Source organism: Zea mays, chromosome 1, assembly GCF_902167145.1.
Source record: "Zea mays cultivar B73 chromosome 1, Zm-B73-REFERENCE-NAM-5.0, whole genome shotgun sequence".
Classification (NCBI taxonomy): Eukaryota; Viridiplantae; Streptophyta; class Magnoliopsida; order Poales; family Poaceae; genus Zea; species Zea mays.
Window position 1 is genome coordinate 158,863,571 of NC_050096.1, and position 71,826 is coordinate 158,935,396.

At 52.4% G+C, this 71,826-nt stretch overlaps 1 protein-coding gene across 2 annotated transcripts; it reads right to left on the reverse strand.

Moving 5' to 3' along the window:
- Positions 1-34,462: 34,462 nt before the first annotated feature.
- Positions 34,463-41,015, reverse strand: LOC100283836 (uncharacterized). 2 transcript variants are annotated; one of them, XM_035967587.1, is made up of 8 exons: positions 40,792-41,015; positions 39,742-39,898; positions 39,507-39,584; positions 37,424-37,588; positions 37,298-37,338; positions 35,932-35,980; positions 35,668-35,841; positions 34,463-34,899 (listed from the first exon to the last, which is right to left on the reverse strand). In XM_035967587.1, exons 2-8 carry the CDS (start codon positions 39,888-39,890, stop codon positions 34,776-34,778), a joined length of 780 nt encoding a protein of 259 aa, XP_035823480.1. In that variant the 5' UTR covers positions 39,891-39,898; positions 40,792-41,015; the 3' UTR covers positions 34,463-34,775.
- Positions 41,016-71,826: the final 30,811 nt, after the last annotated feature.

Here is a 71,826-nt window from a genome sequence, read left to right on the forward strand (position 1 = left end):
CCCGCATTGAATGCGCATGCGATATGGTCGGTTGGTAGGGCGATCCGGCCGAGGTCGCTGCACGACAAAGTCTACCCGAGCTGGGCTTCGGGTGAGCCGAGGGTGCGTCTGCTGATCGAGGGGACCCTCGGGCGAGGCGTGAATCCGTCCGGGACTACTGTTCCCACCCGAGGCTGGGCTCGGATGAGGTTGCGTCCCTTGGTAGACGTGGCCCTGACTTGAACCGTGCTTTATCAGCCGTGTATGGTTTGTTCCGAAGATGTTTTTCGGCCGTGTTTAGGAGCATTGGGGGTACCCCTAATTACGGTACCCGACAGTAGCCCCCGAGCCTCAAAGGGAGTGCGGGCACTCGTTTGGAGGTTCTGCCGGATTTTTACAAGGGGACCGGCCCTTCTCGGTTATATTTTGTTCCGGTGGATGCACGCGAGCGCACCCGCCGGGTGTAGCCCCCGAGGCCTCGGAGGAGTGGTTTTGACTCCTTTGAGGTCTTAATTCTTTTCGTGATGCCTCAGTCGGCCTTGTTGTTCCCTCATGCGGCCTAGCCGTGGCCCGGGTGCACGGTTAGGCTCCGAGTTTTCACGCTGGTTTGTTGACATGGTCAACGGTTTGGCCGTAGCCTGGTGCGAGAGCAGCCCCCGAGCCTCTGCACGGAGCTAGAGGACGATCAAGGACCGTCTCGACTTTTATTGTACGCACCTTCGTCGCCTTTCCGCAAGGAGGAAGGGGGGGGAAGCGCCATGTTACCCTCGGAGGGCACCGAACATGGTGTTTCCAGTGAGTTGCTAGCGGGTGATCCGAGTGGACGCCCGAGCCCCGTTCGATAAGGGTCGGCTAGTGGCCCAGAGGCGCGCTCCAAAAGTACCTGCAGGTGATTTGCCGGACCCGGACCCATTCGATAGGGTCCGAGGGCTCGATGCCTCCCTCCGGTGGGATTCCGTTACAAAATCGTTCCCGCTGGTCTCGGAAATGTCCTAGGGTACCTCGGGAGCGTAGCTCGAGCCTCGGCCATATAACGGACGTACCCAGGGTCATCCCTGACTCTGCGTGCTCTAGGGCGGCTGTCGAACCCTTCCAAGGGGCCAGCCTTCGAACCCCTGATCAATAAAGGGCACGGAGCCCGAGTGCTCTGGGGCGGTTGCCGAACCCCGGAGGGCGCAACCTTCGAACCCCTGATCAGTAGGAGGGCTCGGGGCCCGTTTCCTTCGCTGGGAAGGATCCTTTTTCGAAATACCCCCTTTCCCGGTCCCTGTGGCAAGAGAGAGAGAGAGAGGGAAAGAAAAAGGACATGAATTTAAATAAGGCGGTGCACCTTTTTTGATGCGGTCATCATGATGGAGGCGAAACGGCGCCCGCTTCTCCTGCCGGAGGTGTCGCTTGCCCTGCCAAGGAGTTAAAGTGACGGGACGGGCGATTCGTGGGGTTTCTGTTGCGCGTGCGCGAGCCATTCAAGGAACGGAACACGGGCGCGTCGTCTTTACTCCGTGGGAGGGGGCTCCCCTGCCGTTTCAGGAGAGGATGCGAGCCTGTAGGTGATTGGACTGCTGCTTCCACACGTCTGTTGCTGCAATTACTGTCGGTCCGCTTTTGGCCATATCGACCGTCGCGCCTCTCCCCGCGGCTGACTGACCCGTGATCGTTGCACTCAATTGGCACTGTTGGGTCACGCGCAGGGCTGCCTCGAGTCGTGGTACTAGTTCCGTAGTCGAGAAGACGCGGCATTGGCGCGAATGGCAGTGCGGTTTCCTTGCACGCAGTAACCGTTGCGCCAGTTACATGACATGTGGGCCCGGGCCGCCATGCTGGTCCGCCGGATGCGACGGGGCCGAAAGGGTGCACAATCGCGGTGCGGTTGCATGCTCCCCGCGTGGCGGTCCGCCCTTTCGACCGCTGGTTTCGGTGAGGATGAGGGAATGCTTATAACCGCAGGGCGGTTTCATGCTTCGTGTGCGGCGATTTGGCTTCTTCCGTTTCGGGTCAGCTCGCATGACGTGTGGGACCCAGCCCCCGCGTCGGAGGGTGAGAACCCTGGAACACGTCGGTGGAGACTTTGCCCGTGACGCTTGGGGGTGCGAGTGAGGAGGTTTGCCTTTAAAAAGGGGTCGATCCCCCGGGCAGTAGCCATGCCTTCACACTCCTTGCATTCATCTCGCCCTTCCACCTTCCGAGCCCCCAGATGGGGTGCACCTGTGTTGCCTTCTTTTTGTTGTTGTTTGAGGAGTGCGACCCCGTAAGGATTGGCGCTCTTTAGTCAACGCTCGGCTTCAAGGATTTTCATCACGCATCCCGGTTGCAGTCCCTCACCAATGGTCATCCGTAGGGATGATCACCAGCCTTATGGTGGGGAGAAGCAAGTCGGGCTGCGGCCTCTGCCCCGCCCTCAGCTTCAAGGATGTTCATCATCCGGGCTGGGGAGGAGGGCGCACTAAGTTGGGGCCTGCCTCCGCGTGGGCCGGTGACCCGCTTCTTCCTCCAGCATTCGGGGGAGAAGGGCATCCTCCAGCTCTGTGGAGGAGGCGTCCTCCAGCCATGCGGGGGAGGGCGAACTGCTGCTGCCTGGTCAGGGTGCAGCTGTCCGTCCTCCATCCGGGCGACGGTCGTGCCGTGCGCAGGTGGCTGCTGTCGCCGGTGCTGAAGTGGTGGCCGCCGCTGGTGAGGCTTCCCACCGCAGCGGTGGTTGCTTCCTCCGACGAGACCGTCAGTGCCACCTGCGCTCCGGGCCTCCGGCTCTTTGGCTTTAATGGCTGGTTCTTGTCCCCTGTGAGGGGACGTGAATGAGGGCTATTTGGCAGTAGCGTTTGCCCTAAGGCCATCACTGCTGCTGTCTAGCCGCCAGAGACGGAGGTCATTGTCGCGCTGCCGGTGTAGCGGTCGCCGGCGAGCCACCCAGAGTTTGTTATCCCGCAGGCCTTCTGGTGTGGAGGTTGTTCATTCCTGTAGGAATGGACTCGGAGTCCCGTTTGTAATGGTACCCTCTCGAGAGCAAGATGTAATAGCTTTAAGTACTAAGACATCTGCCGTAGGTCGGGACAACCACCGAGGGCACTGCCGACGTCTGAGTCTAGGTACCATTGTTACCCCAAGTACGTGTGTTTGTTCTTTGTGGCTGTTGAGGCCTGAACATTTGGGTATAAAATTGTGTTTCTTTCCTCTTGTTTCGAGCATTAGGACTGGTTCGTCGGTAGCAGAATCACTTATCCGAGCGTGAGCTACCTTTCGCGGAAGGTGACGAGTGAGGTATCCGTATCCCGGAGGCGTAGGAGTCCCTCGGCTCGGTCGGCCTTGCCGCTCAAGGTCTCTCTCGCTCGTCATTCTGATTCCGTTATCGACGCAGTCGAAAGGCACGAAAGTCGTTTTGGCGAAAAACGTTTCCGAGGAAAGTTTTGGCGCAGAGGGGGCTTCCCTCTTCTTGACCCGAGGCGACCGCTTGGGCCGGGACCCTTGCGGAGGGTCTGGCCGTGGTCGTCGGATCTGCCCGGTCTGCCCGAGCCATGGCCTCACAGCAGCGTGCCCGGGCCGAGGGTATGTTTTGCCCGCTCTGTGACTTTGTTTTTGTCTCCATTCTTCACCTTTCGTTTGAAGAATGTTGTCTTGCTGTCTGCAGGGTTCGAGACGGCTCTTGATGAGGCCGTCAAGAACTGCAAGGCGCTTGCCGAGGCGGCTGAGCAGAAGGAGGCCAAGCGTGTGGCCATGTCTGAGGCCATCTCGGCTTTCTGCCAGGCCTTTGGCCTCGACGGCGTCCCCTCAGGTAGCTCCCCCAGAGTCATCTGCGGGCCTTGGGCGGCCATGTGCGCAACAGACTCCGTGGGGCGCTGCACCATGGCGTCAGGTGGGCCTTCTTCGTGCTCGCTTCCCACTACGATGTGGATCTAGAGCGGGTTAGCGAGGGGTACTGCTTACCCGACGATGAGGAGGGTGCCTTAGCCGAGGTCTAGAGGCTTGACACGGCCGTCGAGGGCCCAAGTGTGGCGCTGGCTTCCTCCTTTGAGGTGGAGGTCCTTCCGCCCGTGTCGCCGTCCAAGGCCGTGCCAGATCCTGCCGAGGGTGGGAATGACGCCGAGCGTGCTGCTCCTCCCCCTGCCGATGTCTGAGCCTGCAAGAACAGTTTGCTTGAAGTATGCGTATGTTTTTCAGGTCGCCGAGGCCTAAACATTTTAATGTTGGATTATAAAGCTGCGTTTTGTTTCCTCTCGTTTCGAGCGTTAAGACTTGTTCGGTAGCAGAATCCCTTGTCCGAGTGTGAGTCACTTTTCGCGGAAGGTGATGAGTGAGGTATCCATATCCCGGAGGCGTAGGAGTCCCTCGGCTCGGTCGGCCTTGCCGCTTACATGGTCCCTCGTCGTTTTTAGGATTCCGTGAAAAAGCACAAAGGTCGTTCTGGCAGAAAAGTTTTCGAGCGTTAGGACTTGTTCGGTAGCAGAATCGCTTATCCGAGCGTGAGTTACTTTTCGTGGAAGGTGATGAGTGAGGTATCCATATCCCAGAGGCGTAGGAGTCCCTCGGCTCGGTTGGCCTTGCCGTTCAAGGTCTCTCTCGCTCGTCTTTAGGATTCTGCTATCGACGCAGTCAAAAAGCACGAAAGACGTTCTGGCAAAAGACTTTTCTGAGGAAAAATTTGACGCAGAGGGGGTTCCCCCCTTCTAGCCCCCGAGGGAGGGTCGGGCTTTGCCGAGGCAAGGCTGATCCTTCCTTGATGGTTAGACTTTATTTATGCATGTAAAGAAAGCGAGGTACATAAACGACTTGAAACATTTTAAGGGAAAAAGTGACGTAGCTGTTGGATGTTCTGAGCGTTGTTGTAGACCTCGCCTTGATCGTTGGCCAGCTTGTATGTCCCGGGCTTCAAAATCTTGGCGATGATGAAGGGCCCTTCCCAGGGAGGAGTAAGCTTGTGGCGCCCTCGGGCGTCTTGTCACAGCCGAAGTACCAAGTCTCCCACTTGGAAGCCTCGGGGCCGAACCCTTCGGGCGTGGTAGCATCGTAGGGACTGCGGATACCGCGCCGAGTGTAGTAAGGCCACGTCCCGAGCCTCTTCCAGCTGGTCCAACGAATCTTCTCGGTTGGTCTGGTTGCTTTGGTCATCGTAAGCCTTTGTCCTCGGGGAACCATATTCTAAGTCTGTGGGTAGGATGGCCTCGGCCCCATAGACTAGAAAGAACGGCGAGAAACCCGTGGCTCGGCTCGGCGTCGTCCTCAGACTCCAAACTACCGAGGGTAGTTCCTTTATCCACCGCTTGCCAAATTTGTTGAGGTCGTTGTAGATCCTCGGCTTCAGTCCCTGCAAAATCATACCGTTGGCGCGCTCCACCTGCCCATTTGTCATTGGGTGGGCTACGGCGGCCCAGTCCACACAAATGTGGTGGTCTTCGCAGAAGTCCAAGAACTTCTTCCCAGTAAACTGTGTGCCATTATTGGTGATGATGGAGTTCAGGACCCCAAAGCGATGGATAATATTTGTGAAGAACGTCACCGCCTGCTCGGACCCGATGCTGGTTAGGAGTCGAACCTCGATCCACTTGGAGAATTTGTAGATGGCGACCAGCAGGTGCTTGTAGCCCCCGGGTGCCTTCTGCAAGGGACCGACGAGGTCCAGACCCCATACGGCAAACGACCAAGTGATGGGTATTGTTTGCAGGGTCTCAGCGGGCAGGTGCGTCTGTCTCGCGTAGAATTGACACCCTCTGCAGGAGCGTACAATTCTAGTGGCGTCGGCCACTGCGGTCGGCCAGTAGAAACCTTGTCGGAAAGCGTTTCCGACGAGTGTCCGAGGTGCTGCATGGTGACCGCAAGCCCCCGAGTGTATTTCTTGTAGCAGCTCTTGTCCTTGGGCGACAGATATGCACCGTTGGAGAATGCCTGAGGGGCTGCGGTGGTACAACTCTTTTTCATCACCCAGTAAAACAAACGACTTGGCGCACCGAGCCAGTCACCGAGCTTCGGCCTTGTCGAGGGGCAGCTCTCCTCGGAGGAGATATTGCAGGTACGGGGTCTGCCAGTTTTGGTTTGGCGCAACCCCATTACGCTGTCCCTCGATGCGCAAGGCCTCACCCTCGGCGGCCGAGGGTACCTCGGGCTGGGCCGAGGTCTCGTCGGGTTCGGGCGTGTCGTCGAGTTTCACGGATGGTTGATATATGTCCCTGGAGAAGACGTCCGGGGGAACCGTCGTTCGCCCTGAGGCTATTTTAGCCAGCTCATCCGCAGTCTCGTTGTACCACCGAGCAACATGGTTGAGTTCCAGCCCGTGGAACTTATCCTTCAAGCGCCGAACTTCGTCGGAATAGGCCTCCATTTTTTTATCGCGGCAGTGGGAGTTCTTCATGACTTGGTCAATGACAAGCTGCGAGTCGCCCCGAGCGTCGAGGCGCCGAACCCCTAGCTCGACGGCGATGCGCAACCCGTTAACCAAAGCCTCATACTCGGCCACGTTGTTTGACGCCGGAAAATGGAGGCGCAGCACGTAGCGCACATGTTTCCCGAGGGGTGAGATGAAGAGCAGGCCAGCACCTGCTCTTGTTTTCATCAGCGACCCATTGAAGTACATAGTTAGGGATGGCAATTCTGCCCGCGGGCATGGATATCCGTGGGTTTCGTACCCGATGGGCATGGATACGGGTAAGAAATCTCACCCACGGGTAAGGATACGGGCAACACTTCACACCCGCGGGTAATTAACGGATATAAAATTTCGCCCGCGGGTATTACCCATTACCCGCTTAATTTACTAGCCCATCAAAATATCGCCCATGTGTTCATTTTATCCTAAAACATTGTGTTGTAATAATTAATTATCTTAAGAGTTTGAGAGTTATGTTTGTGGATGATCGATCATGTTTGTGGACTTTGAAGTATGAACTATGTTTCTTGCCATTATATTATGTCTGTCAAGTTATGTTCTTGGTGAAATGAACATGACCACATACTCGTATGGTATTTTCTGGCGGGTAACGGGTTGCCCGATATCCGCGGATATCCTGCGGGTACGGGCACGGATCAAAAATTTTACCCGCAAGCTCTCGCGGGCATGGGTAAGCACTCGAGGCGCGGATATGTTGGCGGGCGGGTAAATGGCTTACCCGCACTTTACCCGACTCGCTGCCATCCCTATACATAGTCCAAAGTTCGGGCTGGATTGGAGCTGTCGGCAATTGGGTGTCAACCCATTCAGCCAGGAAGTCCGCCAAGACTTGGGATTTTATGGCCTTCCGAGGGGCAAATGAAATTGTTTCGCCCATGAGTTCCACCGCCCATTTTGCTATCCTACCCGAGGCCTCTCGGCACTGGATGATCTCTCCCAGGGGGAAGGATGACACCACAGTCACCGGATGAGACTCGAAGTAGTGTCGCAACTTTTGTCGCGTCAGAATTACTGCGTACAGTAGCTTCTGGATTTGCGGGTAGCGGATCTTGGTCTCGGATAGCACCTCACTGATGAAGTAGACCGGCCTCTGGACGAGCAGTGCATGCCCCTCTTCTCGTCTCTCAACTACGATCGTGGTGCTGACCACCTAAGTGGTTGCGGCTACGTAGATTAAGAGGGCTTCTCCCGCAGCGGGGGGCACCAAGATGGGCGCGTTAGTAAAGAGTGCCTTTAAGTTCCCGAGGGCTTCCTCGGCCTCGGGGGTCCAAGTGAAGCGCTCGGCCTTCCTTAAGAGGCGGTACAAGGGCAATCCTCTCTCGCCGATGCGCGAGATGAAGCGGCTCAGAGCCGCAAGGCATCCCATGACCCTTTGTACTCCTTTTAGATCCTTGATGGGTCCCATGTTGGTGATGGCTGTGATTTTCTCCGGGTTGGCCTCGATGCCTCTTTCGGAGACGATGAACCCCAGGAGCATGCCTCGTGGGACTCCGAAGACACACTTCTCGGGATTGAGTTTTACGCCCTTCGTGCACAGGCACCCGAAAGTTACTTCGAGGTCGGAGAGGAGGTCGGAGGCTTTTCTTGTCTTGACAATGATGCCATCGACGTAAGCCTCGACCGTTCTGCCGATGTGTTCTCCAAACACATGGTTCATGCACCTTTGGTAGGTTACACCTGCATTCCTCAAGCCAAATGGCATAGTAGTATAACAATACATGCCAAAAGGTGTGATGAAAGAAGTCACGAGCTGGTCGGATTCTTTCATCTTGATTTGGTGATAACCTGAATAGGCGTCGAGGAATGACAGGGTTTCGCACCCAGCAGTGGAGTCCACAATTTGATCAATGCGAGGCAGAGGGTAGGGAACCTTTGGGCATGCTTTGTTTAGACCAGTGTAGTCTACGCACATCCTCCATTTCCCACCTTTTTTCTTCACAAGCACAGGGTTAGCTAACCATTCGGGATGGAATACCTCTTTGATGAACACTGCAGCCATCAGCTTGTGGACCTCCTCGCCTATGGCCCTGCGCTTTTCTTCATCAAAACGGCGCAAGTGCTGCTTCACGGGTCGGGCACCAGCTCGGATATCCAGCGAGTGCTCGGCGACATCCCTCGGTATGCGTGGCATGTCCGAGGGACTCCACGCAAAAATTTCGGCATTTGCGCGGAGAAAGTCGACGAGCACTGCTTCCTATTTGGGGTCGAGCTCGGAGCCGATCCTGACTTGCTTGCAGGCATCGTTGCTGGGGTCGAGAGAGACGGATTTAACCGCCTCGACCGGTTCGAAGTTGCCGGCGTGGCGCTTCACGTCAAGCGCCTCTTTGGAGAGGCAATCCAGGTCGGCGATGAGGGCCTCAGATTCGGCGATGGCCTCAGCATACTCCATGCATTCCAAATCGCACTCATAAACGTGGCGGTACGTGGATCCGACGGTGATGATTCCCTTGGGCCCGACATCTTGAGCTTGAGGTACGTGTAGTTGGGGACGACCATGAACTTGGCGTAGCACGGTTTCCCTAGCACCGCATGATAGGTTCCTCGGAACCCGACCACCTCGAACATGAAGGTTTCCCTGCGGAAGTTGGAGGGAGTTCCGAAGCAGACAGGCAAATCAAGTTGCCCAAGGGGCAGGACGCGCTTACCGGGGACGATCCCGTGAAAGGGTGCTGCACTGGCCCAGATCATGGACAGATCTATCCCCAAGAGCCCTAGGGTCTCGGCGTAGATGATATTGAGGCTGCTGCCTCTGTCCATGAGGACCTTGGTGAGCCTAACGTTGCCGATGACGGGGTCGATGACGAGCGGGTACCTTCCTGGGCTCGGCACATAGTCGGGGTGGTCGCCTTGGTCGAAGGTGATGGGCTTGTCGGACCAGTCTAGGTAGATCGGCGCCGCTACCTTCACTGAGCAGACCTCCCGACGCTCCTGCTTGCGGTGCCGAGCCGAGGCGTTCGCCACCTGTCCGTCGTAGATCATGAAGCAGTCGTGGACCCCGAGAACTCCTCATCCTTGTCGCCCCCTTCTTGTTGTTGCCTTGGTTCTTGCCACCTTCTGCCGAGGGTCCCGCCTTGATGAAGTAGCGCCGGAGCATGTCGCACTCCTCAAGGGTGTGCTTGACGGGACCCCTGTGATAGGGGCACGACTCCTTGAGCATCTTGTCAAACGTGTTGACTCCTCCGGGAGGCTTCCGAGGGTTCCTGTGCTCGGCAGCAGCGACGAGATCCGCGTCAACGGCGTCGCGCTTTGCTTGCGCCTTCTTCTTGGCCTTCTTTTTCGAGCCACGCTGGACGGACGCCTCGGGGGCGTCTTCCTTCTGTCTTCCTTGAGGCTGCTTGTCCTTCTAGAAGATGGCTTCGACCGCCTCCTGACCAGAGGCAAACTTGGTGGCGATGTCCATCAATTCGCTCGCCTTGGTGGGAGTCTTGCGCCCTAGTTTGCTCACCAGGTCCCGACACGTGGTGCCGGCGAGGAATGCCCCGATGACGTCCGAGTCGGTGATGTTGGGCAGCTCGGTGCGCTACTTCGAAAACCGCCGGATGTACTCTCGCAGGGATTCCCCTGGCTGCTGGCGGCAGCTTCGGAGGTCCCATGAGTTCCCAGGGCGCACGTACGTACCTTGGAAGTTTCCCGCGAAGGCCTTGACTAGGTCATCCCAGTCGGAGATCTACGCAGGAGGTAGATGCTCCAGCCATGCCCGGCCAGCGTCGGAGAGGAAAAGGGGAAGGTTGCGGATGATGAGGTTGTCGTCATTCGTCCCTCCCAGCTGGCATGCCAGTCGGTAATCCGCAAGCCACAACTTCGGCCTTGTCTCCCCTGAGTACTTGGTGATGGTAGTCGGGGCTCGGAACCGGGTCGGGAACGGTGCCCGTCGTATGGTCCGGCTGAAGACCCTCGGTCCTGGCAGTTCGGGCGAGGGGTTCCGGTCCTCCTCACTGTCGTAGCGTCCTCCGTGCCTGGGGTGGTAGCCTTGGTGCACCTTCTCCTCGAGGCGGGCTCGACGGTCGCGGCGGTGGTGCTCATCACCGAGGCGATCCGGGGCTGCAGGCGTCCCATCCCGCGTGCGTCTGGTGCAGACCGAGGTCTCCCGCATGCATCGGGAGGACGTTGCGCGATGCTCCGAGGGGCACCCCTTCCTTCGGGAGGCAGAGCTCTTGGCTCGTCGGACCGCTGCGTCTTCCAGGAGACCCTTGAGTTCGCCCTGGATACGCCGCCCCTCGGTGGTGGATGGCTCTGGCATTGTTCGGAGTAGCATCACCGCTGCAGCTAGATTCTGGCCAACCCCGCTGAAGGCTGGGGGCAGCTCTGCTCTGGCATCGTCAACGATACGGCGCTGGACGTCTTGGGCCCGATGACGCGCTCCTCCGGCAAGTGCTCGGCCTGCCCACTCCTGCTCGATGTTTTGTCGGAGCTGCACAAGCTGCCCTGCTTCTTCGTCGAGCCTGGCCTGCATCTCGTGGAATTGCTCGAGCTGTGTGTCCTGACCCCCCGTAGGGACTGGGACCACAACTAGCTCCCGCGGGATGTCAACGCGAGACGCGGGCATAGGGGCGTTGTCATCTTGCGACATGCCGAGATGGTTGTCCTCGCCGTGATCCCCCTGATTGATGTGGAAACACTCGCGGCTTGGGTCGCAACCCTCGTCGCCGAGGTTATGGCCATCGTTAGAGCAGCTGGAGAGGCAGTAGTCACATGCGGACATGAAGTCTCACATGGCACTAGGATCACTGAGTCCGAAGAAATCCCAACCGAAGTCGGAGTCGTCGTCTTCCTCGGAACCCGCGAGTCTGGAGGTTGAGACAGTCGTCAGTCGGTCCCAAGATGACTACATATGGTACCCTGGAAGGTCAGGGTATGCCCTGGCGAAAGCGCTCACCGAAGCAGAGTCGCTTGGTGGATCGAAGCTGAATCTAAAAGGGATAGGGTGGAAAACGGACGGTACCTCTTGGTCGATGGACGGTGGTGAAGTTACGTCGGGGACAGACTGCACCGTTATCTCAGGTACGAGGCTAACGCCCAGCAAGTCCTTTGCGAGGGTGCTGGCGTCATCAGTCCGCTCGGGGTTGGCACGTAGCGGGGAAGCGACACCCATCGTTGTCTCAGGTGCGAGGACAACACCCGACATGGCCCTCGCAGGGGTGCCGGCGTCGTCGACTCGCTCTGGCTTGACAGCCGACGAGGTGCTACCTCCTGCATGGCCATGGTTGCCCCGTCTCCTCCTCCTCCTCCGAAGAGGATGGTGGCGGGGCAAACCCGGGTGTTCCTCTTCTGCCACGGGGGGAAGTCGTCGTCGAGTTCGCCGCTGCCGGGCGAGCTGACGACCGTTGTTGCTGTCGCGCTGCGAGGGGAGGAGTACCATGTCGTAGCTGCCGTCAAGGGACATGAACTCGAGACCCCCGAAGCGGAGCACCGTCCTCGGCTGAAGAGGCTGCTGGAGGCTACCCATCTGGAACTCAACGAGAAAGTGTTCGTTAACACGCAGCGAGCCCCTACCTGGCGCGCCAACTGTCGGCGTTTTGGACCCGCGAGGACCGTCAACCGACCAGTAAATTTGTTGCTGCGTGCCCCTGCCCAGATGGGTTGATGCAAGATGGACACAAGAGGGAAATGTGGCTTATGTTATCTCGCACCAGGGTGCTCGTAGTAGGGGTTACAAGCGTCGCGCGAGGGAGCGAGGGCGAGAGCGAGAGAGAGAGAGAGAGTACTTGCGTGTCTCTGTCGCAACGTCAGCGTATTGTGTCAACGTGTCTCCCCGTCTGTCCTCGACGTCCCCCCCCTCGTGTCCCCTCTCTAGGAAGGCCCTGGACATCCCCTTTTATAGATACAAGGAGATGCCCAGCTGTACAATGGGGTGTAGCTGTGTGCTAACGTGGCTGGCGGGGAAGCGCCTTGAGCCCTGCACACGAGCTAACGTGGCCGTCGGAGAAGTGCCTTGAGCCCTATAGTAGCACAGCTGTCGGTGTGGCATGGATCCTGCTGACGTTGTCTTGCTTCCGTAGGAGGTTGAGAGCAATCCGACGTCATGGGCGCACGCGGGGAACCATCATTACCTGTTACCGGAGTAACCTTAGATGGGACACCAGTCTTGTTCCTTCATAGCCTGAGGCAGCTAGCTAGGAGTCGGGTAATGATGTATCCCCTGTAGCGTAGTCGGTCCGAGGCCCAGGTCGGGCGAGGCTGAGACTTCTCCTGAGGCCGAGGCTGGGCTCGGACGAGGTTGTGACTCCTCCCGAGGCCGAGGCTGAGGCCGAGGCCTGGGGTCGGGCGAGGCGGAGATCTTCTTCCGAGGCCGAGGCTGAGGCCGAGGCCTGAGGTCGGGCGAGGTGGAGCTCCCCGTTGCGCCCGAGGCCGAACTCGTGGGAGATCGTGACTCAGTTTTATCCTGGTGGTTGGCATGATAGCCGGAGCAGGGCGAACAGCGCTGTTTTCCTGTCAGATCGGTCAGTAAAGGGGCGAAGTGACTGCGGTCACTTCGACCTTGCCGACTGAGGCACGCATGTCAGGATAAGGTGTCAAGCGATCCCCGCATTGAATGCGCATGCGATACGGTCGGTTGGTAGGGCGATCCGGTCGAGGTCGCTTCACGATAAAGTCTGCCCGAGCTGGGCTTCGGGTGAGCCGAGTGTGTGTCTGCTGACCGAGGGGACCCTCGGGTGAGGCGTGAATCCGTCCAGGACTACTGTTCCCACCCGAGGCTGGGCTCGGATGAGGTTGCGTCCCTTGGTAGACGTGGCCCTGACTTGAACCGTGCTTTATCAGCCGTGTATGGTTTGTTCCGAAGATGTTTTTTCGGCCGTGTTTAGGAGCATTGGGGTACCTCTAATTATGGTACCCGACAATTAGTAAAATATCTATTTATGCCAAAATAGCCATGATTATGTTACTAAAATCCAAAATTCTATGTTATTTTTATAGAGAATGATATGACAATGTGGCCTAAAAAAATTTTATAGTGATGATCTGTGTGTTTTTTTGTATGTCCTGCATATCGTAAAATATTTTCAACTAGGTTGTTGTTGTTCGTTCGTTTATTGTTTCAGTTAGCACGGTGTTCTGTGGAGTGTCCATATAATATATTTTATCTTACTTTACTATTAGGGCTGATTTGATAGAAAGGGATCATGACTGAATCTATAGGAGAATTTTGAATAGCAAGGATAGCAAGAGGATTCCTCCTCCATGGATCCTCTCGTGATCCTTGTCCACTAAATCACGTAAGCACCCATATAAGGATATCGCTCCTTATTGATTCACGTAAGGACCAAATGATCTCTATAAACTGTCTCTTCGCCGCTTTGGTACGGTGAACTGCTCACAACTATATACAAAATCTTGAGTCGGATCACCCACAAGTGAACATTACACTCCCGATCACCACTTTGTCATAGAGTGCGTCGAGTCAAGACTCAAGATGCATGGAATCTGCCCCTCTTGCTTTAGGGAGAGACTCCTCCCTTCTCGATGTGTTCGAACCAGTGTATGGCTACGCAGAGTGGGATATGGTTAGGTTGATGTGGGTAGCATTTCACTCGCCTTGCACTTGGTACAGAGACTTTTTAGAGTTTACTAGAGAAATTAACTGGATCTGATCCATTATTACTAGAATCTGATGACATATGGTCGTATACGAGACTTTTTAGAGGCCTTGTTTGGCACAGCTGCTGCTTGTTGAAAAAGCAGCTTATCTGATAAGCTGGTAAAAAACAGCTTCTGCTTGTTAGATGTTTTTAGTTCATTTTGAGAAGCAGCTGAACTGATAAGCTGCTGCAGAAGCTGTCTGTTTAGCAGAACTTCGGCTTAAATTTGTGAAGATGTTGAAAATAAGCTGTTGTGCCAAACAGGACCAAGGTCCAGAGTCCTAACTAGTCACAAGTATCAACAACACATTAGCAAAGTATATAAAGGGAGAGGGAGCGTTTATTGTTGACAAAGAAATAGTTCAGCTGCTACATGAGCAATAGTAATTTACACACAGTATTGTCGGCGACCATAATTAGGGGTACCCTCAAGGCTCCTAAATCTCAGCTGGTAACCCCCATCAGCACAAAGCTGCTAAGGCCTGATGGGTGCGACTAAGTCAAAGATCAGTCCATTCGAGGGACGCGATCACGCCTCGCCCGAGCCCAGCCTCAGGCAAGGGCAGCCGACCCCGGAGGATCTACGTCTCGCCCGAGGCCCCCCTCCAGCAACGGACACACCTTCGGCTCGCCCAAGGCCCAGTCTTCACCAAGAAGCAACCTTGGCCAAATCGCCACGCCAACCAACCAAATCGCAGGGGCATTTAATGCAAAGGTGGCCTGACACCTTTATCCCGACGCGTGTCCTCTAGTCGACAGAGCCGAAGTGACTGCAGTCACTTCGCCGCTCCACTGATCGCTCTGACAAGAGGACAGTGCCGCCTGCGCCGCTCCGACTGTTGTGCCACTCGACATAGTGAGGCTGACAAGCAGCCAGGCCCGGCCTCAGGCGCCATACGGAACTCCGCTTCGCCCGACCCCAGGGCTCGGACTCGGGCTCAGCCCCGGAAGACGACGAACTCCGCTTCGCCCGACCCCAGGGCTCGGGCTCAGCCCCGGAAGACAACGAACTCCGCTTCGCCTGACCCCAGGGCTCGGACTCGGGCTCAGCCCCGGAAGACGACGAACTCTGCTCTGCCCGACCCCAGGGCTCGGACTCGGGCTCAGCCCCGGAAGACGACGAACTCCGCTCCGCCCGACCCCAGGGCTCGGACTCGGGCTCAGCCCCGGAAGACGACGAACTCCGCTTCGCCCGACCCCAGGGCTCAGACTCAACCCTGGCCTCAGCCGACAGTCTCCGCCTCGCCCGACCCAGGGGCTCGGACTCGACCTCGGCCTTGGAAGACAGACTCGACCTCGACCTCGGAGGATCCTCCACATCGCCCAACCCAGGGCACGGACCGACCACGTCGACAGGAGGCACCATCATTACCCTACCCCAAGCTGACTTAGGCTACGGGGAACAAGACCGGTGTCCCATCTGGCTTGCTCCGCCAGACAAGTAATGATGGCGCACCGCACGCTCTATGACGACGGCGGCTCCCAGCCCCCTTACGGAAGCAAGAGGACGTCAGCAAGGACTCGACAGCCCCGACAGCTGTCCTTCCGCCAGGCTCCAGCGCTCCTCCGACGGCCACGACACCACACGAATCGGGTGCCAAAACCTCTCCGGCTGCCACGATGGCATGTACTTAGGGCGCTAGCTCTCCTCCACTAGACACGTTAGCACACTGCTACACCCCCCATTGTACACCTGGATCCTCTCCTTGCGCCTATAAAAGGAAGGACCAGGGCCCTCTTACAGAGGGTTGGCCGCGCGGGGAAGGACGGGACAGGCGCTCGCGTGAGGCCGCTCGCTCCCTCCCGCGTGGACGCTTGTAACCCCCTACTGCAAGCGCACCCGACCCGGGCGCGGGACAAACACGAAGGCCGCGGGATTTCCACCTCTCACGCCCGTCTCCCTCCGGCTGCCTTTCCCCCCTTCGCGCTCCTTCTCGCGCTGACCCATCTGGGCTGGGGCACGCGGCGACAATTCACTCGTCGGTCCAGGGACCCCCCGGTCTCGAAACGCCGACAGTTGGCGCGCCAGGTAGGGGCCTGCTGCGTGTTGACGAACAGCTTCCCGTCAAGCTCCAGATGGGCAGTCTCCAGCAACCTTTCCAGCCGGGGACGGTGCTCCGTTTCGGGAGTCTTGAGTTCATGTCCCTCGACGGCAGCTACGACATGATACTCCTTCCCCCGCCGTGCGACAGCGACAATGGCGGCCGACAGCCCACCCACCGGCGGCGGAATCGACGACGTCTTCCCCGCGTGGTGAAAGAACAACATTCGAGCTCACCCCGTCCCCTCCCCCGCCGACGGAGGAGGAGGCAGGGCAACTAAGGCCAAGCAGGAGGCGGCACCTCGTCGGCTATCTAGCGAGTCGACGGCGCCGGCGCCCCAACGGGGGGCACGTCGGACATCAACCTCGCGTCTGAGACGAAGACGAGCGCCGTCTCCCCGCAACGCGCCAATCCCAAGCAAACGGACGACGCCAGCACGCTCGCGAAGGACTTGCTGGGCGTCACCCTGGTACCTGAGACGACGGTGCAGTCAGTCCCTGACGTGACTTCGTCACCGCCCGTCGACCAAGAGGTACCAACCGATTCCCATCTCACGCCTTTTGGATTCAGCCTCGACCCGCCAAGCGACTTCGCTTTAGCGGACGCTCTCGTAGAGGCGAGTCCAAACCCTCTGGGGTATCGTATGCAGTCACCCTGGGACCGGCTGACGGACGTCTCGACCTACGGGCCCTCGGGGTCCGGGAAGATGACGAGCCCGACTTCTGTTAGGATTTCTCTGGACTTGGTAACCCCAGTGCCATGCGGAACTTCATGACCGCATGCGACTACTGCCTTTCCGACTGTTCTGACGGTAGCCGCAGCCTCGGCGACGAGGACTGCGGCCCAAGTCGTGAATGTTTCCACGTCGATCTAGGGGGTCCTTCCGAAGGCAACCATCTTGGTATGCCGGAGAACGGTGATCTCCCTAGGCCTGTGCCTCGCGTTGACATCCTACGGGAGCTAGCTGTGATCCCCGTTCCGGCGGGGGTCATGACCCACAGCTCGAGCAAATCCGCGGGGTGCAGGCCAGGCTCGACGAGGGAGCAGGAACACTTGAGCAGATCCGCCAGGACGTCGGGCAGGAATGGGCGGGCCAACCTCCGGCCGGAGAAGTGCGTCATCTACCCCAGGGTATCCAGCACCGCATCGCCGACGATGTCACGGTAAGGCCGCCACCCACTTCCAGTGGAGTCGGCCAGAACCTGGCTGCAGCGGCAATGCTTCTCCGCGCGATGTCGGAGCCATCAACCACCGAGGGGCGGCGAATCCAGGGAGAGCTCAAGAATCTCCTAGAGGACGCCGTGGTCCGACGGGCCGAAAGCTCCGCCTCCCAAAGGCAGGGGTACCCCTCGGAACATCGCGCCGCGACTTCCCGATTCATGCGGGAAGCCTCGGTCCACACCGGGCGCACGCGCAACACAGCGCCTGCGGCCCCGGGTCGCCTCAGCAACGAGCACCATCACCGCAACCGTCGGGCCCACCTCGACGAGAGGGTGCGCCGAGGCTACCACCCCAGGCGTGGGGGACGCTACGACAGCGGGGAGGATCGGAGTCCCTCGCCCGAACCACCCGGTCCACAGGCTTTCAGCCGCGCCATACGACGGGCGCCGTTCCCGACCCGGTTCCGAACCCCGACTACTATCACAAAGTACTCGGGGGAGACGAGACCGGAATTGTGGCTCGCGGACTACCGGCTGGCCTGCCAACTGGGTGGAACGGACGATGACAACCTCATCATCCGCAACCTCCCCCTGTTCCTCTCCGACACCGCTCGCGCCTGGTTGGAGCACCTGCCTCCGGGGCAGATCTCCAAATGGGACGACCTGGTCCAAGCCTTCGCCGGCAATTTCCAGGGCACGTACGTGTGCCCTGGAAACTTTTGGGACCTCCGAAGCTGCCGACAGCAGCCGGGAGAGTCTCTCTGGGACTACATCCGGCGATTCTCGAAGCAGCGCACCGAGCTGCCCAACATCACCGATTCAGATGTCATCGGCGTGTTCCTCTCCGGCACCACCTGCCGCGACCTGGTGAGCAAGCTGGGTCGCAAGACCCCCACCAGGGCGAGCGAGCTGATGGACATCGCCACCAAGTTTGCCTCTGGCCAGGAGGCGGTTGAGGCTATCTTCCGAAAGGACAAGCAGCCCCAGGGCCGCCCACCGGAGGATGCCCCCGAGACATCAACTCAGCGCGGCGCCAAGAAGAAAGGCAAGAAGAAGTCGCAAGCGAACCGTGACGCCGCCGACGCGGACCTTGTCGCCGCCGCCGAGTACAAGAACCCTCGAAAACCCCCCGGAGGTGCCAACCTTTTCGACAAGATGCTCAAGGAGCCGTGCCCCTATCATCAAGGGCCCGTCAAGCACACCCTTGAGGAGTGCGCCATGCTTCGGCGCCACTTCCACAAGGTCGGGCCACCCGCGGAGGGTGGCAGGGCTCGCGACGACGACAAGAAGGAAGATCACCAGGCAGGAGAGTTCCCCGAGGTCTGTGGCTGCTTCATGATCTACGGTGGGCAAGCGGCGAACGCGTCGGCTCGGCACTGCAAGCAAGAGCGTCGGGAGGTCTATTCGGTAAAGGTGGCGGCGCCAGTCTACCTAGACTGGTCCGACAAGCCCATCACCTTCGACCAAGCCGACCACCCCGACCGCGTGCCGAGGCCGGGGAAATACCCGCTCGTTGTCGACCCCGTCATCGGCGACGTCAGGCTCACCAAGGTCCTCATGGACGGAGGCAGCAGCCTCAACATCATCTACGCCGAGACCCTCGGGCTCCTGCGTGTTGATCTGTCCTCAGTCCGGGCAGGCGCTGCGCCTTTCCACGGGATCATCCCCGGGAAGCGCGTTCAGCCCCTCGGACAACTCGATCTTCCCGTCTGCTTTGGGACACCCTCCAACTTCCGAAGGGAGACCCTCACATTCGAGGTGGTCGGGTTCCGAGGAACCTACCACGCAGTACTGGGGAGGCCATGCTACGCGAAGTTCATGGCCGTCCCCAACTACACCTACCTCAAGCTCAAGATGTCGGGCCCCAACGGGGTCATCACCGTCGGCCCCATGTACCGACACGCGTTCGAATGCGACGTGGAGTGCGTGGAGTACGCCGAGGCCCTCGCCGAATCCGAGGCCCTCATCGCCGACCTGGAGAGCCTCTCTAAGGAGGTGCCAGACGTGAACCGCCACGCCGGCAACTTCGAGCCAGCGGAGACGGTTAAGTCTGTCCCCCTCGACCCCAGCAGCGACGCCTCCAAGCAGATCCGGATCGGCTCCGAGCTCGATCCCAAATAGGAAGCAGTGCTCATCGACTTTCTCCGCGCGAACGCCGACGTTTTCGCGTGGAGTCCCTCGGACATGCCCGGCATACCGAGGGATGTCGCCGAGCACTCGCTGGATATCCGAGCTGGAGCCCGACCCGTGAAGCAGCCTCTGCGCCGATTCGACGAAGAAAAGCGCAGAGCCATAGGCGAGGAGATCCACAAGCTAATGGCGGCAGGGTTCATCAAAGAGGTATTCCATCCCGAATGGCTTGCCAACCCTGTGCTTGTGAGAAAGAAAGGAGGGAAATGGCGGATGTGTGTAGACTACACTGGCCTAAACAAAGCATGTCCGAAGGTTCCCTACCCTCTGCCTCGCATCGACCAAATTGTGGACTCCACTGCTGGGTGCAAAACCCTGTCTTTCCTCGATGCCTACTCACGGTATCACCAAATCAGGATGAAAGAGTCCGACCAGCTCGCGACTTCTTTCATCATGCCCTTCGGCATATACTGCTATGTCACCATGTGGTTCGGCTTGAGGAATGCGGGTGCGACGTACCAACGGTGCATGAACCATGTGTTCGGCGAACACATTGGCCGGACGGTCGAGGCCTACGTCGATGACATCGTAGTCAAGACGAGGAAAGCCTCCGACCTCCTTTCCGACCTTGAAGTAACATTCCGATGTCTCAAGGCGAAAGGCGTGAAGCTTAATCCCGAGAAGTGTGTCTTCGGGGTTCCCCGAGGCATGCTCTTGGGGTTCATCGTCTCCGAGCGGGGCATCGAGGCCAACCCGGAGAAGATCGCGGCCATCACCAGCATGGGGCCCATCAAGGACTTGAAAGGCGTACAGAGAGTCACGGGATGCCTTGCGGCTCTAAGCCGCTTCATCTCGCGCCTCGGCGAAAGAGGCCTGCCTCTGTACCGCCTCATAAGGAAGACCAAGTGCTTCACTTGGACCCCTGAGGCCGAGGAAGCCCTCGGGAACCTGAAGGCGCTCCTTACGAACGCACCCATCTTGGTGTCCCCCGCTGCCGGAGAAGCCCTCTTTATCTACGTCGCCGCGACCACTCAGGTGGTTAGCGCCGCGATTGTGGTTGAGAGACGAGAAGAGGGGAATGCATTGCCTGTCTAGAGGCCAGTCTACTTCATCAGCGAGGTACTGTCCGAGACCAAGACCCGCTACCCACAAATTCAGAAGCTGCTATACGCGGTGATCCTGACGCGGCGGAAGTTGCGACACTACTTCGAGTCTCATCCGGTAACGGTGGTGTCATCCTTCCCCCTGGGGGAGATCATCCAGTGCCGAGAGGCCTCGGGTAGAATTGCAAAGTGGGCGGTAGAAATTATGGGCGAAACGATCTCGTTCGCCCCTCGGAAGGCCATCAAGTCCTAGGTCTTGGCGGACTTCGTGGCTGAATGGGTCGACACCCAGCTCCCAACAGTTCTGATCCAACCAAAACTCTGGACCATGTTCTTCGACGGGTCGCAGATGAAGACAGGAGCAGGCGTAGGCCTGCTCTTCATCTCGCCCCTCGGAAAGCACCTGCGCTACGTGATACGCCTCCATTTCCCGGCGTCCAACAATGTGGCTGAGTACGAGGCTCTGGTCAAAGGGTTGCGCATCGCCATCGAGCTAGGGGTCCGACGCCTCGACGCTCGCGGTGACTCGCAACTCGTCATCGACCAAGTCATGAAGAACTCCCACTGCCGCGACCCGAAGATGGAAGCCTACTGCGATGAGGTTCGGCGCCTGGAAGACAAGTTCTACGGGCTCGAGCTTAACCACATCGCCCGACGCTACAACGAGACTGCGGATGAGCTGGCTAAAATAGCCTCGGGGCGAACAACGGTTCCCCCGGACGTCTTCTCCCGAGACCTGCATCAACCCTCCGTCAAGACCGACGACACGCCCGAGTCCGAGGTACCCTCGGCTCGGCCCGAGGCACCCTCGGCTCAACCCGAGGCACCCTCAGCTCAGCCCGAGGTACCCTCGGCCCCCGAGGGTGAGGCACTGCGCATCGAGGAGGAGCGAAGCGGGGTCACGCCTAATCGAAACTGGCAGACCCCGTACCTGCAATATCTCCACCGAGGAGAGCTACCCCTCGACCGAGCCGAAGCTCGGCGGTTGGCGCGGTGCGCCAAGTCGTTTGTCTTGCTGGGGGACGGGAAGGAACTCTACCACCGCAGCCCCTCAGGCATCCTCCAGCGATGCATTTCCATCGCCGAAGGCCAGGAGCTCCTACAAGAGATACACCCGGGGGCTTGCAGCCATCACGCAGCACCTCGAGCCCTTGTTGGAAACGCCTTCCGACAAGGTTTCTACTGGCCGACGGCGGTGGCCGACGCCACTAGAATTGTCCGCACCTGCGAAGGGTGTCAGTTCTACGCAAGGCAGACCCACCTGCCCGCTCAGGCCCTGCAGACGATACCCATCACCTGGCCTCTTGCTGTGTGGGGTCTGGACCTCGTTGGCCCTTTGCAGAAGGCACTCGGGGGCTACACGCACCTGTTGGTCGCCATCGACAAATTCTCCAAGTGGATCGAGGTCCGACTCCTAAACAGCATCAGGTCCGAACAGGCGGTGGCATTCTTCACCAACATCATCCATCGCTTTGGGGTCCTGAACTCCATCATCACCGACAACGGCACCCAGTTCACCGGCAGAAAGTTCCTAGACTTCTGCGAGGATCACCACATCCGGGTGGACTGGGCCGTCGTGGCTCATCCCATGACGAATGGGCAAGTAGAGCGTGCCAACGGCATGATTCTACAAGGACTCAAGCCTCGGATCTACAACGACCTCAACAAGTTCGGCAAGCGATGGATGAAGGAACTCCCCTCGGTGGTCTGGAGTCTGAGGACAACGCCGAGCCGAGCCACGGGCTTCACGCCGTTCTTTCTAGTCTATGGGGCTGAGGCCATCTTGCCCACAGACTTAGAATACGGTTCCCCGAGGATGAGGGCCTACGCCGACCAAAGCAACCAAGCTAATCGAGAAGACTCGCCGGACCAGCTGGAAGAGGCTCGGGACATGGCCTTACTACACTCGGCGCGGTACCAGCAGTCCCTGCGACGCTACCACGCCCGAGGGGTCCGGTCCCGAGACCTCTAGGTGGGCGACCTGGTGCTTCGGCTATGACAAGACGCCCGAGGGCGGCACAAGCTCACGCCTCCCTAGGAAGGGCCGTTCGTCATCGCCAAAGTTCTGAAGCCCGGGACGTACAAGCTGGCCAACAGTCAAGGCGAGGTCTACAGCAATGCTTGGAACATCCAATAGCTACGTCGCTTCTACCCTTAAGATGCTTTCAAGTTGTTCGTATACCTCGTTCCCACGCAAAGTTTAGTCATCAAGGAAGGGTCAGCCTTGCCTCGGCAAAGCCCGACCCTCCCTCGGGGGCTAAAAGGGGGGAACCCCCTCTGCGTCGAAATTTTCCTCGAAAAAAAGATCCTTTCTGCCAGAATGTCTTTCGTGCTTTTCGACTACTTCGAAAGTGGATCCTGAAAACGACGGAGTACACGTAAGCAGCCAAGGCTGACCGAGCCGAGGGACTCCTACGCCTCCGGGATACGGATACCTCACTCATCACCTTCTGCGATAAGTAACTCGCGTTCGGATAAGTGATTCCACGGACCGAACAAGTCTTCACGCTCGAAAGCTCCTCTACCGAAGCGATTCTTCGGGCTTTCTCGACTGCGTCAGTGACAGAACCCTATGGACGGGCAAGAGTGCGCGTAAGCGGCAAGGCCGACCGAGCCGAGGGATTCCTACGCCTCCGGGATACGGATACCTCACTCATCACCTTCCGTGAAAAGCAACTCTCGCTCGCGCAGACAATTCTGTTACCGACGAAAAAGTCCAGATACTCGAAACAAGACGAAAAGAAGCGCAGCTTTACAACACGACGATGGTGTGTTTGGGCCTCGGCGGCCGCAGAAAACACACGCTACAAGATAATCCGATCCTGCAGGCTCGGATCTTGACAATTGAAGGGAGCAGCAGCACCCTCGGCGTCAGCTACACCTTCGGCGAGGTCCGACCTAGCCTCGGACGGCGACGCGGTCCGAGGATCTCCACTCTGAAGGACGACATCATCACCACGCCCAGGCCATCGCCGCCAGGGTCTTCTCCAGGAATCCGGCTCGAGCAGACGGCTCGGCCGGTCACCCCGAGGCCTCGGCCAGCTGTCCCCCGAAGACATCAGCCCGGCCCGAGGCCTCGACAACTCAATTCCAGCGTCGATCCCGCCAGTGGACGACCCGGCCAGGCTCCGGCTGACCAAGTCTTCTTTTCGAGCCAACTCTGCCTTTGTTCGAGCTGACACCGCTACCCCCGGCTTCGGCTCATCGAAGAGCGGCCGAGGGGTTCCTTTAACTAAGCAAGAGAAGCCTCAGACAGCAAGGCCGACCGAGCCGAGGGACTCCTACGCCTCCGGGATACGGATACCTCACTCGTCACCTTTGCACGAGGCGACTCACGCTTGGTGAAGCGGTTCAGATAACCAACAGGCAAGTCTTAGTGCTCGAAAATGAGGAAAAAACACGGTTCCGCGCCAAAAATACATACATGTTCAGGCTCGACAGCCACAATGAACAAAGGACCGGCATTCAAGGTGCCATTACAAACGGAACTCCGGTTCCGTCCCCACGGGTATGAACAACCTCCACACCGGGGAGCCTGCAGGGTGACAAATCTCGGGCGACTCGCCAGCGACCTCTACAGCAGCAGCTATGGTCCCAGGACGGGCGCGGCCACCGGAAGGCTCTCGTTCGCGTCCCCGCTCAAGGGACGCGAACCAGACATCAAAGCCAAAGAGCCGGAGGCCGGCCCGTAGGCGGCACTGACGGCCTCGACGGTGGGGAAGCTTTCCCCGGCTGCCACCACGTCAGCACCGACAACGGCGTCCGCCTCTCCACCAACGCCGCACCGGCGAACGCGGGCCGCTCCAAAGCGCACCGGCAGGTCCTCGCTGTCGTCCTCGCCACGAAAACGAGGAAGAGGGCGGAATGTTGCATCCTAGCTGGGCAGCAACAGTTCGCCTTCCCCGGCATGGCTGGAGGACGCCTCCTCCGCAGAGCTGGGGGATGGTTCCCACCACCAGAAGCTGGAAGAGGAGGTGGCCAGCCGACCCGTGCGAGAGGTAGAGCCCCGGCTCGCCTCGCTCTCCGCCCCAGCAAGGATGGTAAGCATCCTTGAAGCTGAGGGAGGGGTGGGGGCCGCAGCCCGGCTTGCTTCTCCCCATCCAGGGGCTGGTGGTCACCGTCTTAGGTGACCATTGGCGAGGGGGTGCGGCCGGGCCGCGTGATGAAAATCCTTGAAGCCGAACGATGGCTGAAAGGTACCAACTTCCACGAAGTTGCGTTCCTCCAGCGACAAGGCAGAAGGATTGCGGGTGTTCCCCATCCGGGGGCTCGGAAGGTGGAAAGACACGACACATGAGGGAGCGCGAAGGCATGGTCGCTTTCCAAGGGGGTCACCCTCCTTTTAAAGGCGATTCTCCCTACTTGCGTCCCCAGCCGTCGTGGGCTGAGTCTTCTCCAACACGCTCCAAGTTCCTCCCCCTATGGCGCGGGGGCTGGGTCCCACGCGTCATGCAAGCTGGCCCAGGGCAGAAGAAGCCAAACCGCCGCGCGCGGTGCATACAACCGCCCAGCGGTTACAAGCATTCCTCCACTTTCGCCCAGACCAGCGGGTGAAAGGGCGGGCAGCCATGCAGGCGGCATGCAACCGCGCCAAGTGGGCGCACCCCTCCGACTTCCAACGCACCCAACATGGAGGCCCAGGCCCACGCGTCATGCAACCGGCGCCGGTTGCTACGTGTGAGCAACTGCACCGCCACTCGCACCACTACCACGCCTCCTCGACTGCGGAACCAGTACCGCGACTCGAGGCAACCCTGCGTATGACCCAGCAGTGCCAGCCAGTCGCGACGGTCAATACGGCCAAAAATGGGTCGGCGGTAATGGCGGTGGCAGGCGGGCAGGAGCAGCGGTCATGTCGTCAGCCAAGCTCACGTCCCATCCAAGGACAGCGAGGGAAACCTCTCTCACGACGTGAAGAAGGCGCGCCCGTGTTCCGTTCCTCGAACGGCTCGCGCATGCGCAACGGCCGCCTCGCGAACCACTCGCCCCGTCGCATTAACTCCGCGGCGGGACAGGCGGCGCCTCAGGCAGGAGAAGCGAGCGACGCTTCGCCTTTGCCATAATGACCGCGTCAAAAAAGGTACGCCACGTCATTTGATTTCGTATCCTTTTCCTTTTCCTCTTTCTCTCTCTTACAACAGGGACCGGGAAAGGGGGATACCCCGAAAAGGATCCTTCTTCGTGAAGGAAACAGGCCCCGAGCCTCCCTAATGATCAGAGGTTCAAAGGCTGGCCCCTCGGAGGGGTTTAACAGCCGCCTCAGAGCGCGTGGGCTCCACACCCACTACTGGTCAGAGGTTCGAAGGCCGGCCCCTCGGAAGGGTTCAATGGCCGCCTCAGGCCACTCGGGCTCCGCGCCCACTACTGATCAGGGGTTCATAGGCTGGCCCTTGAAGGGTTCACAGCCGCCTCAGACATAGAGCGACGGATGACCCTGGGTACGTTCGATACATAACCAAGGCCCGGGCTACGCTCTCGAGGTACCCTAGGACATTTCCGAGACCAGCGGGAACGATCTTGTAACGGAATCCCATCAGAGGGAGGCATCGAGCCCTCGAACCCCGTCGACAGGGGACCGGGTCCGGCAGATCACCCGCAGGTACTTTTGAGCGCGCCCCCGGGCCTCTAGCCGACCCCTAACAAATGGGGCACGGGCGTCCACTCGGATTACCCGCCAGCAGCTCACCGGAGACACCATGTTTGGCACCCTCCGAGGGCAACATGGCGCTTCCCCCCCTCCTCCTTGCGGAAAGGCGACGCAGGGGCGTATGTAAAAAAGTTGAGTCTGTCCTTGACTGTCCTCTCGCCCTGTGCAGAGGCTCGAGGGCTGCTCTCGCAAACCCGGCTCCGACCAAACCGTTGACGGCGTCAACATACCAGCCTGAGAACTTGGGACCCGACCGTGCACCCGGGCTACGGCCAGCTCGCATGAGGGAATAACCAGACCAGCCGAAGCATTGCGCGAGGCATTAAGAACTCGGAGGAGTCAAACCACTCCTCCGAGGCCTCGGGGGCTACACCCGGCGGGTGCGCTCGCGCGTACCCGCCGGAACAAAACGCAACCGAGAAAGGCTGGTCCCCTTGCAAAAAAGTGCGACAAAAGCCTCCAAGCGAATATTAACACTCCCTTCGAGGCTCGGGGGCTACTGTCGGGGACCATAATTAGGGGTACCCTCAAGGCTCCTAAATCTCAACTGGTAACCCCATCAGCACAAAGCTGCTAAGGCCTGATGGGTGCGACTAAGTCAAGGATCGGTCCATTCGAGGGACGCGATCACGCCTCGCCCGAGCCCAGCCTCAGGCAAGGGCAGCCGAACCCGGAGGATCTACGTCTCGCCCGAGGCCCCCCTCCAGCAACGGACACACCTTCGGCTCGCCCAAGGCCCAGTCTTCACCAAGAAGCAACCTTGGCCAAATCGCCACGCCAATCGACCAAATCGCAGGGGCATTTAATGCAAAGGTGGCCTGACACCTTTATCCTGACGCGCGTCCTCCAGTCGACAGAGCCGAAGTGACCGCAGTCACTTCGCCGCTCCACTGATCGCTCTGACAAGAGGACAGCGCCGCCTGCGCCGCTCCGACTGCTGTGCCACTCGACAGAGTGAGGCTGACAAGCAGCCAGGCCCGGCCTCAGGCGCCATAGGGAACTCCGCTTCGCCCGACCCTAGGGCTCGGACTCGGGCTCAGCCCCGGAAGACGACGAACTCCACTTCGCCTGACCCCAGGGCTCGGACTCGGGCTCAGCCCCGGAAGACGACGAACTCCGCTTCGCCCGACCCCAGGGCTCGGACTCGGGCTCAGCCCCGGAAGACGACGAACTCCGCTCCGCCCGACCCCAGGGCTCGGACTCAGGCTCAGCCCCGGAAGACGACGAACTCCGTTCCGCCCAACCCCAGGGCTCGGACTCGGGCTCAGCCCCGGAAGACGACGAACTCCGCTTTGCCCGACCCTAGGGCTCGGACTCAGCCCTGGCCTCAGCCGACGGTCTCCGCCTCGCCTGACCCAGGGGCTCGGACTCGACCTCGGCCTCGAAAGACAGACTCGTCCTCGACCTCGGAGGAGCCTCCACATCGCCCAACCCAGGGCACGGACCGACCACGTCGACAGGAGGCGCCATCATTACTCTACCCCAAGCTGACTCAGGCTACGGGGAACAAGACCGACGTCCCATCTGGCTCGCTCTGCCAGACAAGTAATGATGGCGCCCCACACGCTCTATGACGACGGCGGCTCCCAGCCCCCTTACGGAAGCAAGAGGACGTCAGCAAGGACTCGACAGCCCCGACAGCTGTCCTTCCGCCAGGCTCCAGCGCTCCTCCGACGGCCACGACACCACACGAACCGGGTGCCAAAACCTCTCCGGCTGCCACGATGGCATGTACTTAGGGCGCTAGCTCTCCTCCGCTAGACACGTTAGCACACTGCTACACCCCCATTGTACACCTGGATCCTCTCCTTGCGCCTATAAAAGGAAGGACCAGGGCCCTCTTACAGAGGGTTGGCCGCGCGGGGAAGGACGGGACAGGCGCTCGCGTGAGGCCGCTCGCTCCCTCCCGCGTGGACGCTTTTAACCCCCTACTGCTAGCGCACCCGACTCGGGCGCGGGACAAACACGAAGGCCGCGGGATTTCCACCTCTCACGCTCGTCTCCCTCCGGCTGCCTTTCCCCCCTTCGCGCTCCGTCTCGCGCCGACCCATCTGGGCTGGGGCACGCGGCGACAATTCACTCGTCGGTCCAGGGACCCCCGGTCTCGAAACGCCGACAAGTATGTCACGTCGTACGTCTACTTTGCGCTACCGACTACATCCAGTACGTGTGGTTCACCAAGTCTTCCGTTGGGGGCCGGGGTGTGCGACAAATGGTGTAATCTTATGATCATCTACTTTCCAAGCGATCATGTTTTACCCGATTAATTTTATTCGATGCTAGCATGCATGTAGCACACCGCATTCTCTAAACAATAATATCGGAGTGCTATTTTTATCTTGATAAAAAATAGTATGGTTAGCATATTCATATATTATTGGAGAGACTATAGTCCTTGCGCTGCCTGTTCTCAGCCTGTTCTTATCTCATGCCATCATGCAGTTTTCAGCTTCTCTATGCTGGCTGCTGTACGGGAAGAAGCAGCATACAACATTAATAATTTGGTCGCACTCTCGTCACACTTCACAAAGACTAAAACTAAGCTCGGTTACGGGTGGAACAATGAATGCATCATAACCCGCATATTTTTTATAGAGAATATGCACCACCAGACAGTAAACAATGCACGATTTCCTTCCTTTTCTAGTGGAGTCGACCGCTGCAGCCATCGGCCCCTGTGGCGTACCGGACAGTCCGGTGGCACACCAGACAGTCTAGTGCGACCTTCTGACCGTTGCGACCTTCTGGCCGTCACTGAGTTTTTCTGACGATTTCTGACCTTCTGACCATTTCTGACCTCTGTGGCGAAGTCGACCGTTGGAGCCACGGCGCTCGTGGCACACCGGACAGTCTGGTGTAACCTTCCGACCGTTGGTGAAGTCCACGTGTTGCCCGCTGATCACGCAGCCGTCCGTTGGCTTGGGCGCGGCTGACTCACTGGACAGTCTGGTGTATACCAGACAGTCCCGTGAATTATAGATGCGGTGCGCTGAGTTTTTCCCAAGAGCGGCCTGTTCGCCGGGGCGCCAGCCTGGGCACCGGACACTGTCCGATGCACACCGGACAGTCCGGTGCACCACAGGCTGGTGCAAGTCTGACTTGCTTGAGCCAAACTTCTACAATCCAAATTCTCTTGATTTGACAAGGTTTCTAGCACCTAGTAGAATAATGTCAGTACAAAAAACAATTTACTAAGGCTAAAGTCATACCTTGCTTTTTCATTTGCATCTCTTTGACACTTTACACAAAACAATATGTGTTGAGCATATAATCACCAAAACATTTATAGAAATGGCCGAAAGGTACATTCCCTTTCAACGATGGCATAAGAGACCTACAAGAACATGACGATGGCAAATTTTCGAGCGCAACATGAGTCCTCCATGGCGATACCTGGAGGAGTTGGGAAAGCTAAGGGGTCCCTAACGACGTCTCCAAGGAGGTTAGCGGCTTCGAAGGCGTCACTGTCGCTGCACATACTACATATGGCATGGCTTTCGCATGGTTACCCCAAACCCCGGTCTCCTGGCAACGAGGAAGGAGGCCCAGACCATACTCCTCTCAGGCGACCAGAGACGACGATGACGGTCGACGGTAGAAGTGCAACCATGAAGGCGAGGAGACGATGAGGGCCCAAGGGAGCAGAATCTGCTAAAGCCGACGCCCACTATAGTGGCAGGGGCTGAGCTGCCAATGGAGCTGGCCACGTGTGTTGCGCGCGAGCCGCGGTGCCACGAGTGCGCCGACATGCGGCAAGCTGTTGATGTGGTGGTGCCATGAGCGTCACCACGCGCTGTGCAAACCGTCGATGCCACGCTAAGAGTGCCACTACACATAGATCCTGTCGGAACAGACCCAGCACCAGGAGGATGGATCCGGCACTAGGGTGGTGGGATCTGGCGATCACGGCCAGGGTCCCACGGTAGCGATGAGGCTGGTGGCCGGATCTAGCAGCACGGTGCCACGATGCGCGACGATGAGGAAACCCAGACAGAGGAGCAGAAGCGACCAGAGGCCGGCGTCAGGTGGATCTAGCTAGAGGGAGGCGGTTAGCCCGACGCGCGCCAGGACTGGTCGGCGAGAGGCGTGGCGGTCGGGACAGGCAGGGCTAGAGCTAAGATTTCGGTGGCTCGGGGCGAACATAAAAATTAGGCCTCATATATAGGTTAATATTTTTTAGTGTACATATATATAATGTTATATTATATTGATAACAATTAATGTGATATAAAAATATTATATCAAATAAATTTTACAATACCTCAAAAGTTTCTTCTAACATTTCTTGAGACAAAATCATCAATGATTGTGTTAATATTAATCTTATCTAATATTTTTTCTCAATATGCAAGATGGCCAAATGATTCAATCGTTCTTGAGAGATTTTATAGACCTCATACAATTCTTCAATTATTTGAATATAAAAAAACTCATTTTTATTCGATGCCACCATGACAGGTATAGTAAATAATATTTTATAAGCTAGAGAAACATTATGATAGTAATCCATCTTATTGACATACTTAAATATCTTCGTAGAAGACATAGGTGGTTCTAGCAAACTTAACTTCAAAACTCTCAACTTAGAGATTAGATTATTTAACTCAACATTAAGTATCTTGTTAGCTATATAATTAATTGTAAGCTATGGGGCCTATAGGATTTGGGGGCTTGGCCCTAGGGGCAGCGGTGACTAGATAGAGACACGACCGGCGTCCGAAGGATCCAACCGGCGGGAGGCAAAGAAGATGGCAGCACCGGCGTCGAGGAAGAGGGGGGCGAGGGGACAGAGAGGGGTGGGCCGCCGCTGGCGGTGGTGTCTGACAACCCTAGGGTTTGGGGGGTGCTGGCGCAAACTCAGGAAGAATACTGACAAGGTGAGTGTCTAAAAAATTTATAGTGTAAAATTTAGAGACTATTACCATCCCTAATTATGAGTGATTTTAGTGAGATTATATCTCCTTTTTTTCTCTCTCGCTCCGTCCTGTCAATATGCTACGTAGTACCTTGAGCAGCGCAGAGATTTATAGATTCTATCTATATACATACATTAGGCAGTAGCACAGACTCCTTTGCCACGTCAGCGCGTCGCGCTGGCTATGCCCCTGCTACTGCTAGCCTGCCACTCGGTCCGGCGGCCCGGCCCACACGCGCGCGAGCGGCTCTTCGGCACGGCACGAGTGGACGCATGGATGATAGCGACGGATCCAGCAGCAGCACGAGCCGACGAGGCGACGACGACGACGACCCTGCCTGCGGCTGCCACAGGCACAGCTGCACGGCGCGGTGGCTACGACGATCCATGCATGGCATGAGGGACCAGCAGCATGGTGGTGTGTCCAGGCCTCCGGGGAGAGCACAGTCCGTGTTTCTGGCCACGACGTGCATGCATGGGCCAGAGGCCCAGAGATCTCTGCTCGGCCACCCGGCTGCTCTGCTGCAGGCCCTGCTCTGATAGTCTGATGGGAATCATGGGATACGCGACGCCACGGGGAGCCGAGCTGGAGAGAAGGGTACATACCCATCCCGACCGAAATAACTGACCGTACGTCCTACATTTTCTAAAAGCTCCTTATTCGGCTTTACTTTAATCCATATTGATTTCTACTGCTTCTATAGTTTAAATTACAGTTGCATTAGTCTAAACTGCTAGCATCGGCACACATGAGGACGGACACGGACCTGATCGACAGGCCGCTGCTGCGCGAGCTAGCAGGAGTATCTTGCCGCCTGCTCAACAGCAACAGAAGCCTTGGCGCGCCGTTGCTGTCCGTCAGTACTCAGCATTGTTGACAGCAGGAAGGAAGGGGCGGACGGACGGACGGGTAACGTCGCTGTCCGTCAGTCCTCACTCACTAGTCCAGTCCTGCAGTGCGACCCGCCCGGGACAGCGAGTGGGGCCCCGCCTCCCCGCGCGCGCCGGGCGGGGGCGGCGGGCCCGGCACCGGCACCGGCACTGGCACTGGCAGGGGGGCACCGCCGGCGTGCGTAGCGGGGCGGTTGTCTCTTCTGCTTCTGGCCTCACCACCACCACACCGTCCAGTCCAGTACTGCTAGCACCAGCTGGGGAAGAACAACTGAAACAAACAACTGTGTCACGTACGTACGAACGTACGTCGGGACGATTAGGACTAATACCGGCTGCCATCATGGCAGCCTGGCACACTACACACACAGGCATCGACGTCGTACCCACGCCATCATTCGTGTCCGTATTGCAGGAGGCCCGGGGCCTACACCGGATTTTTTTTTAAAAAAAATTATAGTATATTCGTTTCTAGTGATCTATTGAAAAAAAAATAGTCACTACATGGCACAAGAAGTTTTCTTATGACGTATAACCAAGCTCATCACAATCAACCATATGATCGCTCTAATGACCTATTATAAGATTCGAATGAACTAGGTTGTAGTGAGCTTCAACGCCACAATCACACAGCCATAGGATCGGCCCCTTTTGCCTTGGCTAAGCTCTGCCCAACGATACTTAGATCCGTAGACCCGCTCGGTGAAACAAAACTTCTAATATATGTGCTATAAACGATGATAGATTGTTAACTCTAGGAAGATAAATATAGGTTTAGGAGAAACAAAGGTACACTTACTAAGCATGTGCCTATAAGCGTAATTAATCTACCTAAACAAATCTGCTTGTACATCAAAACAAAAACTGATTCAACCCATATAACCAGGGTTACAGAATACACTTAACATAGACCAAAATAACGTTTATAAATTGAGTAGAAGGGAGGTATACCTCGCTATCAAAGGTCTATTGATCAAATACAAGCATCCAAGGTTGAATTAACTGATTGGAGAAGATTAAAAGAATTAGGCAGTGAAGGAGAGAGATGAGAAACATGCGAGGTCCGCCTGTGCCAGACAGTTGGCTAAATTCATCTAAATTGGAGTTCAGCACTATAGACTACTCCCTCCGTTTTATTTTAGTTGACGTTGGATAGTGCAAAATTGAACTATCCAGCGACAACTAAAAAGAAACAGAGGGAGTATATATTATTGTCGTCGAGGTCGAAATCAAGATCTATAGCGTTAATATCACAGCATAACCCCAGAACTACGGTCACGTCCGCGCCTATTTGTACCGACGTACCGTAATAACTCACCTTATGACATGTAGTGTTGATTTGCATAACCTCAAACCGTATGATTTAAACACGATAATAGCCCTAATACGAATATGAACATGGGTTTTTGAGAGGGTGGGGGGAGCTAAACACACACACACACACACAAATATCGGTGGACCTACCGGACGGACGGACGGTGTCGGCGTCGGCGTACATGGCGCGCATCATGCGATGCATGGGTCCAGTCGCCCAGCAGCGGTCGTCGCGTCCCGACCGCTCGCTCTCGGAACAACACGTCGTGCGAGGGGAGAAATTAATAAACCGGGCGGGGCGAGAGGCCGGGATGGATGAGCGAGCCACATGCATGGTCCCCGATGGGGTCTGTCCACCCCACCGCTCGCTCGTCGTCTTTCCTGTCCTCTCGGCCATACCAGGTAGGCAGGTACGTGCGTGAATGAAACGAATGATGAGCATTGAGTATGTAGACTCGGTCACTTGTGCACGTACGTACGCGTACGAGTAGTGTGCATGCATGTCGAAAGCAACCGTGGGCGACGTGTACGTCGCAGCGTACGCTTGATGAGGCCAATCATGGAGACAGGTACTACGTACGCTTTGCTATACGACGTACAGCTACGGGACGGGAGTGAGGCAGACACTGTAATATAAACAGTGAGTGGGCAGCGGAAGGGCCGGGGGTCCAACAAGCGATAGGAAACGAATTAAGGTGTGTGTGCACGTCACGCGGGGACCATCCGAACCCATATGCATGCATGGATGCTACTGCAGTACTGCTATCTAGCACTGGTCTGTCAGCCGGTCAATCACAACTTCACAAGGAGATAGATGAAGTGGAGGGAGCTGATCGAGCTGAGAGGTCGGGGTCACCCCCGGCCGGCAGCGTAGACTTGATGGACTCGTGGCCGTGGCACGTACCACTGGGGCCACACGCCACTACCGGCGCAAGCAGCCGCTGCAACGCATATGCCATGCCCCCGGCTATGTGACGATGCGCTCGGCGGGCATGTGGCTACCAGGTAAAGCAGGCGCATTGGCTGCTCTGCTCAGTGCCAGTCTGCGCCTCTGCGGGCGGGCGACCGACCGGGTTGGACGCGTCCCATCCACCGGCCGCCGTCCTCCAGTCAGTGCCCGCGCCACCAGCACCAGCGCGTACGGGGCCGGCAAAAGTCGCCGCCCCGCACCGCCGGGCAGGCCGGGCCCTGACCTGCTGCAGCGCAACTAGCCAACTAGGTGGTATCCAAGATCATCTGGCACCGGCACCAGTAGCTCTAATTCGAAAAGGGAGTAGTAGCACAGGACGGCTAAAAGCACCCGCAGCAGCATCAATCAAACTCGAAAGACGGAAACGCAACAGGTCCCAGTGAACGGGCCGTGGCCCAGCAAGCAAGCATCATGCTACACTGTACTGCAGGTTCCAATGTTCAGCACCATCAACACGATCACTGGTTCCTCAAACATCACTCGAGATCAAAAGCATGCATAGCACAGACGACAGTGGCAGTCTAGCAGTATGCGCTAATACTTAGCACAAACGGAACTTAGCAATACAACATCGACCCCCAAAGGGGGGTAAGTTTAGTGAGCTCGGTCTGACAAAGACATAGGACTGATGACCGCATGCGCATACCATTCATATTGTAGCATCCATCGGTCGATCAGTCACTGGCAACAGGAGAATCGTCGGCGGACCTGGAGCGGGATCCAGGAGGTGAGCCCGAGTACTCCTTGGGGGACCTGCGGTGCAGAGGAGATCCATCGCTGTCTGCTGGGGGCGACCTCCTATCAACATTAATACCATTGTTAGAGGCTTCAAGAGATCTTACTAGTTGCTGCATGGTTAGGCTAATACTCGGCACGTTTTTTTACATTGATTTACGCATTTCACAGTCCATGCAACAATAGTATTTATCTGTGTTTATAGTACTCCTGTCCCAAAATAAGTGCCCTTCTCGTTTCCCCAAGAGTCAGCCGCTTTTAACTTTGATCAAATATGTACAAGGAAATATTAACAATTATGTTAAATAGACCACTAAATCTATTTTTACAGTAAACGTATTTGGAGATATGCATGTTGTTAAATTTTTTTTTTTACAAATCTAGTCAAACTTACGAAATTTTGACCAGCACGAATATCGAATACCATAGACACTTATCTTAGGACGGACGCAGTATACATAAAGTCCTCCAACCCACTTGTGTCTTATGATGGTTCATCAAAATAAAAATTTCCTTGCTACAAGAGCATTCAAGGGGACTACAATACATAGCTGTGCTTCGAACATGTAAAAGTGAATTTGGAGTCTGCAGCAACACCTGGTGGGAGGATGAATGAAATCACTACTGGTATTTCCTAACCCAGTAGTATCAAATGATATTTTGAACAGGTAGCAAGTTTCAGTGACCTAGTTGCCAGATTAGACTAAGATGCAACCAATAATAAGGTAGGTGGGAGCAAAGGTACAGTACATATTAATAAATAAAAGAAACTCTCGATTTATATATATGGACAGACGAAGCCAGATTTATGAGCAGCAATGAATAACTTACTTCTCATAAACATTGTCAGCATCATCTCTACTGGCAGGAGAGTAGGACCTCCGCTTCTTATCTTCATCATGCTCCTTTGGCAGGCGCCTGGGAGGAGATGAGCGATGGGCTTCCTGTCTCCTTGGAGAGGCAGAGTAGTCATTCCCCCGCCTTGGAGCAGGAGAGTATGATCTGCTTGAAAAAAGTAACAGAATGAAAAAACAAAAGGTGAAAGGTTCCGCAGATCTCAAGAACTTTTACAAGCCTTATGTCAGCCAAGCATACCTCGACCGAGGACGGCCCCGATAGCGAGGAGAGCGAGAACGAGACCGACCTACATGGAAGATGAGAAGCTATCAGTACTTTTGGTACCTCGGCAAGAGGAAATTTCATGCTTCAACTTTTCACAAGAAAATTTTCATATTGGATACATAATCCTGAGATGCTATTCGTGATTTTCGAAGGCACTTGTGCATGAAGCATTTTTTTATTTTTTAAAGAAAGAGGGCTTTAACATACACACATCATCTATGAAAAGCGGAAACAGATCTAGAATTTTATTGGTTGGTGCAGACATATCAGTCCCATGTATTACAGCGATATTTGATAAAGGCACTTGATAGCAGTCATCATAGTACCAGAAGACTAGCAGGAAAATGTAAAAATGATATGTAAAACTAATAAGGTGCACAAGAGAAATGGCGCATGAAGGCTAACTAATATGTCCTGACCAATCATGCCTTGTCACATAAAAACAAGTTAATGTTTCTCATTTTGATGAAGTGGACTAACCATAGCAGAATAAATTAAACTACGGAAGGCATAAACAGGCTCCACGGTAAGCACTCAAACATTCCATCTAATTACAAAAGTATATCTAACTTGACATAATAACCAACCCCTCAGGATTACTGGCAGAAACTTCTAACTTTGAGGTGATTGCCCCCAGGCATCCCCCTTTACACCCGCAAAGTAAGCAGAACAAAACAGATACACATTGTATAATTGAATAGAATCAGAGAAACCAGGGCAACTAATGTACAGCTTGGACAGCATAGTACCATGGGTAGAGATGGCAATGGGGACCCGATCCCCGATTCCCCGCGGGGAATTCCCCTATTAGGGGACAGGTATGGGACGAATTTAGTCCCCGCGGGGATCTAAATGGGGGAAATTTAATCCCCGTCGGGTTCGCGGGGACGGGGACGGGGAACCATCCCCCGTCCCCATTCCCTGTGTACCCGCCCCACGAAACTATTTTATCCAAGTTAGTCAATTTACTTGTTAAAATTATAGTAAGAACTTAGTGCATGGCATGTTATAAAATAGAAAACTAAAATCTAAAGTAGATGTCTCTTGTAATTTTCAATCTTGTTTGTTAAATTTGTATTAATTTGATACAATCAATTTAAATTTATCTTTAAATATTGTACTTCTAGCGGGAACAGATTCCCCGCGGGGTTCCCCACGGGGATAAATTCCCCGACGGGGACGGGGATGGGAGAAAAAGCTCCCCCGTGAGCGTTCGCGGGAACGGGGACGGGGAATTTTTGTCCCCGCGGGGACGGGGATGGGAAGCCATTCCCCGACGGGAAAATCCCCGTTGCCATCCCTAACCATGGGTGGTACGAAAATAGAAATGCAAAATTACCATAGTAAGAAGACCGGCGACCTTCATGACCAGAGTAACCTCTGCACAGCAATCACAAAAGGTCATTTCAAATGAGTACATAATAGGAACAGAGGCATAGAACTGCAACAAAAAGAAAGATCATACCTTACTCTAGTTCTGCTGCGCATTTCTTCTGGCCTTTTTCGTGACTCAGCAGCAAGAACAACAGCTATTTCCCGACCAAAGAAAACTTGGCGATTCATGTGATACTGGGCTTCAGAGGCATCGTAAGGATCAACAAACTCTACAAAGGCAAATCCTCGAGGCTCCCTGCATATGTTAGTTTCATTAGACAGTACGGAGAGGAAAAATTCAAGGAAGTGACAAACAAATGAAGATGCAAAGTGTTCACAATGGTGTCTTGTTGGCGTTTTACCATCAAATTCAAATATTCACTGTGCCCTCTATGGTTCTCAGCGAAGCACAGTCAACAACTTACAAACATTCCATCAGAAGAGAAGCAAGTGTTGCAAAAAGCAGTAAGATGCCCAGGCTCTAGTGTCCAAGTTTCTTGTATACAACTACGTAAGGTGATCCTCATAAAGAGTATCTTCATAAAAATCGTTCGCTTCAAGTTCCCCAACATTTGAAAAAGTCACAAAAGTACTTGAAATTGACTTGACTCTCTTTTATCTTCTCATGTACCAGCCAGTATATATGTCTCTCATCTTCTCTTCATGAAATTAATTTTCTCAAAGTATCAAATCTTGTCTTCATAGAAGAACTTCATTGGACAAGACTCTATCTTGCCAAGCAAATGAATTGTTAGTAATGTTAAAAGGCATTCTTTGAGAAACAAAGAGTATGCTTATACTTCAAACTAACACAACCCTGGGAATCATTAAGAAAATATAATCCACATAGTGCAATGATGAATTGGCTATGGGAAAGCAGAGTACAAGTTCATACTCCATCATGTTGTTAGATATCAATTGATGGTGCAAGTCGATTGCAAAAAAAATAACATGAGACTCATCAGAGCTTAAGCGCACCAAACACATTGCAAATTAGACATTGCACTGAAACTGAAGTATGCACTAGTGTTCACTTTGTTAAATATAGGATGTCAGTTCTATAATTCATGCCTCTAGAAAATTAGTTTGACGATTATGACCAAGAGGTTGATAGGCTAGGGACAACACCAATTGAAGAAAAGCTTGTTCAACATCGGTTGAGATTGTTTGGACATGTCCAACATCGGTTGAGATCAAGGCTATTAAGGCGTCCCTAAAGTGACGCTTAAGAGGTAAGGCGGGCTTGGACTCATAAGGCATCCTGTCACCTTGCCCGCGAGAGTAAGGTGTGAGTGTGAGGAGGCTCTGCGGCGCGCATGGCTCCGGGAAATGCACGGCGGCAGCGCGGGGGAGAGGAGGAGGAGAGCTGCGAGAGAGGGAGAGATAGGAGAGTGGCTGAGGCTAGCAGCGCGAAGGGCTCCGGTAGAAGTGCGGCGGCGGCGCAGGGGAGAGGGAGAGAGGACAGCTGCGCTGGCAGCTGAGAGTGGAGAGCGGCTGAGGCTGGCGGTAGGTTTATCATAAAACTAGTGTGTTGGGCTGGACAGCTGGTTGTGGGCTTTTTTCTTTTTCTGTTTTCCTATTTCTCTCTTCTACTATGTCGAAATGGGCCTAATAGACTTTACAATTGTGCTAGATTGCTTATTAACTTTGAATTATTGATATATATAATATTTGGTCTATTTTTTATTTATATTTATATCTATATAAATGAGGTGTTGCCTCACCTTACACTTTACCCGATGAAAGGTAAAAGGGGGTCGGTCGCCTTACCGCCTTAATAACTATGGTTGAGATGGTTTGGTCATGTCCAACAGAGACCCTCTAGAAGCGCCAGTACGTAGTGGGATCCTAAGGCACGAAGCAACGAGAAGAGAGGAAGAGGAAAACCAAAGTTGACATGGAAAGAGGCAATGAAAAGAGACTTGAGATGATAGGATATACCCATCCATGTGCCCGAACCTTGACTTGTGGGTTCTATTGGATTTTTAACTCTAGCATACCCAGCTTGCTTGGGATAAAAAGCTTTGATGTTCTTCTTGTTGTTGATTATGACCAAGAAAAACTAGCCAGGTCTCCAACTATTTAAAGCTCCAAACATTATAGAAACAGCAATAGCTATCTTTTTGAGGAATTAAGACATAACTCACAGAATATGGTGATTTAGTACAACTTACCCAGAGTAATAGTCCTTTGGAATGTAAACATCCCGAACAGGGCCAAACCTTTCAAAAGGAACTCGAAGATCCTCCGCTCTTACAAAGTTTGAGAAGAAAATTAAAGTCAACTACTCAAGTATCATAGGAGTATTCGGTTCTTTATTTAAAACAGTATGTCATAAAATGAAGATCAATTTATTCTTTTAAAGATGGAAGGAAAAAGTACACTGTTTTGCATGCACAGTTTCTGTACCTGACACTTAATGGGATGTTGCGGACCAAAAGGCTTCCACTACCCTCCTTGCGTCCTCCATATCCCCTCCTGGGAGGAGGGGGGCTTCTTCCTCTGCCACCATATCCCCTCCTGGGGGGGCTGCGATAAGGGGGGCTGTACCTCCTCATAGTTTTTCCTGTAATTGCACCGAAACATAACAGACCATGTTAATAAAAATACAGGCTCGGTAAATCAGACTTATGAGTGGTGTATTGTCGTACATTACAATTCAGCCTGCGTATAGCTTACAGGCTAGAACATACAAATACAAAATCATTCATGGGCACTGAAGTCATGTATAACAAAACAAAAATGAGTGTTCATCGCCATTTGATGCACAGTTCATCAGATGCTTGAAAATGACAAACAACTTAAAAATTCACCGGTGACATGGCATAGAATAGATCATGCTAATCTTAAACCACAGGATGAGGCAAAGTATTACAATGGAAACTGCATTAACATGTATGTTCACTGTTTCTTTCTGACTAACTAAACCAAAATAGACAAAGCAGAGGTATGGTCTTTCCAGTCCAGTTATTAAATTGCAGTTCCAAATAAGAATCGGCAAACGGTCTAATTTAAACCTAGAGTAAAACAAAATGAGGAGCGCTACAGATCAAAAGCATAACCCGGCAAATCCTCAGACGACCCGCTAAGATAAAGCACAATCACCTCACAACACAACTTAGCCGTTAGCGAAAGCATTGGCGTTGGTGCACCTACAAGTCTCAGCTTGGACAATAACCCAAACAAGTCTAACAAGTCGTCGCAAAAGGCAATCGAGATCTAAAATTCCCAGTGGAGAAAAATCACCCCTCGTAATCCCGCAACTAGTAAACAGCTCCTCGCTAGTTGAGGAATACTAGTTGTAACTACTCCCGTGCAGATCTAAACCGTAATGACGGATCTATCGGTGCGTTGCACAGCTAGGGTTTGCGGCGAAAGGTCTCCACAAGAGCGCGCCCACTTATGGACAGCCGTGGTGCACTGAGAGAGAAACGAAGGGAGTGAGAGATAGGGAGTTACCTGGTGCGCACGGTGATGGCCGGAGAACCGCACCCGCCGCCGCCGGGGAGAGACCTGGAGAAGGGGGTGGGCTGTGGCCTGTGGGCGGGTGGGTGGGGTGCGGCGGTTCGCGATGCCAGACGAGGAAGAGGAAGGCGTGGAGCGCAACGCTCGCGCCGTACGATCGAGGGCCGAGGGAGGGAGCGATACGTGATGGGTGATGGGCCGTGCCGTGCGCCCGTGCCTTGATAAGAGAGTATATAGGCGCTCCGGCCTTTGCCCGGCATCGCGCCGGTGGGCCGGCGCTGGCCTGTCTAGGAATTTAACTACGAGATCCAATTATTCCTTTGACTATTGTCCGTTTCTGAATTTGCTTCTTTACACCTCTTCCAACTAGCAAACCTAGGCTATGTTTGTTCCACTTTTTTTGAGCTTCTAGCCATTAGAACCTGCTAGACTGCAAATGCTCGGTTTTTCCGTCCACTTCTATAAAAAAACATTTTAGTAAAAACTGTCCAAAATCTGCGATAGTAGCGAACCATCACTTTCTACATCCTAAACTCCATAGACTCTTTTATCTTCCCCCGCACGTACGATACTCAGATTCTCTCCATAGCCAGCCTCAGAAAAAAAGTTGAACCAAACATGCCCCTAATGCAAACTAGTATTAAGTGTCCTACGTTTGTATATAGAGTAAAGAGCATTTTTGGTCCCTTGACTTGAGCGGGTGTGTTAATACGGTTCGTAAACTTTTAAAGTGTGTATATTAAAGATCTAATCTCGATTTGGATATGTTGCCACCCGAAACCCACAGTTGAGAGACAACAGGCAACACGAGGAGCCGGGAGGCTTTTCAGGACGGCTAGCGGGCCCCGGTCCCTCGATCAGCGGCTCGGATCTTGGCGTACGGCCTGGCTTTGAGGTTCTCCTAGCGTGCCACCTGACCTATACCCGATCAGGAGGGTGTCGATGTGCTCCGAGTTGGTTTCTTGCATACACAAACACATGCAAACGTTAGTTTGAGCCATGTTTGGCTCCCCGAGTCATATTGGTTGTAAGAAGTCGATCGTCTCCCCAGGCTCGCATCAGATCCACACGCTAGCGAGCATGGAGTCGATGGCTCTTGAGACCTCGCTCTGCTTGCACCAGGTACACCCAAACCACTATGGTTAAAGTTTCATTGCACAGTCGGAAAATCCTGCACATAGCTGGGCCTAGCAAGAGTGACAGACATCCAAGTGTCGACCGGATGAGAGGCCTAAAAACCAGCGTAAGCCGATTTCCGAAACAATCCCTACCCGAGCCAACACGAAGTATCCAGCATGTTACCAGAACATCCAACCCGTATGCAAGGCCTAACTATGTAGATATTAAATAGATCCTTGATGGATCAAAGACTAACCATAACAGATCAGATCCACTAGATGAAACAAAGTGAGGCGCCGCCCTTACACTTGAGAATTCGTGTTGGGGCGGCTAAACGTTTCTGTTCGGCAGACAACACATAAATATGACAAATCTGCCGACATTTTCTTGTAAATACTACGATAACTAGTGCTTCTCACCATAAAAACGCTTCAGTATGAGAGAACACAAAGATTTTAACGAACAAGAACGACGTCGCCCTGATCACGAGACGCGATCAACGAACAAGAACGATGTCGCCCTGATCACGAGACACAATCAGGGTGGCATGGCTCTTACCCATAGAAAACTGTCACACCCGGTTTCGGAAGGCAAACCGAATGCGAACCATGTACGTGCCAGGATCAGAAACTCACGTACACAGCGATTACATAATTGGACATCATCACACAATGCTCGAATTAAATAACGGAAAGGTACTTAATTACATCAAGGTGTCCAAGACATCCACAGTGTCTATTACATAACAATTGTTCAACATAACTATCAAAGTGTGGAAATACGGAACGTAGATGCTAAGCCTACACAGGCAGCTGACTAGGGGTTTGCCACTAAGGAAGAACTAGAACTCGTCATATTCCTGGAACTCCTCGAAGTCATCCATGTTGCCAGCATCACCTATTGAGCATTAGGTACACCAGGGACAACCTGGGTGGGGGTGGTGTGTAAAGCAAGGGTGAGTACACATCAACGTACTCAGCAAATGTCCCGTTTGGCTAAAGTGGACTAGCTGTATATGGAGTTGAGGTTAAGCAGTTGCTTTTAGTTGGTCAAACATTTATTATTAGTAGTAGAGCCAAGTTTTAGTAATAAACTCAGTTATTACCCAGAAGTACCTCCTCAAAAGAGGAAATACCAGAGATCAGATTTTATAACATCATTATTGACCATCATCATAAAAGTATCCAAAGTTCTTCTAATCAAAGAGGATCCCAAGGCTGCTCTTAACCGTGAGCTCGGCTGATATACCAGTTTTTAACACTCTGCATAGGTTGTACACTTTACTCGTGATCCCTTTCCAGCCTGGGTTGTACAGACCCGATCTTCACTACCAAGGTGAATGGCTAGGGATACACTACGTAGCCTTTACAAAGACTCCCCTGGTGCATAGTTGCTCGTTAGGTTTCGCCAGTCATACAAACGCAGTACACCTCCCCAAGGTGGGTGACTAACAAACCAAATCGAAAGAACCTCTGCACCCCAACCTTGGCAGAGCGAGCACTACGCCCCGACCCCCATTGACGGCCCTCCGGCAAAGCCAACTACAACCCCAGGTTTATCTAATTAATCAACTAAGGGCGTCCCATTCCACCCTCATGGTTGTACTGTTATCTCGGGTGGTCACTCCACGAATAGTTCCTTACGGAGAGGTACTCAGAAAAAAGGCCTGAGCCCCCTAAGGTATCACAAGATCATCCACATAATCTGGATAACAGTATCGTATCATAAATGATCACATCATGTTAATTGATTAAGTTAAGGCAATAGCAACATGCTAACCATGATAACCCAAAAAGGTAAACAAGGATAAGTGAATACAGACTAGACAATCCTTAGGTTTCATAAAGTAATGCGGGACAGTGAATCATTAAGTATGTAGGACATAATAGGTCAGAGGACACTTGCCTTCACTAGGTGGTTGCTCAGGGAGGTCTCCAACAACACACTCAGGAACCTTGGACTGCTCGTTGTCTAAATAAAGCGAGCATGCATTCAATACATTTGGAAAGTACAAATGAACATCACACCAAACATGTACAAACATTGGAACACATCTTAAAAAGACACAATACTACATAAGGGATAATGGATTCAAAGTATAACATAAACTATAACCTACATTAACTTTATTTGAAAGTAAATTACTGTTTCCCTAAGTGTTAATTATAAGTACCTAATCATAGATCAACTTATGTAATACATATTATTAATATCACAAGCTTAAACAAGTTTAAATCTCTAAGGTTCTCCTTTTATTTATTTTATTAAATAAATAAAACTACATCTACATTAGTCCATATTTATTCATAAAAATTAGAATGTGCAGACAGTAAGTGAAACCATTTTATTTAATAGAGAATAATTCTATGAACATTTTGCAATTTGAATCACTAAATTTGGAGTTCATATGCAAAAGTTATGAAATAACAAGTTTGGGAATTCAAAATATGAAATTAGGGCTACTTCTGTGAATATTTAAAAGTCCAGGGCTAAATCTGCAAGATTACAGGGGTCTGCGCGCGAAAACCAAGGACGACGGGTTGATTTCAAGCAAACCCAGGGTCTCTTTAAGAAAACTACCGAGCGAAGGGGTATCGGGTGAATCTAACCGCCAGATCTAAAACCAACGACTGAGATTAGATTTGCGGCCGAGGGCGCGCGCGCAAGCGGGCGAGCGCTGACAGGCGGGCCAGGGAGTGTCAGTGACAGAGGGGGAGAGCGCGCTGACCAAGCGGGCCCAGCGCCAGGGGGGTTGGGCGCTGATAGGCGGGCTAGGGCGCGCGTGCGCGAAGCGCTATCTGTGATCTGAGTCATTCGATCTGAATTGGACGGAGGGGATCAGACCGAGGGGGGTTGAATGGCTGCGGGCGGCGCCGCTCCTCTCCGCGGCGGTGAGGTCGCCCGAGTTGAGGCTGACGCGGGCTAGGGTGGCTCCGGGGTCGCCGGATTTGGGCAGAGAGGGAGAGGGCACCACGGCGAACTCAGTGGCGGGGAAGAGGCCATGAATCCACGGGCAGAGAGGGGAGAACGGTGGTGAGAAAGCCTCGGGCGGGTCGGAGTAACTCTGGTGAGCCATTCCGGCCACGGGGAGGGGACTTAAGGCGCGCTAAGGCCTTGGCTAACTTCAGCAGAGACAGGGGTGACACAGGGACCTACTCCGGTGAACTAGGCCGGGCTAAATCGGCCGGTCACCACGTGAGCACGGCAGACCGCCGCGGCCAAGCACCGGCGAAGGTGAAATTTGCTGAACACAGGGCGCAACAGGGGAAATTGGGCACAGGGACGGGTGTCTCACCTCGGGGCGGAGCTTGGGGACGCTTGAAGCGGTCTCCGGCGAGCTGGATGGCCGAGAACGCGAGCGTGGGTCTTTGGCGGCGGCTGACGGCGTGGGCAGAGCGCGAGAGAGGGTGAAGCTGAGCAAAATGAGGCGAGGGGTGTGCGCGGGGCACTGTCGGGGCTCTAAGAAGGGAGCTGGGCGCGTGGGCGGGCATCGTGGCCGAGAAATCCGGCAACGTGCATGAGTGCGCACGCGTCGGTCCACGGCGAGCGTGTAGGGGGTGGAACTGACAGGGCAGGCCCACGGTGCAGAGAGAGAAGAAAGGGGTGCGCGGGGCAATGGCTCGATGACTGGCGATCCGGGCCCGCGAGACAGAGAGAGAGAGGGAGCGTGTGGGCGAAGGAAACTGGCGCCGATAGATCGGCCCCACTGGGTAGCGAGCGAGAGAGGGAGCGCGCGCGCGAGGGAGAACTGCCGCTGACAGGCGGGGTCCGCCTGTTAGGCGGCGCGGGCGCACGGCCTGGCTGGGCTTAGTGGGCCGACTGAGCTGCTTTCTCTTTTCCTTTTTCTCTAGATTTTCTAATTCCTTTTCCATTTCTTTTTCTATAGAGTTTTCAAATCCAAATTCAAACTAGGTTTCTGTCGGGTACCGTAATTAGGGCTACCCCCAATACTCCTAAGCATGGCTGGAAAACATCTTCAAAACATACCGTAAATACTGGTAAGCACAACTCAAAGTTAAAAGCCTCATCTATCAAGGGACGCGATCTCGTCTCGCCCGAGCTCGGCCTCAGGCAAGAACAGTAGTTCCGGATGGATTCACGCCTCGCCCGAGGGCCTCCCCAGACAGTGGGCGCACCCCCAGCTCGCCCGAGGCCAAGCTCAAGCAAACTTTGTCGTACAGCAACCTCGGCCAAATCGCCTTACCACCGACCGTATTGCATGCACATTTAATGTGGGGATCACCTGACACCTTATCCTGACACGCGCGCCTCAGTTGGCAAGGTCGAAATGACCGCAGTCACTTCGCCCCTTTACTGATCGTTCTGACAGAAAAACAACACTATTCACCCCGTTCCGACTATTGTGCCAACCTGAAAGGGAATTAGGCTTACACCTATTTCCTAATTGATTTTGGTGGTTGAAATGCCCAACATAAATAATTGGACTAACTAGTTTGCTCTAGTCTATAAGTTCTACAGGTGCCAAAGGTTCACAATAAGTCAATAAAAAGACCAAGAATGGGTTCGAACAAAGTGAGCAAGGGACAACCGAAGTGTGCCCTGGTCTGGCGCACCGGACTGTCCGGTGCACCACCGGACAGTGTCCGGTGCACCAGGGAACTCGACGCCAAACTCTTCACCTTCGGGAATTTTCAGAGGAGCTTCGCTATAATTCACCGGACTGTCCGGTGCACCACCGGACAGTGTCCGGTGCCCCAAGGGAGAGCAACTCTGAACTCGCCAGCTTCGGAAATCCGCTCTGCTATAATTCACCAGACTGTCCGGTGAGTCACCGGACAGTGTCCGGTGCACACCGGACTGTCCGGTGTGACAGCGGAGCAACGGCTACTTCGCGCGCAACGGTCGACTGCAACGCATTAAATGTGTGCCTGCGCGCGCAGAGGAGCAGAGCATGCGCGGGTGGCACACCGGACAGCCTACAGGGCCTGTCCGGTGCACCACTGGACAGCCAGGCGGGCCCACAAGTCAGAGCTCCAACGGTCGGAACCCAACGGCCAGGTGACATGGCTGGCGCACCGGACAGTGTCCAGTGGCGCACCGGACTGTCCGGTGCGCCCGTCGACTGCAGCCTCCACCAACGGTCAAGTTTGGTGGTTGGGGCTATAAATACCCCCAACCAACCCCACATCCAAGTCATCCAAGTTTTCCCACTTCTACACCTTACAAGAGCTAGCATTCAATACAAGACACACCAAAGTGATCAAATCCTCTCCCAATTCCACACAAAGCTTTAGTGATTAGTGAGAGAGATTTGTTGTGTTCATTTGAGCTCTTGCGCTTGGATTGCTTCTTTTTCTCATTCATTCTTGTGATCAACTCAATTGTAACCAAGGCAAGAGACACCAATTGTGTGGTGGTCCTTGCGGGAACTTCGTGTTCCGTTTGATTGAGAAGAGAAGCTCACTCGGTCCATGGGATCGTTTGAGAGAGGGAAAGGGTTGAAAGAGACCCGGTCTTTGTGACCACCTCAACGGGGAGTAGGTTTGCAAGAACCGAACCTCGGTAAAACAAATCATCGTGTCTCGCTCTTTATTCGCTCACGATTTGTTTTGCGCCCTCTCTCTCGGACTCATTTATATTTCTAACGCTAACCCGGCTTGTAGTTGTGATTAAGTTTGTAAATTTCAGATTCGCCCTATTCACCCCCCTCTAGGCGACTTTCAATTGGTATCGGAGCCCGGTGCTTCATTAGAGCCTAACCGCTCGAAGTGATGTCGGAAGATCACACCAAGAGGGAGATGGAGACCGACGACAAGCCCGCTACAAGCCACGGGAAGGCTTCATCGGAAGAGTCCCGCAACAAAGGGAAAGGGAAGGAGAAGAAATCCCCTTCACACAAGTCGCGTCGGAGCGGTGACAAGAAGAAGAAGATGAGGAAGGTGGTCTACTACGAGACCGACTCCTCGTCACCATCCACCTCCGACTCCGACACGCTGTCCGTAACTTCTAAGCGCCATGAGCGCAAGAAGTTTAGTAAGATCCCCCTACGCTATCCTCGCATTCCTAAACATACGCCTTTACTTTCTGTCCCATTAGGCAAACCACCAACGTTTGATGGTGAAGATTATGCTAGGTGGAGTGATATGATGCGATATCACCTAACCTCACTCCACAAAAGTATATGGGATGTTGTTGAGTTTGGTGTACAGGTACCATCCATAGGGGATGAGGATTATGATGAGGACGAAGTGGCCCAAATCGTGCACTTCAACTCCCAAGCCACCACTATACTCCTCGCCTCTCTAAGTCGAGAGGAGTATAACAAGGTGCAAGGATTGAAGAGTGCCAAAGAGATTTGGGACGTACTCAAGACCGCGCACGAAGGAGACGAGGTGACCAAGATCACCAAGCGGGAGACGATCGAGGGGGAGCTCGGTCGCTTCCGGCTTCGCCAAGGTGAAGAGCCACAAGAAATGTACAACCGGCTCAAGACTTTGGTGAACCAAGTGCGCAACCTCGGGAGTAAGAAATGGGATGACCATGAGATGGTTAAGGTTATTCTAAGATCCCTCGTTTTTCTTAACCCTACGCAAGTTCAATTAATTCGAGGAAATCCTAGATATACACTAATGTCTCCCGAGGAGGTAATTGGGAATTTTGTGAGCTTTGAATTGATGATCAAAGGCTCAAAGAAGATCAACGAGCTTGACGGCCCCTCCACGTCCGAAGCACAACCGGTCGCATTCAAAGCGACGGAGGAGAAGAAGGAGGAGTCTACATCAAGTAGACAACCAATCGACGCCTCAAAGCTCGACAATGAGGAGATGGCGCTCATCATCAAGAGCTTCCGCCAAATCCTCAAGCAAAGGAGGGGGAAGGACTACAAATCTCGCTCCAAGAAAGTGTGCTACAAATGTGGTAAGCCCAGTCATTTTATTGCAAAATGTCCATTATCTAGTGATAGTGACAGGGGCGACGACAAGAAGGGGAGAAGAAAGGAGAAGAAGAGATACTACAAGAAGAAGGGCGGCGATGCCCATGTTTGCCGGGAGTGGGACTCCGACGAGAGCTCCACCGACTCCTCCTTCGACGAGGACGCCGCAAACATCGCCGTCACCAAGGGTCTTCTCTTCCCCAACGTCGGCCACAAGTGCCTCATGGCAAAGGATGACAAAAGGAAGAAGGTAAAATCAAGATCCTCCACTAAATATGAAACCTCTAGTGATGAGGATAATGCTAGTGATGAGGAGGATAATTTGCGTACCCTTTTTGCCAACCTAAACATGCAACAAAAGGAAAAACTAAATGAATTAATTAGTGCTATTCATGAGAAGGATGATCTCTTGGACTCCCAAGAGGACTTCCTAATTAAGGAAAACAAGAAGCATGTTAAGGTTAAAAATGTTTACGCTCTAGAAGTAGAAAAATGTGAAAAATTATCTAGTGAGGTAAGCACTTGCCATGATACTATTACCAACCTTAGAAATGAGAATGCAAATTTAATTGCTAAGGTTGATTCTAATGCTTGTGATGTTTCAATTCCCAATATTAGAAATAATAATGTTGATCTACTTGCTAAGATTGAAGAATTGAATATCTCTCTTGCTAGCCTTAGATTTGAAAATGAAAAATTGCTTGCTAAGGCTAAAGAATTAGATATTTGCAATGCTTCCATTTCCAACCTTAGAAGTGAAAATGATATGTTGCATGCTAAGGTTGTAGAATTAAAATCTTGCAAACCCTCTACATCTACCGTTGAGCATACTTCTATTTGCACTAGATGTAGAGATATTGATATTGATGCTATTCATGATCATATGGTCTTAATTAAACAACAAAATGATCATATAGCAAAATTAGATGCTAAAATTGCCGAGCATAAACTTGAAAATGAAAAATTTAAATTTGCTCGTAGTATGCTCTATAGTGAGAGACGCCCTGGCATCAAGGATGGCATTGGCTTCCAAAAGGGGGACAATATCAAACTTAATGCCCCTCCTAAAAGATTGTCTAATTTTGTTAAGGGCAAGGCTCCCATGCCTCAAGATAACGAGGGTTACATTTTGTACCCTGCCGGTTATCCCGAGAGCAAAATTAGGAGAATTCATTCTAGGAAGTCTCACTCTGGCACTAACCATGCTTTTATGTATAAGGGTGAGACATCTAGTTCTAGGCAATCAACCTATGCAAAATTGCCTAAGAAGAAAACTCCCAATGCATCAAATGATTCTAAAATTTCATTTAAGACTTTTGATGCATCATATGTTTTAACTAACAAATCCGGCAAGGTAGTTGCCAAATATGTCGGGGGCAAACACAAGGGATCAAAGACTTGTGTTTGGGTACCCAAAGTTCTTGTGTCTAATGCCAAAGGACCCAAAACCATTTGGGTACCTAAAGTCAAGAACTAAACTTGTTTTGTAGGTTTATGCATCCAGGGGCTCAAGTTGGATCATCGATAGCGGGTGCAGAAACCACATGACAGGGGAGAAGAAGATGTTCTCCTCCTGTTGGGGGCCTTCGTCCTCCGAAGGTCCTCAAAAACATGATTTGACAATGTTTTCCAAGTGAATTATATGAACAGGTATTTTCGGATTCAGAATTATGGATATGGAGCACGACCAGGACGAAGGCTGAGCCAGACGAAGGTCGAGGGCAGCCGAAGCTGTACGCAGGGAAGCTTCGGCGCGATGGCATAAGGGGGAACCGACCTTAAGATGAAAAGACTTCGGGGTCCTCAATAGATTTCCATAAACCGTTAACAAATGTAATGGACATGGATGTAATTTTACGTGGGCTGCGTCCCGCGTCTATAAATAGATGAACAGTACTCCCGTACTGTTCACGCTGACTTGTCATTTTGCTTCTGGCGTCACGCTCGTACTTTCCACCTTCTCTCAGGATCGAAGGTACATTTGTAATTTGGGATCATTTCTGTTTTTCCATGTTAATAAAATAGAAATGATTCTTTGGTGATGCTTATATCATATTTCATGCTTTATGTGAATCCTTCGTCATTACTTGTTATGTTTACGAAGGTATATCTCTCATGACCTTCGTCCGAGACTCATTATTTCCCAAAGGGATATAATGCTTCGAAGGACGAAGGACCCTAACACTTAACACTTTTTATGTTGCCTTGTTCTTAACTCTTAGAATTTGAGAACAAGTCTCCAACATTGGCGCCCAACAGTTAACACTTTTTATGTTGCCTTGTTCTTAACTCTTAGAATTTGAGAACAAGTCTCCAACACCTCCTATGAGAAAAACCAAGATCCTCAACGAGCTATCACATTCGGGGATGGAAATCAAGGTTTGGTCAAAGGATTGGGTAAAATTGCTATATCTCCTGACCATTCTATTTCCAATGTTTTTCTTATAGATTCCTTAGATTACAATTTGCTTTTCGTATCTCAATTATGCAAAATGGGCTACAACTATCTTTTCACAGATGTAGGTGTTACTGTCTTTAGAAGGAGTGATGATTCAATAGCATTTAAGGGAGTGTTAGAGGGTTAGCTATACTTAGTAGACTTTGATAGAGCTGAACTCGACACTTGCTTAATTGCTAAGACTAACATGGGCTGGCTCTGGCATCGCCGACTAGCACATGTTGGGATGAAGAATCTTCATAAGCTTCTAAAGGGAGAGCACATTTTAGGATTAACAAATGTTCATTTTGAGAAAGACAGGATTTGTAGCGCATGCCAAGCAGGGAAGCAAGTTGGTGTTCATCATCCACACAAGAACATCATGACGACTGATAGGCCACTGGAGCTCCTACACATGGACCTATTCGGCCCGATAGCTTACATAAGCATCGGCAGGAGTAAGTACTGTCTAGTTATTGTGGATGATTATTCTCGCTTCACTTGGATGTTCTTTTTGCAGGAAAAATCCCATACCTAAGAAACCTTAAAGGGATTCTTGAGACGGGCTCAAAATGAGTTTGGCTTAAGGATCAAGAAAATAAGAAGCGACAACGGGACGGAGTTCAAGAACTCTCAAATTGAAGGCTTCCTTGAGGAGGAGGGCATCAAGCATGAGTTCTCTTCTCCCTACACTCCACAACAAAATGGTGTAGTGGAGAGGAAGAATAGAACTCTATTGGACATGGCAAGAACCATGCTTGATGAGTACAAGACTTCGGATCGGTTTTGGGCTGAGGCGGTCAACACCGCCTGCTACGCCATCAACCGATTATATCTACACCGAATCCTCAAGAAAACATCATACGAACTCCTAACCGGTAAAAAGCCCAATGTTTCATATTTTAGAGTCTTTGGTAGCAAATGCTTTATTCTTGTTAAAAGAGGTAGAAAATCCAAATTTGCTCCTAAGACTGTAGAAGGCTTTTTACTAGGATATGATTCAAACACAAGGGCATATAGAGTCTTTAACAAGTCCTCTGGGCAAGTTGAAGTTTCTTGTGACATTGTGTTTGATGAGACTAACGGCTCTCAAGTAGAGTAAGTTGATCTTTGAAAGGGAATTAGGCTTATACCTATTTCCTAAATGATTTTGGTGGTTGAATTGCCCAACACAAATAATTGGACTAACTAGTTTTGCTCTAGTGTATAAGTTATACAGGTGCCAAAGGTTCACACTTAGCCAACAAAAAGACCAAGAATTGGGTTCAACAAAGAGAGCAAAGGGATAACCGAAGGGACCCTGGTCTGGCGCACCGGACTGTCCGGTGTGCCACCGGACAGTGTCCGGTGCACCAGGGGACTTTACGCTGAACTCCTTACCTTCGGGAAAATCCAGAGGCGCTCCACTATAATTCACCGGACTGTCCGGTGTACACCGGACAGTGTCCGGTGCCCCAAGGAAGAGCGACTCTGGAACTCGCCAGCTTCGGGAATTCGCTCCGCTATAATTCACCGGACATGTCCGGTGTACACCGGACTGTCCGGTGAGCCAGCGGAGCAACGGCTATTCGGCGCCAACGGTCACCTGCTACAACATTAAATGCGCGCCAGAGCGCGCAGAAGTCAGGCACGTGCGAAGTGGCGCACCGGACACTCTACAGTGCATGTCCGGTGTGCCACCGGACATCCAGGCGGGCCCAGAAGTCAGAGCTCCAACGGTCGGAACCCAATGGCTTGGTGACGTGGCTGGTGCACCGGACACTGTCCGGTGTGCACCGGACTGTCCGGTGCACCATGCGACAGACAGCCCCACCAAACGGCTAGTTTGGTGGTTGGGGTTATAAATACCCCAACCACCCCACATTCAAGTCATCCAAGTTTTCAACCTTCCAACCACTTACAAGAGCTAGGCATTCAATACAAGACACACCCAAGTGATCAAATCCTCTCCCAATTCCACAAAAGCATTAGTGACTAGTGAGAGTGATTTGTCGTGTTCTTTTGAGCTCTTGCGCTTGAATCACTTTCTTCTTTCTCATTCTTTCTTGTGATCAAACACTCACTTGTAACCAAGGCAAGAGACACCAATTGTGTGGTGGTCCTTGCGGGGAAGTTTTGTTCTCGGTTGATTTGAGAAGAGAAAGCTCACTCGATCCGAGGGACCGTTTGAGAGAGGGAAAGGGTTGAAAGAGACCCGGTCTTTGTGACCACCTCAACGGGGAGTAGGTTTGCGAGAACCGAACCTCGGTAAAACAAATCCTTGTGTCTCACTTCCTTATTCGCTTGCGATTTGTTTTTACGCCCTCTCTCGGACTCAATTATATTTCTAACACTAACCCGGCTTGTAGTTTGTGTTTAAGTTTGTAAATTTCAGTTTCGCCCTATTCACCCCCTCTAGGCGACTTTCAATTGGTATCAGAGCCCGATACTTCATTAGAGCCTAACCGCTCGAAGTGATGTCGGGAGAACACGCCAAGAAGGAGATGGAGACCGGCGACAAGCCCGCTACAAGCCACGGGAAGGCTTCATCGGAAGAGTCCCGCAACAAAAAGAAAGGGAAGGAGAAGAAAGCCTCCTCCCACAAGTCACATCAGAGTGGCGACAAGAAAAAGAAAATGAGGAAGGTGGTCTACTACGAGACCGACACTTCATCACCTTCCACCTCCGGCTCTGACGCGCACTCCATAACTTCTAAGCGCCATGAGCGCAAGAAGTTTAGTAAGATCCCCTTACACTATCCTCGTACTTCTAGACATACTCCATTACTTTCCGTTCCATTAGGCAAACCGCCAACCTTTGATGGTGAAGATTATGCTAGGTGGAGTGATTTAATGAAATTTCATCTAACCTCACTCCACAAAAGTATATGGAATGTTGTTGAGTTTGGAGCACAGGTACCATCCGTAGGGGATGAGGATTATGATGAGGACGAGGTGGCACAAATCGAGCACTTTAACTCCCAAGCCACAACCATACTCCTCGCCTCTCTAAGTAGGGAGGAGTACAACAAGGTGCAAGGATTAAAGAGCGTCAAGGAAGTTTGGGACGTGCTCAAGACCGCGCACGAGGGTGATGAACTAACCAAGATCACCAAGAGGGAAACGATCGAGGGGGAGCTCGGTCGCTTCCGTCTTCGCCAAGGGGAGGAGCCACAAGACATGTACAACCGGCTCAAAACCTTGGTGAATCAAGTGCGCAACCTCGGGAGCAAGAAATGGGATGACCACGAGGTGGTTAAGGTTATTTTAAGATCACTTATTTTCCTTAACCCTACTCAAGTACAATTAATTCGTGGCAATCCAAGATATACACTAATGACTCCCGAGGAAGTTATCGGGAATTTTGTGAGCTTTGAATTTATGATCAAGGGCTCACGGAAGATCAACGAGCTTGACGGTCCTTCTATGTCCGAAGCTCAACCAGTCGCATTCAAAGTGACGGAAGAAAAGAAGGAGGAGTCTACACCGAGTAGAACACCCATCGACGCCTCCAAGCTCGACAATGAGGAAATGGCGCTCGTCATCAAGAGCTTCCGCCAAATCCTCAAGCAAAGGAGGGGGAAAGATTACAAGCCCCGCTCCAAGAAGGTTTGCTACAAGTGTGGTAAGCCCGGTCACTTTATAGCAAAATGTCCTATTTCTAGTGATAGTGACAGGGGCGATGACAAGAAGGGGAGAAGAAAAGAGGAGAAGAGGTACTACAAGAAGAAGGGCGGTGATGCCCATGTTTGTCACGAGTGGGACTCCGACGAAAGCTCTAGCAAGTCCTCCGACGACGAGGACGCCGCCAACATCGCCGTCACCAAGGGACTTCTCTTCCCCAACATCGGCCACAAGTGCCTCATGGCAAAGGACGGCAAAAAGAAGAAGGTTAAATCTAAATCCTCCACTAGATATGAGTCCTCCAATGATGATAATGCTAGTGATGAGGAAGATAATTTGTGTACCCTTTTTGCCAACTTAAACATGCAACAAAAAGAGAAATTAAATGAATTAATTAGTGCCATCCATGAGAAGGATGACCTCTTGGACTCCCAAGAAGACTTCCTAATCAAGGAAAACAAAAAGCATGTTAAAGTTAAAAATGCTTATTCTCTAGAAGTTGAAAAATGTGAAAAATTATCTAGTGAACTAAGCACTTGCCATGAGACTATAGACAACCTTAGAAATGAGAATTCTAATTTGTTAGGTAAGGTTGATTCTATTACTTGTAATGTTTCAATTCCCAATCTTAGAAATGACAATGATGATTTGCTTGCTAAGATTGAAGAATTAAACATGTCTCTTGCTAGCCTTAGGATTGAAAATGAAAAATTGCTTGCTAAGGCTAAAGAATTAGATGTTTGCAATGCTACAATTTCCGACCTTAGAACTAAAAATGATATATTGCATGCTAAGGTTGTAGAATTGAAATCTTGCAAACCCTCTACATCTACCGTTGAGCACACTTCTATTTGTACTAGATGTAGAGATGTTAACATTGATGCTATTCATGATCACATGACTTTAATTAAACAACAAAATGATCATATAGCAAAATTAGATGCTAAAATAGCCGAGCATGACTTAGAGAATGAAAAATTTAAATTTGCCAGAAGCATGCTCTATAGAGGGAGACGCCCTGGCATTAAGGATGGCATTGGCTTTCAACAGGAAGGCAATGTCAAAATTAATGCCCCTCCTAAGAAATTGTCTAATTTTGTTAAGGGCAAGGCTCCCCTACCTCAGAATAACGAGGGTTACATTTTGTACCCTGCCGGTTATCCTGAGAGCAAAATTAGGAGAATTCATTCTAGGAAGTCTCACTCTGGCCCTAACCATGCATTTATGTATAAGGGTGAGACATCTAGTTCTAGGCAACCAACCCATGCTAAGTTGCCTAAGAAGAAAACTCCTAGTGCATCAAATGATCATGACATTTCATTTAAAACTTTTGATGCATCATATGTGTTAACTAACAAATCCGGCAAGGTAGTTGCCAAATATGTTGGGGGCAAGCACAAGGGGTCAAAAACTTGTGTTTGGGTACCCAAAGTTCTTGTGTCTAATGCCAAAGGACCCAAAACCATTTGGGTACCTAAAGTCAAGAACTAAACATGTTTTGTAGGTTTATGCATCCGGGGGCTCAAGTTGGATAATCGACAGCGGGTGCACAAACCACATGACAGGGGAGAAGAAAATGTTCTCCTCCTACGAGAAAAACCAAGATTCCCAACGAGCTATCACATTCGGGGATGGAAATCAAGGTTTGGTCAAAGGATTGGGTAAAATTGCTATATCTCCTGACCATTCTATTTCCAATGTTTTTCTTGTAGATTCTTTAGATTACAATTTGCTTTCTGTATCTCAATTATGTCAAATGGGCTACAACTGTCTATTCACTAATGTAGGTGTCACTGTCTTTAGAAGAAGTGATGATTCAATAGCATTTAAGGGAGTGTTAGAGGTTCACCTATACTTGGTAGATTTTGATAGAGCTGAACTCGACACTTGCTTAATTGCTAAGACTAACACGGGTTGGCTACGGCACCGCCGACTAGCCCATGTTGGGATGAAGAATCTTCATAAGCTTCTAAAGGGAGAGCACATTTTGGGATTAACAAATGATCATTTTGAGAAAGACAGGATTTGTAGCGCATGCCAAGCAGGGAAGCAAGTTGGTGCCCATCATCCACACAAGAACATCATGACTACTGACAGGCCACTGGAGCTCCTACACATGGATCTATTCGGCCCGATAGCTTATATAAGCATCGGCAGGAGTAAGTACTGTCTAGTTATTGTGGATGATTATTCTCGCTTCACTTGGGTATTCTTTTTGCAAGAAAAATCTCATACCCAAGAGACCTTAAAAGGATTCCTGAGACGGGCTCAAAATGAGTTCGGCTTAAGGATCAAGAAAATTAGAAGCGACAACGGGACGGAGTTCAAGAACTCTCAAATTGAAGGCTTCCTTGAGGAGGAGGGAATCAAGCATGAGTTCTCTTCTCCCTACACGCCACAACAAAATGGTGTAGTGGAGCGGAAGAATAAAACTCTATTGGACATGGCAAGAACCATGCTTGATGAGTACAAGACATCGGATCGTTTTTGGGCCGAGGCAGTCAACACCGCCTGCTACGCCATCAACCGGTTATATCTACACCGTATCCTCAAGAAGACATCTTACGAACTCCTAACCGATAAAAAGCCCAATATTTCATATTTTAGAGTCTTTGGTAGCAAATGCTTTATACTTGCTAAAAGAGGTAGAAAATCTAAATTTGCTCCTAAGTCTGTAGAAGGCTTTTTACTAGGATATGATTCAAACACAAGGGCATATAGAGTCTTTAACAAGTCCTCTGGACAAGTTGAAGTTTCTTGTGATGTTGTGTTTGATGAGACTAACGGCTCTCAAGTAGAGCAAGTTGATCTTGATGAGATAGGTGATGAAGAGGCTCCATGCATCGCTCTAAGGAACATGTCCATTGGGGATGTGTGTCCTAAGGAATCCGAAGAGCCTCCAAATGCACAAGATCAACCATCTTCCTCCACACAAGCATCTCCACCAACTCAAAATGAGGATGAGGCTCAAGTTGATGAAGGAGAAGATCAAGCAAATGAGCCACCTCAAGATGACGACAATGATCAAGGGGGAGATGCAAATGATCAAGACAAGGAGGATGAAGAACCAAGGCCGCCACACCTAAGAGTCCACCAAGCAATCCAACGAGATCACCCCGTCGACACCATCCTAGGCGACATTCATAAGGGGGTAACTACTAGATCTCGTGTTGCACATTTTTGTGAGCATTACTCTTTTGTTTCCTCTATTGAGCCACACAGGGTAGAGGAAGCGCTACAAGATTCGGATTGGGTGGTGGCAATGCAAGAGGAGCTCAACAACTTCACGAGGAATGAGGTATGGCATTTGGTTCCACGTCCTAATCAAAATGTTGTAGGGACCAAATGGGTGTTCCGCAACAAGCAAGACGAGCATGGTGTGGTGACAAGGAACAAAGCTCGACTTGTGGCCAAAGGATACTCCCAAGTCGAAGGTTTGGATTTCGGTGAAACCTATGCACCCGTAGCTAGGCTTGAGTCAATTCGTATATTATTAGCCTATGCTACTTACCATGGCTTCAAGCTTTATCAAATGGACGTGAAGAGTGCCTTCCTCAATGGACCAATCAAGGAAGAGGTCTATGTTGAGCAACCTCCCGGCTTTGAAGATAGTGAGTACCCTAATCATGTCTATAAACTCTCTAAGGCACTATATGGGCTCAAGCAAGCCCCAAGAGCATGGTATGAATGCCTTAGAGATTTCCTTATCACTAATGGATTCAAAGTCGGAAAAGCCGATCCTACACTCTTCACTAAAACTCTTGAAAACGACTTGTTTGTATGCCAAATTTATGTTGATGATATCATATTTGGGTCTACTAACGAGTCTACATGTGAAGAATTTAGTAGGATCATGACACAAAAGTTCGAGATGTCAATGATGGGGGAGTTGAAGTACTTCTTAGGATTTCAAGTGAAGCAACTCCAAGAGGGCACCTTCCTAAGCCAAACGAAGTATACTCAAGATATTCTAAGCAAGTTCGGGAAGAAGGATGCCAAACCCATCAAGACACCCATGGGAACCAATGGGCATCTCGACCTCGACACGGAAGGTAAGCCCGTGGATCAAAAGGTATACCGGTCGATGATAGGTTCTTTACTCTACTTATGTGCATCTCGACCGGATATTATGCTTTCTGTATGCATGTGTGCAAGATTCCAAGCCGACCCTAAGGAAGCTCACCTTACGGCCGTAAAACGAATCTTGAGATATTTAGTTTATACTCCTAAGTTCGGGCTTTGGTATCCTAGGGGATCCACATTTGATTTGATTGGTTATTCGGATGCCGATTGGGCGGGGTGTAAAATTAATAGAAAGAGCACATCGGGGACTTGCCAGTTCTTGGGAAGGTCCTTGGTGTCTTGGGCTTCAAAGAAGCAAAATTCCGTAGCTCTTTCTACCGCCGAAGCCGAGTATATTGCCGCAGGCCATTGTTGCGCGCAACTACTTTGGATGAGGCAAACCCTTAGGGACTACGGTTACAAACTAACCAAAGTTCCTCTTCTATGTGATAATGAGAGTGCAATCCGCATGGCGGATAATCCCATTGAGCATAGCCGCACTAAACACATAGCCATTCGGTATCACTTTTTAAGGGATCACCAACAAAAGGGAGATATCGAGATTTCGTACATTAATACTAAAGATCAATTAGCCGATATCTTTACCAAGCCACTAGATGAACAAACCTTTAACAAACTTAGGCATGAGCTAAATATCCTTGATTCTAGGAACTTCTTTTGTTGATTTGCACACATAGCTCATTCATATACCTTTGATCATGTCTCTTTCATATGCTATGACTAATGTGTTTTCAAGTCTATTTCAAACCAAGTCATAAGGTGTATTGAAAGGGAATTGGAGTCTTCGGCGAAGACAAAGGCTTCCACTCCGTAACTCATCCTTCGCCGTCGCTCCGAGCAACTCTCCATCTTTGGGGGAGAAAAGGACTCCGGCTTTGGTATAATCTTCACTCATATCTTATTTGCCAAAGGGGAGAAAGTAGTGTTACAAGGGATCTAATGACTCCGTTTTTGGCGATTTATGCCAAAGGGGAGAGAGCATGAGCCCAAAGCAAAAGGACCGCACCACCACCTAATTTTAAAAATGATTTTCAATTGGAAATTTCAAATTGCTATCTTATTATGTTCAAAAGGGGGAGAAAGTAGTATTTCAAAATTGATATATCAAAACCCTCTTGAACACTAAGAGGATGATTTCATCTAGGGGGAGTTTTGTTTAGTCAAAGGAAAAGCATTTGAAACAGGGGGAGAAAATTTCAAATCTTGAAAATGCTTTGCAAAATCTTATTCATTCACCTTTGACCATTTGCAAAAAGAGAGGAAAAGGATTTACAAAAAGAATTTGCAAAAACAAAATAAGTGGTGCATGCGTGGTCCAAAATGTTAAAAATGAAGAAACAATCCATGCGTATTTTATAAGTATTTATATTGGCTCAATTCCAAGCAACCTTTGCACTTACATTATGCAAACTAGTTCAATTATGCACTTCTATATTTGCTTTGGTTTGTGTTGGCATCAATCACCAAAAAGGGGGAGATTGAAAGGGAATTAGGCTTATACCTATTTCCTAAATGATTTTGGTGGTTGAATTGCCCAACACAAATAATTGGACTAACTAGTTTTGCTCTAGTGTATAAGTTATACAGGTGCCAAAGGTTCACACTTAGCCAATAAAAAGACCAAGAATTGGGTTCAACAAAGAGAGCAAAGGGATAACCGAAGGGACCCTGGTCTGGTGCACCGGACTGTCCGGTGTGCCACCGGATAGTGTCCGGTGCACCAGGGGACTTTACGCTGAACTCCTTACCTTCGGGAAAATCCAGAGGCGCTCCACTATAATTCACCGGACTGTCCGGTGTACACCAGACAGTGTCCGATGCCCCAAGAAAGAGCGACTCTGGAACTCGCCAGCTTCGGGAATTCGCTCCGCTATAATTCACCGGACATGTCCGGTGTACACCGGACTGTCCGGTGAGCCAGCGGAGCAACGGCTATTCAGCGCCAACAGTCACCTGCTACAGTATTAAATGCGCGCCAGAGCGCGCAGAAGTCAGGCACGCGCGAAGTGGCGCACCGGACACTCTACAGTGCATGTCCGGTGTGCCACCGGACATCCAGGCGGGCCCAGAAGTCAGAGCTCCAACGGTCGGAACCCAACGGCTTGGTGACGTGGCTGGCGCATCGGACACTGTCCGGTGTGCACCGGACTATCCGGTGCACCATGCGACAGACAGCCCCACCAAACGGCTAGTTTGGTGGTTGGGTTATAAATACCCCCAACCACCCCCACATTCAAGTCATCCAAGTTTTCAACCTTCCAACCACTTACAAGAGCTAGGCATTCAATATAAGACACACCCAAGTTATCAAATCCTCTCCCAATTCCACAAAAGCATTAGTGACAAGTAAGAGTGATTTGTCGTGTTCTTTTGAGCTCTTGCGCTTGGATCGCTTTCTTCTTTCTCATTCTTTCTTGTGATCAAACACTCACTTGTAACCAAGGCAAGAGACACCAATTGTGTGGTGGTCCTTGCGGGGAAGTTTTGTTCCCAGTTGATTTGAGAAGAGAAAGCTCACTCGGTCCGAGGGACCGTTTGAGAGAGGGAAAGGGTTGAAAGAGACCCGGTCTTTGTGACCACCTCAACGGGGAGTAGGTTTGCAAGAACCAAACCTCGGTAAAACAAATCCTTGTGTCTCACTTCCTTATTCGCTTGCGATTTGTTTTTACGCCCTCTCTCGGACTCGATTATATTTCTAACACTAACCCGGCTTGTAGTTTGTGTTTAAGTTTGTAAATTTCAGTTTCGCCCTATTCACCCCCCTCTAGGCGACTTTCAATCTTGATGAGATAGGTGATGAAGAGGCTCCATGCATCGCACTAAGGAACATGTCCATTGGGGATGTGTGTCCTAAAGAATCCGAAGAGCCACCACATGCACAAGATCAACCATCCTCCTCCACGCAAGCATCTCCACCAACTCAAAATGAGGATGAGGCTCAAGGTGATGAAGGAGAAGATCAACAAGATGAGCTACCTCAAAATGACGACCATGATCAAGGGGGAGATGCAAATGATCAAGACAAGGAGGATGAAGAACAAAGTCCACCAAGCAATCCAACGAGATCACCCCGTCGACACCATCCTCGGCGACATTCATAAGGGGGTAACCACTAGATCTCGTGTTGCACATTTTTGTGAGCATTACTCTTTTGTTTCCTCTATTGAGCCTCATAGGGTAGAGGAAGCACTACAAGATTCGAATTGGGTGGTGGCGATGCAAGAGGAGCTCAACAACTTCACTAGGAATAAGGTATGGCATTTAGTTCCACGTCATAATCAAAATGTTGTAGGAACCAAGTGGGTCTTCCGCAACAAGCAAGATGAGCATGGTGTGGTGACAAGGAACAAAGCCCGACTTGTGGCCAAGGGATATTCACAAGTCGAAGGTTTGGATTTCGATGAAACCTATGCACCCGTATCTAGGCTTGAATCAATTCGTATATTACTTGCCTATGCTACTTACCATGGCTTTAAGCTTTACCAAATGAACGTGAAAAGTGCCTTCATCAATGGACCAATCAAGGAAGAGGTCTATGTTGAGCAACCTCCCGGCTTTGAAGATAGTGAGTACCCTAATAATGTGTATAAACTCTCTAAGGCACTTTATGGGCTCAAGCAAGCCCCAAGAGCATGGTATGAATGCCTTAGAGATTTCCTTATCACTAACGACTTCAAAGTCGGAAAAGCCGATCCTACTCTATTTACTAAAACTCTTGACAATGATTTGTTCGTGTGCCAAATTTATGTTGATGATATTATATTTGGGTCTACAAACGAATCTACATGTGAAGAATTTAGTAGGATCATGACACAGAAATTCGAGATGTCGATGATGGGGGAGTTGAAGTACTTCTTGGGATTTCTGAGAGCACCTAGAGGGGGGGGGTGAATAGGTGATCCTGTAAAACTTAAAATTAATGCCACAAAACTTGATTAGGAGTTAGCACAATAAAGCCAAGTGGCTAGAGTGGAGTTCTTGCAAGACACGATAACCACAAGAAGATCAATCACAGATAGACACAGTGGTTTATCCCGTGGTTCGGCCAAGTTCAACACTTGCCTACTCCACGTTGTGGCGTCCCAACGGACGAGGGTTGCAATCAACCCCTCTCAAGCAGTCTAAAGACCCACTTGAATACCACGATGTTTTGCTTTGTTTACTTTATCCCGCTCGCGAGGAATCTCCTCAACTTGGAGCCACTCACCCTTACACTTTGATGTTCACAAAGAAGCACGGAGTAAGGGAGGGATGAGCAACACACACAAGACACAAAATCAGAGCGACAATACGCACACAAGCCACAACACGAGCTCTCAACACAACTCAAGAGTTCTCTACTCAAATGGAGCTCTAGTTGCTATCACAAAGAATCGAATGCACGGAATTGAAGTCTTGGTGCTTAGGAATGCTTAGAGAATGCTTAGTGTTCTCCTCCATGCGCCTAGGGGTCCCTTTTATAGCCCCAAGGCAGCTAGGAGCCGTTGAGAGCATTCCAGGAAGGCAATTCCTGCCTTCTATCGCCTGGCGCACCGGACAGTCCGGTGCACCACCGGACACTGTCCGGTGCGGATTTCTTTCCTTCTTTGGCGAAGCCGACCATTGGAGATTCAGAGCCATTGGCGCACCGGACACTGTCCGGTGCACACCGGACAGTCCGGTGCCCCCTTCTGACCGTTGGCTCTGCCACGCGTCACGCACGGATTACGCGGCCGACCATTGGCCGGGACGACTGTTGGCACACCGGACAGTCCGGTGCACCACCGGACAGTCCGGTGATTTATAGCCGTACGCTGCCGACGAAACCCGAGAGCAGCCAGTTGACAGACGCCAGCCTGGCGCACCGGACACTGTCCGGTGCACCACCGGACAGTCCGGTGCACCCAGACTGCGCAGAGTCTTGGCTGCTCAGCCAAGTCTTTTCCAAATTGGTCTTTTCCTGTTTCTGGCACTTAGACACAATACATTAGTCTCCAAAACAATGTACTAAGTCTTAGAAACATACCTTTACTCTTGATTTGCACTTTGTCCTTCAAGTTGCATAGACTAACACTTAAGCACTTGTGTTGGCACTCAATCACCAAAATACTTAGAAATGGCCCAAGGGCACATTTCCCTTTCAATCTCCCCCTTTTTGGTGATTTATGCCAACACAACAAAAAGCAACTTGGCATATTTGGATCATTCTTTGCCACCACTTGGTTTTGTTTTTGCAAATCAAACTCGGTTTCCTCTCTCTAAGTCAAACTCACTTGTTGAGGCATAGAGAAAGATATTCCAAGAGAAATTGATCACAGATTCAAAAACTCCCTCTATTTCCCATAATCAAACCTTCTCCCCACAAGAGACCAACTTTTGACAAAAAGAGACAATAAGAGATTTTTGACAAACCAAAGGCTCTATTCTACTATTTTCAAAATTCTCAAGTGGTTCTCAAGTGGTAGCTGATCCATTTATTGCTTTGGCCTTATTTTCTCCCCCTTTGGCATCAAGCACCAAAACGGGATCAATCTTGGCCCTTAAACCCCATTGCCTCACCAAAATCTTCAAATAAGAGCACAAAGGCAATAAGGATATTGAGATGAACTTGGAGTAAGTTACCCTCTCATCGGAGTGCAGTGGAAGTCTTGCATGGTCCAAGTCCACCTTTTCCCTTTCAGTCCACCTTTGAGACTAAATCAAGCAAACTCAAGCACACGGTTAGTCTCAAAGGGTCAAGTTGTATCACATCTCCCCCTAAATATGTGCATCACTCACACATGGACTTTTGAGGTCCGGGGAGTGTTTGTACAACTTGAGCACCATAAATAAACAACAAAATGCATGAGGAACATGATCAAAGGCATGAACACATGTATGCTATAAATCAATCCAAGTTCCGCGAATCTAAGACATTTAGCTCACTACGCAGCCTGCAAAAGGTCGACTCATCTAGAGGCTTGGTAAAGATATCAGCTAGCTGGTTCTCGGTGCTAACATAAAACACTTCGATATCTCCCTTTTGATGGTGGTCTCTCAAAAAGTGATGCCGGATGTCAATGTGCTTTGTGCGGCTGTGCTCAACGGGGTTGTCCGCCATGCGGATAGCACTCTCATTATCACATAGGAGTGGGACTTTGCTCAGATTGTAGCCAAAGTCTCTAAGGGTTTGCCTCATCCAAAGTAGTTGCGCGCAACACTGTCCTGCGGCAACATACTCGGCCTCAGCGGTGGATAGGGCAACGGAAGTTTGTTTCTTAGAACTCCATGACACCAGGGACCTTCCTAAGAATTGGGACGTCCCTGATGTACTCTTCCTATCGACCTTACATCCAGCATAATCGGAGTCTGAATATCCAATTAAGTCAAAGGTAGACCCCTTTGGATACCAGATCTCGAAGCAAGGTGTAGCGACTAAATATCTAAGAATTCGCTTCACGGCCACTAAGTGACACTCCCTTGGATCGGATTGAAATCTAGCACACATGCATACAGTGAGCATAATATCTAGTCTACTAGCGCATAAATAAAGCAAAGAACCTATCATGGACCGGTATGCTTTTTGATCAACAGACTTACCTCCTTTATTGAGGTCGACGTGTCCGTCAGTTCCCATTGGAGTCTTTGCGGGCTTGGCGTCCTTCATCCCAAACCGCTTTAGCAAGTCTTGCATGTACTTCGTTTGGGAGATGAAGGTGCCGTCCTTGAGTTGCTTCACTTGGAACCCAAGGAAGTAATTCAACTTGCCCATCATTGACATCTCGAATTTCTGAGTCATCACCCTGCTAAACTCTTCACAAGACTTTTGGTTAGTGGAACCAAATATTATGTCATCAACATAAATTTGGCACACAAATAAATCACCATCACAAGTCTTAGTGAATAAAATCGGATCGGCTTTCCCAACCTTGAAAGCATTAGCAATTAAAAAGTCTCTAAGGCATTCATACCATGCTCTTGGGGCTTGCTTAAGTCCATAGAGCGCCTTAGAGAGCTTACATACATGGTCGGGGTACCGTTCATCCTCGAAGCCAGGGGGTTGCTCCACGTACACCTCCTCCTTGATTGGCCCATTGAGGAAAGCGCTCTTCACATCCATTTGGAACAACCTGAAAGAATGGTGATCGGCATATGCTAGCAAAATACGAATGGACTCTAGCCTAGCCATAGGAGCAAAAGTCTCCTCAAAGTCCAAACCTACGACTTGGGCATAACCTTTTGCCACAAGTCGAGCCTTGTTCCTTGTCACCACCCCGTGCTCGTCTTGTTTGTTGCGGAACACCCACTTGGTTCCCACAATGTTTTGCTTGGGACGAGGCACCAGTGTCCAAACTTCATTTCTTTTGAAGTTATTGAGCTCTTCCTGCATGGCCAACACCCAGTCCGGATCTAGCAAGGCCTCTTCTACCCTGAAAGGCTCAATAGAAGAGACAAAAGAGTAATGCTCACAAAAATTAACTAATCTAGAGCGAGTAGTTACTCCCTTGCTAATGTCACCCAAAATCTGGTCGACAGGATGATTCCTTTGAATCATCGCTCGAACTTGAGTTGGAGGGGCCTGAGGTGCTTCTTCCTCTTCCTCTTGGACATCCTGTGCTCCCTCTTGATCACATGCCTCCTCTTGATGAACCTGTTCATCGTCTTGAGTTGGGGGATGCACCATTGTTGAGGAAGAAGGTTGATCTTGCTCCTTTTGTTCCTGTGGCCGCACATCTCCAATCGCCATGGTACGTATTGCAGCCGTTGGAACGTCTTCTTCATCTACATCATCAAGATCAACAACTTGCTCTCTTGGAGAGCCATTAGTCTCATCAAATACAACGTCGCTAGAGACTTCAACCAAACCCGATGATTTGTTGAAGACTCTATACGCCTTTGTATTTGAGTCATAACCTATTAGAAACCCTTCTACAGCTTTGGGAGCAAACTTAGAATTTCTACCTTTCTTCACAAGAATATAACATTTGCTCCCAAATACACGAAAGTAAGACACATTGGGTTTTTTTACCGGTTAGTAGCTCATACGAAGTCTTCTTGAGGAGGCGATGAAGGTACACCCGGTTTATAGCGTGGCAAGCCGTGTTCACGGCTTCCGACCAAAACCGCTCGGGCGTCTTGAATTTCCAAGCATTGTCCTCGCCATGTCAATGAGCGTCCTGTTCTTCCTTTCTACCACACCATTTTGTTGTGGTGTGTAGGGAGCGGAGAACTCGTGCTTGATTCCTTCCTCCTCAAGGTACTCCTCCACTTGAAGGTTCTTGAACTCGGACCCGTTGTCACTCCTTATTTTCTTCACCTTGAGCTCAAACTCATTTTGAGCTCTCCTTAGGAAGCGCTTGAGGGTCCCTTGAGTTTCAGATTTATCCTGCAAAAAGAATACCCAAGTGAAGCGGGAAAAATCATCAACTATAACAAGACCATACTTACTTCCTCCTAAGCTTAGGTAGGCGAAGGGTCCGAATAGGTCCATATGAAGTAACTCCAAAGGTCTTGATGTTGTCATCACATTTTTGGTATGATGAGAGCTTCCCACCTGTTTACCTGCTTGACAAGCTGCACAAGGTCTATCCTTTTCGAAAGTAACATTTGTTAGACCTATTACGTGTTCTCCCTTTAGAAGCTTGTGAAGGTTCTTCATCCCCACATGTGCTAAACGGCGATGCCACAGCCAGCCCATGCTAGTCTTAGCAATTAAGCATGCATCTAGACCGGCCTCCTCGTTTGCAAAATCAACTAAATAAAGTTTGCCGTCTAGTACACCCTTAAAAGCTAATGAACCATCACTTCTTCTAAAGACAGACACGTCTACATTTGTGAATAAACAATTATATCCCATGTTACAAAGTTGACTAACAGACAACAAGTTATATCCAAGCGACTCAACTAAAAACACATTGGAAATGGAGTGCTCGGATGAAATAGCAATCTTTCCTAACCCTTTCACCTTGCCTTGATTCCCGTCACCGAATATGATTGAGTCTTGGGAGCCTTTGTTCTTGACGTAGGAAGAGAACATCTTCTTCTCCCCCGTCATGTGGTTTGTGCATCCACTGTCGATAATCCAGCTTGATCCCCCGGATGCATAAACCTGCAAGGCAATTTTAGGCTTGGGTCTTAGGTACCCAACTCATGTTGGGTCCTACAAGGTTAGTGTCGGGGACCATAATTAGGGGTACCCTCAAGGCTCCTAATTCTCAGCTGGTAACCCCCATCAGCACAAAGCTGCAAAGGCCTGATGGGTGCGATTAAGTCAGGGATTGGTCCATTCGAGGGACTCGATCACGCCTCGCCTGAGCCTAGCCTCGGGCAAGGGCAGCCGACCCGGAGGATCTCCGTCTCGCCCGAGGCCCCCCTCCAGCAACGAATATATTCCCGGCTTGCCCGAGGCCCTGTCTTCGCCAAGAAGCAACCCTGACCGAATCGCCACGCCGACCGACCAAATCGCAGGAGCATTTAATGCAAAGGTGACCTGACACCTTTATCCTGACGCGCGCCCTTCAGTCGACAGAGCCGAAGTGACCGCAGTCACTTCGCCGCTCCACTGCCCGACCTGACAGAAGGACAGTGCCTCCTGCGCCGCACCGACTGCGGTGCCACTTGACAGAGTGAGGCTGACAGGCAGTCAGGCCCGGCCGCAGGCCCCATTGGAAACTCCGCTCCGCCCGACCTAGGGCTCGGACTCAGGCTAAGCCCCGGAAGACAGCGAACTCCGCTCTGCCCGACCTAGGGCTCGGACTCGGGCTAAGCCCTGGAAGACGGCGAACTCCGCTCCGCCCGACCTAGGGCTCGGACTCGGGCTAAGCCCCAGAAGACAGCGAACACCGCTCCGCCCGACCCAGGGCTCGGACTCGGGCTAAGCCCCGGAAAACGGCGAACACCGCTCCGCCCGACCCAGGGCTCGGACTCGGGCTAGGCCCCTGAAGACGGCGAACTCCGCTCCGCCCGACCCAGGGCTCGGACTCGGGCTAGGCCCCTGAAGACGACGAACTCCGCTCCGCCCGACCCAGGGCTCGGACTTGGGCTCAGCCCCAGAAGACGACGAACTCCGCTTCGCCCGACCCCAGGGCTCGGACTCAGCCCTGGCCTCAGCCGACGGTCTCCGCCTCGCCCGACCCGGGGGCTCGGACTCACCACGGCCACGGAAGACAGACTCGACCTCGACCTCGGAGGAGCCTCCACATCGCCCAACCTAGGGCGCGGACCGACCACGTCGACAGGAAGCGCCATCATTACCCTACCCCAAGCTGACTCAGGCTACAGGGAACAAGACCGGCGTCCCATCTGGCTCGCTCCGCCAGATAGGCAATGATGGCGCCCTGCACGCTCCGTGACGACGGCGGCTCTCCGCCCCCTTACGAAAGCAAGAGGACATCAGCAAGGACTCGACAGCCCCGACAGCTGTCCTTCCGCCAGGCCCCAGCGCTCCTCCGACGGCCACGACACCACACGAACCGGGTGCCAAAACCTCTCCGGCTGCCACGACGGCATGTACTTAGGGAGCTAGCTCTCCTCTGCTAGACACGTAGCACTCTGCTACACCCCCCATTGTACACCTGGATCCTCCCCTTACGCCTATAAAATGAAGGACCAGGGCCCTCTTACAGGGGGTTGGCCGCGCGGGGACGAGGACGAGACAGGCGCTCGCTGGAAGCCGCTCGCTCCCTCTCCCGCGTGGACGCTTGTAATCCCCTACTGCAAGCGCACCCGACCTGGGCGCGGGACGAACACGAAGGCCGCGGGATTTCCACCTCTCTCACGCCTGTCTCCGGCCACCTTTCTCCCCCCTTCGCGCTCGGCCTCGCGTTGACCCATCTGGGCTGGGGCACGCAGCGACATTTCACTCGTCGGCCCAGGGACCCCTCGGTCTCGAAACGCCGACAGTTGGCGCGCCAGGTAGGGGCCTGCTGCGTGTTGACGAACAGCTTCCCGTCAAGCTCCAGATGGGCAGTCTCCAGCAACCTCTCCGGCCCGGGACGGTGCTCCGTTTCGGGAGTCTTGAGTTCATGTCCTTCGACGGCAGCTACGACATGATACTCCTTCCACCGCCGTGCGACGGCGACAATGGCGGCCGACAGCCCGCCCGCCGGCGGCGGAATCGACGACGTCTTCCCCGCATGGTGGAAGAACAACATTCGAGCTCACCCTGTCCTCTCCCCCACCGACGGAGGAGGAGGCAGGGCAACCAAGGCCAAGCAGGAGGCAGCGCCTCGTCGACTGTCGAGCGAGTCGATGGCGCCCGCGCCCCAACGGGGGGCGCGTCGGGCATCGACCTCGCGTTTGAGACGAAGACGAGCGCCGTCTTCCCGCAACACGCCGATTCCGAGCAAACGGATGACGCCAGCACGCTCGCGAAAGGCTTGCTGGATGTCACCCTCGTACCTGAGACGACGGTGAAGTCAGTTCCCGACATGACTTCATCACCGCCCGTCGACCAAGAGGTACCGACCGATTCCCATCTCACGCCCTTTGGATTCAGCCTCGACCCGCCAAGCGGCGTCGCTTTGGCGGATGCTCTCGTAGAGGTGAGTCCAAACCCTCTGGGGTTTCGTGTGCGGTCACCCTGGGACCAGCTGACGGACGTCTCGACCTACGGGCCCTCGGGGTCCGAGGAAGATGACGAGCCCGACTCCTGTTGGGATTTCTCTGGACTTGGCGACCCTAGTGCCATGCGGGACTTCATGACCGCATGCGATTACTGCCTCTCCGACTGTTCCGACGGAAGCCGCAGCCTCGGCGACGAGGACTGCGGCCCAAGCCGCGAATGTTTCCACGTCGATCTAGGGGGGTCCCTCCGAAGGCAACCATCTCGGTATGCCAGAGGACGGTGATCTCCCTAGGTCGGTGCCTCGCGTTGACATCCTACGGGAGCTAGCTGTGGTCCCCGTTCAGGCGGGGGGCCATGACCCACAGCTCGAGCAAGTCCGTGGGGTGCAGGCCAGGCTCAACGAGGGAGCAGGAGCGCTTGAGCCGATCCGCCGGGACGTCGGGCAGGAATGGGCGGGCCAACCTCCGGCCGGAGAAATGCGTCATCTACCCCAGGGCTTCCAACACCGCATCGCCGACGATGTCAGGATGAGGCCGCCACCCGCTTCTAGTGGGGTCGGCCAGAACCTGGCTGCAGCAGCAATGCTTCTCCGCGCGATGCCAGAGCCATCAACCACCGAGGGGTGGCGAATCCAGGGAGAACTCAAGAATCTCCTGGAGGGCGCCACGGTCCGGCGGGCCGAAAGCTCCGCCTCCCGAAGGCAGGGGCACCCCTCGGAACATCGCGCCGCGACTTCCCGATTCATGCGGGAAGCCTCGGTCTACACCGGGCGCACGCGCGACGCAGCGCCTGCGGCCCCGGACGCCTCGGCAACGAGCACCATCACCGCGACCGTTAGGCCCACCTCGACGAGAGGGTGCGCCGAGGCTACCACCCCAGGCGTGGAGGACGCTACGACAGCGGGGAGGATCGGAGTCCTTCGCCCGAACCACCCGGTACACAGGCCTTCAGCCGGGCCATACGACAGGCGCCGTTCCCGACCCGGTTCCGACCCCCGAATACTATCACAAAGTACTCGGGGGAGATGAGACCGGAGCTGTGGCTCGTGGACTACCGGCTGGCCTGCCAACTGGGTGGAACGGACGATGACAACCTCGTCATCCGCAACCTCCCCCTGCTCCTCTCCGACACCGCTCGCGCCTGGTTGGAGCACCTGCCTCCGGGGCAGATCTCCAACTGGGACGACCTGGTCCAAGCCTTCGCCGGCAATTTCCAGGGCACGTACGTGCGCCCTGGGAATTCCTAGGACCTCCGAGGCTGCCGACAGCAGCCGGGAGAGTCTCTCCGGGACTACATCCGGCGATTCTCGAAGCAGCGCACCGAGCTGCCCAACATCACCGACTCGGATGTCATCGGCGCGTTCCTCGCC

What these genes read in the sequence shown, in the direction of transcription:
- LOC100283836 (XM_035967587.1), bottom strand. Translation starts at nt 39,890, where the DNA reads ATGAGGAGGTACAGCCCCCCTTATCGCAGCCCCCCCAGGAGGGGATAT. An exon ending in AACATCCCATTAAGTGTCAG is followed by an intron (nt 39,585 to 39,741) that starts GTACAGAAACTG and finishes AAACTTTGTAAG; the next exon opens with AGCGGAGGATCTTCGAGTTC. An exon ending in CCAAAGGACTATTACTCTGG is followed by an intron (nt 37,589 to 39,506) that starts GTAAGTTGTACT and finishes TAACATATGCAG; the next exon opens with GGAGCCTCGAGGATTTGCCT.